General features: G+C 30.2%; 3 protein-coding genes and 1 long non-coding RNA gene across 10 annotated transcripts; 2 read left to right on the forward strand and 2 right to left on the reverse strand.

Annotated features, from left to right (window-relative positions):
- Positions 1-14949: 14949 nt before the first annotated feature.
- On the reverse strand, positions 14950-18991 carry LOC129292100 (probable chlorophyll(ide) b reductase NYC1, chloroplastic). Of its 2 annotated transcripts, XM_054929621.1 has the most exons (10): positions 18515-18987; positions 18045-18123; positions 17616-17751; positions 17350-17424; positions 17032-17227; positions 16517-16585; positions 16285-16424; positions 16032-16154; positions 15611-15803; positions 14950-15461 (listed from the first exon to the last, which is right to left on the reverse strand). In XM_054929621.1, exons 1-10 carry the CDS (start codon positions 18839-18841, stop codon positions 15276-15278), a joined length of 1524 nt encoding a protein of 507 aa, XP_054785596.1. In that variant the 5' UTR covers positions 18842-18987; the 3' UTR covers positions 14950-15275. The 2 variants fall into 2 exon arrangements, with proteins under 2 accessions (XP_054785596.1, XP_054785597.1); XM_054929622.1 differs by lacking the exon at positions 17616-17751 and having other exon boundaries at positions 17032-17231; positions 18515-18991.
- Positions 18992-32394: 13403 nt separating this feature from the next.
- Positions 32395-47420, reverse strand: LOC129292827 (uncharacterized). 6 transcript variants are annotated; one of them, XR_008589011.1, is made up of 8 exons: positions 46455-47420; positions 42993-46232; positions 42753-42865; positions 41802-42639; positions 34578-34837; positions 34112-34172; positions 33241-33301; positions 32395-32776 (listed from the first exon to the last, which is right to left on the reverse strand). It is a non-coding gene; the product is annotated as an uncharacterized LOC129292827 (long non-coding RNA). The 6 variants fall into 6 exon arrangements; XR_008589014.1 differs by lacking the exon at positions 32395-32776 and having other exon boundaries at positions 33042-33301; positions 42993-43106; positions 46089-46232; XR_008589012.1 differs by lacking the exon at positions 32395-32776 and having other exon boundaries at positions 33042-33301; positions 42993-45627; positions 46089-46232.
- Positions 47421-49770: 2350 nt separating this feature from the next.
- Positions 49771-53282, forward strand: LOC129293189 (uncharacterized). Its single transcript, XM_054931002.1, has 7 exons — positions 49771-50230; positions 50898-51008; positions 51121-51219; positions 51485-51595; positions 51685-51988; positions 52277-52416; positions 52503-53282. Exons 1-7 carry the CDS (start codon positions 50093-50095, stop codon positions 53037-53039), a joined length of 1440 nt encoding a protein of 479 aa, XP_054786977.1. The 5' UTR covers positions 49771-50092; the 3' UTR covers positions 53040-53282.
- A 2506-nt stretch (positions 53283-55788) lies between these two features.
- Positions 55789-58735, forward strand: LOC129293240 (uncharacterized). Its single transcript, XM_054931081.1, has 5 exons — positions 55789-56350; positions 56469-56506; positions 57289-57559; positions 57790-58079; positions 58167-58735. The coding sequence occupies exons 1-5, from the start codon at positions 55976-55978 to the stop codon at positions 58591-58593; spliced, it is 1401 nt and encodes a 466-aa protein (XP_054787056.1). The 5' UTR covers positions 55789-55975; the 3' UTR covers positions 58594-58735.
- Positions 58736-72089: the final 13354 nt, after the last annotated feature.

Here is a 72089-nt window from a genome sequence, read left to right on the forward strand (position 1 = left end):
AGTAGTGTTTTATCACTATTGGTATTAAGTTGACTCTACCCATATTAAAGAGCATGCTACTCATATTAATGCTCTTTACTTTCAATGAGTTTTTCAGTGACATTTCCAATATTATTTCTTTACTACCAGTACTATTGTTATCTTGAAAGGCTCTATTTCTCAATGCTCTTTTATAAATCTTCATTTCTTTGATTTAATTTTTTTCTATCCAATTTTAAGGGTTGCTTAAGTCCTCTTATTAATCTTAAATAATTCAAAATACATCTTGGATAAGATTTAAAAACACATTGATCTTAAGTCATTTTATACTACCTGTATTGCTTTTGTTCTATTAGTATTCATTTCATCTATCTTTTGTTAGAACATTAAATGCATCCGTATTGTTTTTGTGCTATTAGTATTCATTTCATCTACCTTTTGTTAAAACATTAAATGCATTTAGCAATTTATTATCTTTCCTGCAATAAGAGAGAAACTTTGCCGTAAAGTACTATGCAACACCTTTATTTCTGGAGAAACTCAAAGGAAAGAAGTTCAAAACTCTAACAACTAACTTAATGAGTATAACGAATCTTTTGATTTGTTCAACTATAAAAAGACTCATTTATGAAGACGGATGTAGAAGTGTTAATTGAATGAAATACCTTATTCATTATTGAAAAGCTTTAAGTCATGTCAAGCTTCTCAAAGAAACTAAGGTGTAATAGTGTGAGCACCCTAGGTCATTCTATCCTTAAGAAGCAAGCATTATGCAACCAAATCAAGCCAATGAACATGACAAATTAAAATTTCAAAACTGAATTAAAGAGTTTAAAAGAGATTTTAGATTTTTATATTTGATTTTAATGTGAAGAATATGTATAGGAATCAACCAAGTATCAAAGTGGCTTTTAAATATTAGAATCCACCACTTCCATCCTTGTTCTTTTTCACCTTGTTTTAGATTCAATTGCCTTCTTTAATTGGTGTGTGAAGGTGTGTTAATGACCATCAAGTTTAGCTGATTGTTCTTAAAACCTAATAGCCACTTAGAATCCAATGCACAAACCACCCAAGATAGATATACTAATATGTAATTCAATCCTTGAAACTAGTTCTAGCTCTTGCTTTGATCATGTTTAATACCTTAAACCAATTAAGATTGTGATATTAACTAGAGTTTAAGACTTAAACAATAGCTAATACAAGTCTAAACAGCAATAGATTGAAATGAAAATATTTATACATTCATCAAAACCTTAAGGCATAAACACAAACACTTAGAGTGCACAACTAGTTCAAGAATCAAATACACATCCTTTCCTCTTTGAAACATGAATTTCAGCCATAATGATTAATCTAAGACCTAAAATCAATCATTAAGAGCATGAATTATAGAATTAAAGAAGGAGAAGAGAAGAATTCAAAGCAATTGAAAGAAAGAGAAAAGGTTTAGGAGAACTCAAGATGTGACTTCATCTTTCTTGGAAAGTTTTAAGAATCTAGCCTCTCATAGTGAATTCTCCTTGAATCCAAGCTTGAGTCCTCCTTGATATGACTTCATTGCTTCAATACTTGATAAGATAAAGGGATGTGGCTAGGAAAGTGTGGGAAAATAGGGAGAAAATGAGAGAAAATTTAGATGAATTGGTGCTGGAAATTTAAAAAAAGTGAGAGAGAATAAATGTGAAATGTAATGTGTAAAAATGAGGTGAGTGAGTGTGTTCACAACCTAAATCCCTCTATTCAACTTGTGATCATGTAAAATAAGTAGAATAGGATGGGTTTTAGGTGATCAAAATTATAAAATATCTAAAGCTACTAAACAAACTTGGTTAGGAGGTTCAAGAATGAATGTGGCTACCATTTAAGTTAGGTTAACTTGGATGCACATGTAGCTCCTGTAAGATGCTTTACATTTGATTAGAACTTAATAAATACTTCTAAAAAGATGATTAAAGGGTGATTAAGGGCTGATTGGTCTAAATCCTCAATGCTTAGAGTCATTAGAAGCTCTTTGAATCAACTCTTGCACATGTATTGCCCTAGGGTCTTCTTGCTTTGTAGTTTTTCATGTAATCTAATATTTTGGCCATTTAATCTTCATCCAAATCCATGTTTGCATCTGTAGCTATACACACAAGACTGATCAAAGCTTGTGTACAAAATTTTAAATCAAAACTCAAAGCTACTTATAAGATACAATGTCATTTTCTAGCTCTTAGGTTATAAAACATAATAATCTAGTATTAATGTCTCTGTCTTGGAACATCCTATAACTTATTGCTTTTGATGTCTCTTTTCAACCTAGATTGAGCTTGAATTTTAAATTTGTTTCATTGATCTTAGAAAGACAAAAGACACAAACTAAGCTAATGTTCCAAAAATGCCCAAAAATTGTCAAAATGACCAAAATACCCCTAGGCTATGAATGAACCCTAATTGATTCTAAAGGCTTAGAAATGCCTAATTAAGCAAGGATTAATCCTTCAAGAATGCAATAATATCATCCTAAAATATATGCAAATAATTGTCAATTAATTACTAACCTTATATTATTCCATTTATTGTCTTGGCACTTTATTGATTGTAAATCAACTTTTTGAGAAAGTATTTACTATAATGGTTCACTTAGTGAACTTACTCTATTTATCTCTATTTTTCATATTGAAGAACTAAATATTTAAGCTTAGGGAGGTTAAGTGAGGTTAATCATTACCTTTATAAGAAGAAGTAATTCAAACCTATTATTTGGGATTGTATTGAGGAAACCAAGGCCCAAATTAATCTTAGTAGACTTATTAGAGAACATCTCAAGTGAAGCTTGAGGACTAAACTAAGTTGAGTGGTTGGAGTTGCATCAAGATAAAATGCTCATGCATTTCTCTCTCTCACTCTCACTCTTAATATATTTGGTGATATCATTCCTTCTCATATCTCATTTAATTTAAGTATTTGTTTGTTAAAATTTTAAATTAGCCCAATTCACCTCTCTCTTGGGCACTTGTACAGTTTGAATAGAAGAACAATATTTGTTTTCAAAAAGAAAATAATGATAGCACCAAGGGAGGAGAGATGAAAATTGTGAGATGCTAACAAAGCAATCATCTTCCATATTATATATTGTGGCATTATGTGAACGTTACCTCTCTAATTTGTTTAGGCCAATAAATGAAGCTTTCATTCAAACTAAAAAAAGCACAGTGTGCAAGTACATATAAGACAAAAAAAAAAAAACAAAGTAGCAATAGAGTGATGGGAGTTAGGCAATGCATTCATGTAGGTTACCTAGCATCATTAGAAACTCGAGCATCTTTAGATAAAATGGCCAAAATATAGAGTGGTGTATTAACCAAAAGGAGAATGACAAAGAAGTCTCAAAAGGACCACTTAATTCAAGTTAGGTTTCAAGTGTTAAACTCTAAAAATTTACAAGTTCATTTCTCAATTTCGCAACTCTATTGTGATGAATTTGTAACTTGTTTTTTCAAATTTTAATATGGTTGAAAAATAAAAAAATGTTTTTCCTATTAAAATTTATAATACAAATTGAAAATTTATTACAACGGAGTTGTAAAATTGAGAGATTGAGTTGCAAATCCTAATATTTAACACTTAGGACCTAACTTGAATTAATTGATCTTTTTGGGACATCTCTGTCATTCTCCCCTCAACCAGAAGTCTTAAGAGACCCATCCTCTTTGAAGCAAGGGCTTCTAAAAGATCCGGAGCTCTATTACCAGATTTGTAGGCAAGGAGAAAGAGACCTAACTCATCCTCTTTTTCATATCCAAAACATTGATTAGAACTTGAGTACTCTGTTACTCACATCCCTAAAGATTCATTAAAGAAATGGCTTGAAAAGAAAAAAGATTATTAGTCTCAATCATTGTATCAACTGGGTTAGCAATAGTTATAACTTTAAGTGCCTTCTTAATGGTAATAGCTTCTATCTCTTGGGGTTTTAGCTTTCACAATAACAACCTATCCTTCATGCCAGTTTTAAGAGATGATTCCAACCCTAGCTAATCTTAGATTCGACAAAAAAGAGGCATCTACATTAATTTTGATTTGTCTTTGAGAAGGAGGGACCCAATGGGAAGGTTTGATGAGTGTAGTGTAAGAAATTTCCTTTAGATCATTTCTATTAATAGAACGTCTTGGATATCCAACATCCTAAAATTCATGAAAACCTTTCTCCATAAGTTGAAGATTTAAAACCAAATCCAAATATATGTTTTAAAAAATGAAATAACATCTAGATTTCTAAATATACCAAAGGATAAAAATAAATTGAGATTTGTCGTAGTCCTTAAAGGAGGTACTACTTAAAAAATTCTCTGGTAACCATCTTTTAATACTTATTGGTAGCAAATTATCAAATTGGTAGAGTATTGGGATCCTTACTATATAGCCTTTATGCAGTCATAATAGAGGAATAGATGCTCCAAAGACTTAGAACCATAATTACATAGTTAACATGACTTGGACAGAGAGAATTTTCTCTTGTAAAGAGCTTCATTTGTTGTTAAAGAGCCTAAGCAGAGGCATTGCATGAAGTGCTTAATCTTTGGGGGAGTTTTTAAAGCCTAAATGTTTTGCCATATTAGGATGTCTCTAAGAATGGTGAGGATCAGGTAAAATAAAGGAATCCTAGCCTTTCCTTGTTGCTTTATAACCTAATTTAACAAAATAGTTGCCATCCTTTGCGTTAGACTAAACAGCTCTATCTTCTCGATTATTCCCATAAATAGGAATTTTTAAAAGTTCTAGAATTTTTCTATCAGAGAGTCTAGGTCTTATGGGTTCTAGATTCCAAATCTCATTATATATAATTTGACTAACAGTTATTACTTTCTTTCTCTTAATTAAGTTTTCAATATTAACTTTGAAACTCGAAAGGCCTAACATCCATTAATTAGTAAAGATTTCAGTTTTTTTGCCCTAACCAATCTCATAGTATAAGTGATTCTAAGGTAAGGCTCAGCCATCAAGGATGCTAGACCATCCTTAAGATGCTTTGGGACCTTTTCTGGCTTGTAAAAAATCAATATGCTTGAAATATACACTTTTGAAGACTTGAACCCAAAGATCATTTTGATTATAAAGCACTTGCCAAGCATTTTTAATGAGTAAAGCTAGGTTGAAATCTTCAAACTCTTTGAAACCTATCCCTTTAATCTTCTTAGGTTTAGTTATATCCTTCCACTTTTTCTAGTGGATTTTGTTTCCTCCATTTTTACTCCCCCACTAAAAATTAGCAACCAAACTATCAATTTTAGCACAAGCTTTCTGAGGGAATTTGAACACAAACATGGGGTAAATGGGAATAGAATTTGCCACTTCCTTTATAAAGACTTATAGGCCAATATCAAATAACATATTACACTTTTATCCTTATATTTTCTTTCCCACCCATTCATGAACATTGGCTAAGGTAGTAGATTTTGACTTACCCTAAATAGTAGGCAAACCAAGATATTTTGTAAGGTCACTTGAATTAGGAATCCCTAAAATAGAACTAACCTCCTCAGGCATATTAGCTAAAAAGAAGACACTTGATTTTTTAGCATTGATTTGTTGGCTAAAAGTTGAACAAAACATCTTTAGCATGATTTTAAAAGTTTCACATTATGGAATAGAATACTTTAAGAAAAACAATGCATCATTGGCAAAAAATAGGTGGGTTAGTTTGGGACAAGTGTTGGCTAGCTTAACCTCTTTAATTTCACCAATTTCAATATACACATATATCATTTTAGAAAGCACATCCATAGCCATAACAAAAAGGTACGGTGAGATAGAATCCCCTTGTCTTAGTCCTCTCTTAGGGACAATACTAGCAACTACCTCACCACAAAGAATGAGATTAAAACTCACAGAAGTAATACATCTCATAATCCACTTGACCTAACGAAAATCAAACCCCAAATGACTCAACACAACTTTAAGAAAATCCTATTATAGTCAATCATAGGCTTTATTAAGATCAACTTTAATAGCCACATTAAATTTTCTAGAGTCTTTCTTATGTTGTAAATAGTGGAATATCTCACGTGCCAATAACACATTATCTTGATTAGGAACAAATAAACTTTAATGGACAATAATTAGCTTTTCTAGAATACACTTAAGATGATCATCAAGCACCTTAGGGATAACTTTACAAACAAAGCTACACAAGCTTATTGGTTTAAATCGACCAATAAACTCAAGCAAGTCTACCCTTGGAATCAAAACAATATTAGTATTGTTTATGCCAAACAAATCCTCTTCATTTGTAAAAAAAGCCTTTCACCATTTTCACAATATGATCACCAATAGTGGGCTAAGCTTTTTGGTAAAATAAACTAGAATAAATATCAGGGCTAAGTGATTTTGTACCCCTAAATCAAACACATCAAGCTTAATTTCCTCATACGAAATGGGATAACATATAAGAGTATTATCAGCTTTTGTAACTTTAATAGGAATATAATCAAGCACAATAGAGACCCTATTTATACCAGAAGCTTTAAAAAGCTCATTAAAAAATTAGAGAAAGTATCTGCAATATGTACCTAGTCCCTTACCCTATCACTAGCTCCATCCTTGATCTTCAAGATTTTACTATTCCTTTAAGTAGTAACAATATGGAAGAATCGAGTGTTTTTACCCTTATGAAGAAGCCATTGAACCATAGAGCATTGCCACCAATAAACTTCCTCTTACCTATAGATAGCAACGAGTTTCCCTTTCAAATTTTCTTCCTTTCTGCTTTTTTAGCAGTGAAATCCCCTTATAAGCAAGCACTAATCTAGGCCTTAATTTTCCTAATCATCTTCTTATTGTTTGGAAAAGCCCTTTTATTCCACTCTATTATATATTCCTTACACTAATTAAGCCTACCAATGACATTTCGCACCCCACAAGTTTTAATAAGATTAGTTGACTTCTAACTCAAGTATATGACATTGAGAAAGTCATAATGGTCACTCTAATTTGCTACTACTCTGATCACCTTTGGAGTTAAGATATCATTAAAACAAAGATCAAGCTTCAACATTGAATGATATGATCTAATAAGTTACTTATGAAAAACCAAGGCTTTTGACAATTTATTACAAAACACATTGCCTAGGGCTCTATCAATTCCCTCTTTTATATGACCTCATCTAATCTATTATTGGTCCAAGTACAAGGAGAGTCCTTGAAATTCAGATCAATTAATTCACAATCTGAGATAAAGAGTTGAAAATTCATATTTTTTTTTCCTCACAAAACAAGGATTACCTCCCCACTTTTCAACTTGGGATGCTAAATTGTTAAAGTCACCAATGCAAAGCCAATCAGTAGAATTATGGGGTTTTAGCTTAACAATCTCCACCCAAATCACCTTCTTAATCCCTCATCAGTAGGGCCATAGACAAAAGTAATTAGACTAGGAAAATCACTACCATTAGAACAAACAACAACATGAATAAAGTAAACTAAGCTACAGAGAACTTACATTTGAATATTAGAATTTATTTATAAGCAAAATTACAAGTTTTAATGAGCTTTCATCACAATTTTCCTAAATTGTCCCTTATAAAGTCAATTTTATGCTAAGATAATTTGTTTCATTAATTACCGAGATAATTTAGTCCAGTTTTTAAATTTTTAAACATAATTATTACACTTAATCAACTTTGTTAAACTATGTGAGTTGGTTATTTTCTTATATTTAGGAGCAAAGGAAGTACATAAGAAAGTTCCTTCTATCTTAAATTAATAAAATAAAGGCAAAAGTGAACTTTTAATTTAATTTTACATAAAATTTTATTTTAGTCTTTTAATTTTATAAATTATCTTTTTAATTCCTTAATTTTAATACCGTTATTTTTATTAACAAAAAATATTAACATATTAAGTTTAAATTTTTTAAATGACAATAATTGGCACAAAAAATTATACTACTAGTGTATTATAGTATTTTTGAGTAGATAAAATTGAGACAGAATCAAACATAGTGTGTTACTGTTATTTGTGACTTATAAATAGTGTAATTGTTTGGTTTTGCTAAAAAAAATGTACTTGTTTTGATAAATTATATCCTTCAGTATAAGTAGCTTTCAACAATAATTTACATACTAATAAAATCCTTGTATATATATATATATTATCATTTGTTTCAATTTATGATTAGTGAGAAGAAAATCATAAATTTATGAATACAAGAATCAATGTTAATAAATATAATAGGTAAAATGTCAAAAGCTAATGCCTATATAGCTCATTGGCATGTAAGTTTCTCAGGAGGCCGCAGGTTCATTTTCATTTGTAACCTCAGTTACTAGTGCATGTCCCTCTAACTAACAAAAATATGAAAACAATTTTTATAAATATTAAATTGTTTATATTCTCATTTTAGATTAAAATTAAGTAGGAAAAACTATACTCCATCTGTTTCAAATTATAAAATAGTTTTAAATAAAATTTCACATACCAATAAATCTCATTAAATACACTTAACAATCTTATCTTTTCAAAACAAAAATATAAACTTTCAATATTACTCATTATTCAATATATTGAAAAGAAAAGAGATGAAAATTAATTATAGAGAGAGGAAGGACAATATTAAAATTGATATATTTAATAAAATTTTAATCTATTCAAAATATTTTATATTTTAAGATAAAAATTTTTTTTAAAAATATTTTATAATTTAAAATAGAGGTAGTATTTCATATAAAAAAAAAAGTGTGTGCGGATGTGTGTGTTTTTACATTACATGTATTAATGATTTTTTTGACCTGAAACATGTATCAATGATTGGACTTTCAGTTGGTTGATCTCTAGATTATTTTATCTGAAATTTGATGCTAAATATGTTAAACAATCATTTTTTTTTTGGGGCCAGTAAACAAGCAGTTAAGTGACAACATTTCTCTCTCTGTTTTGACTTTTTTGTTTTCACGTGTTGAATGATACAGTATTTATTTCCAGCTCACTCTCGTCATCTTTTCTGCCTTGTCGTCTGTGACAATGCCGTTGGTAAACCGTAAAAGTACTTTTTTTATTAAAATATTCTTTTTATTAAAAATATAAAATATTTATAAATAATTTTATCATTCAATAAAACAATTATTTATTTTAAATTAATTTTATTTTTTTTATATTCATTCTCATTAAATATACTATAATAAATATAAAATTATTTATTAATAAAATATTTAAAAAAAATAATAATTATACTTTAAAAAATTTAAAAATGTATTATTTTTTTAAATCTCTAACTTTTTGAAAAATATTTTATATTTTTTAATAAAGGAGATAACACATTAATAATTAATTAATTTTTTAAAAAATTTATATATTTTTTATTTTACATTCATTAATATCCCATATAAATATTTTAATAATAATAATAATTAAAATAATGTATCATTTTAAAAAAAATATTAAAAAAAATAATTATAAAAGTTATTCAAGTATCCTATATTTTAAATCAAGGAATATTTTTATAAGATATTTTTTTATAAAAAATAATTAATTTATTAATTTAGTAGACAACCAGCCTCACTCATCACATGGGCATGTGCTTCTTAATTCACATTATTATATTTGGTAATTTTCTTAATTTATAATTCCACCCTGCCCTGACACGACATTCGTCTGTTCGGGTCCGAAGCATAATAACTCTAAATCTGAATGTAATTTAATCGCAGAATCTTAATCTTTGTTTTGCCCTTCCGTCTTATTCACAATTTCGTTTTCTTCTGTTTGGTTGCCACCAGAGAAAGAGAATAAATAACTCCAACTTCGTCTTGGAAGCATTATTATTATATTACTAGATAAGAATAGAAATTTAATTCTTTAATTCTATATGATATTTTAATTTAATCTTTAATTTTATAAAGTATCTTTTAACAAGTGTTAGTCTCAAATGATATTTTTTGCAATAGTTATTGTTATTTTTTAAAATATTACATGCAATATATCAATATTTGAGAATATTTTGTCAAAATTTAAAAGTTTAATTGTGATATTATTTTTTTTTTGTTAATAAGACTAATAGCATTAAAATTAAAAGATTAAAAACATACTTTATAACATTAAATAATTAAAATAAAATAAAATAAAAGGATTAAAAGATAACTTTTATCTTATCATTATTATTATTAAAATACAAAATTACATTACCCATCAACTCAAATTGATGTACTCTCTCTATTTAAAATATATATATATTTTTTTATTAAATTTTACCTTTCAATAAAGTAGTTACATATTTTTTAACTAACTCTATTTTTCTATATTTATTCTTACAAAACACCGATAATAAATATAAATTCATTAATCAATAAGGATACTTTTAAAAAAGAGCAATTATTACACTTCAAAAGATTAAAAATACTTTATATTTTTAAACATCCAACTCCTAAAAAATAGGCCTTATATTTTTGGACGAATAAAGTAAGTAATACTCCCTCCATTAAAAAATATAAGACATTTTTTAAGGAGTTGGATGTTAAAAAATATAAGACATTTTTAATCTTTTAAGATATAATTATTGCCTTTTTTCTAAAAGTTCTCCTATTGATAATGACTTTATATTTATTGTATGGTATTTAATATGGGTAAATATGAAAAAATAATGTTAGTTAAAAAGTAGGCAGCTATTTTATTGAGAGATAAAATTCAGTTAAAAATGTTTTATATTTTTGAATGAAAGGAGTAGACATTTTTGTTTGTTAAACATATAATTGGGATTTGATTCACAACACTCTTGTGTATTTTGTCTACTATCAATGGTGGATGATACTTATGCCTGATCTAGAAAAAATTATATCATTCAAAACTCATAATTAAATCATATTATTTTTTTAATATTACGTAAATAGAAAGAACTCACTTCAATTAATTATTATATATAAATCAAAAGCAATAATGTGCGTGATCATGCAGGCAAGTAGAGGCTATAGATTATAGAACATGGATATGTTGGAAAAGAACGTGATGGGAAAGAAATAGTTGTTGAGTGAAAATTGAAAATGCAAGAAAATAGTTCGAATTGATGGATAGGTTGGGACCCACATGTGGGGAAAAAAAAAAAAAAATCTCAGGAGGATTGAATATTAATTAATGGGAAAAGCTAGATCATGTGAATTAGGGTCCCTCTCGCATTCTAAAATGACAAGGACAACTAAAAGCAACCCACAAGACGAACAACAATGCTTCAGCCCGGCGTGATTATAGGAGAGTCCAATATACTAAGAAAAAAAAAAACATCTACCATCCTAGTTTGGAATCTATGACCAAAAACAAGAAAACAAAAAAGAAAATCTATCATCCTAGTTTTCAATCTATGACCCTACCGTTTTGTTTTTGAAAGAATTACGTTAAAACTTTCCATAAAAAAAATTAATTATTATAAAATTTATTGATAACTGAATTAAATTATATTAATAATACAATCAATTATCAATGTAATTTAATTTAATTATTAATGAATCTTATAATAATTAATTTTTTTATATGAAATTTTATTATAAGTCTCTCAATGTTTTTCTCACCCTGATATTAGCGTATTGCTTCTTAGAAATTATTCCATGGCTATGATATAACACGCCACCTGTATTATGTCTGATGAAAACATGTTATGTTATCCTAATTTATTTAAATAAAATTTTATGGATTATTATTTTTAATAACTTTTATTTTTGGAAGGAAGTTGGTACCTCTTTAATTTTTTATCTTTTATCTTTCTCTATCATTATTAATGGTATAATCAATATATATTTACACATATCTAATATGAAATGCTTTTATTAGACAAAAAGTGGATGATATGGTGCACCAAATTTATGTAATAATTTTTCATTACTCATTCCTAACTATAATATAGTTTATTTTTTAGAAACCCAGCTTGATTCAAAATATAAAATATTAGGTAGTTTTTATAATTATTTTTTCAACTATACCTTTACTTCATATTACTCTTTTTGAAAAAATATGATACATTAAAATTGCAATTGTCATAATTAAGATATTTATATAAGATATTTAATAAGAGTATAATTAAAAATATATAAATTTTTTTAAGAGATTAATGTTTCTCCTAATTTTTTAGACTCATAAGGTAGTTACTGATACTATTGTAGTTACAATAAGTGGAATATATTTACCTTCCATGTTAATTCATTGATTTAGATATATGGAGAATATTAATCTGGATTAGGAACAATTTTCCCTTACTTGGTTGACCTCATTGCAAAATCCAAAGTTTGTATCCATATTAATTTACTGGCAATTTGATATTAATAATTGGAATCAAAATAAACAATATAATTTTCTGATAATTATTTAACATTTTAAATAAATACCATAAAATCAAAACAAGTACTTTGTTTTAAGCAATTATTCTCATTTTTTTAAAAAAATAAAGTTACCCTACGGCCATCTCGTGCTGGCGTAAGTGATGGAAAATTTTATCCCATAATCAAGTAATTAGGGCTTTGATTTCCATCCTTTGTATTAATTAAAGTGAGTTAACATTTTCTTAAAATTCATTTCACAAATATTCATAGTTAATTAGCTCTAAATATGAGTGCTCCATGTATTTAAGAGGATGGTTTGAACTTTTTTTCACTACACGCACCATATTCTATTCTTATTACTTAAACCAATCATGTACGGCTAACATGACCATTTCATAGCGTACATGGATTATTCATATTGAATTTGAATAGTTCATTTTTTTAATCTAATTATCTGAGATTAAAGACCTGCTATTTTTTTTTGGGTACAAAAACATTTAGGCAAATTGAATTTCAGGAGTTTATCACTAAGGCCAAGACATGTCTCTGGAGTCCAGACTTGAAATGCTTACATAGGTACCTAGAAATCTTCTATCAATAAGGTCTTTAAATTGATAGTGGAAATTGATCTCACAATTTTATAAATTATAGGTCAAATTTTTATCAACTAAACTAACTTTTGTTGGCAAAGGCATAGTATTTAAATTATCATAATGCCTTATACTAAAATCAGCGCCTATTGGTGGAGATTTCATATGTACTTTTATTTTTATTTATTAAATGATTCTTAATTTTAATAGATGCATGATATGAAATAAATAATTAAAGATAATGCTATAAATGTCAATTTTAAAAATAAAATAAATTTATTTTTCAAAAAAATATGGATTTTAAAAACTGAAATTTCGACAGCCCAAATTGCATTTGAAGGAATCAGATCTCATCATAGTTGATAAATATGTGATGCTCAATTCCATGACCCTACCATGCAAGAAAGGCGCTTGTGGGAACAAAAAGTGATAAAGGGGCTGTGATGGGCCCAAGTGGCCACTTGGGGGATTACAGAACAAAATGGTCCCATCCTGACACACTTGTAACAGAATCAGCCCAAACACTGGTACTCTCTTTCTGACCCAATTGAACAAACTAGCGCGGTTCCCACAAAATTTAATGAATGAAAGATAGGTTTTTTTTTTTTTTTTCCTTTGATTTTTTTTATTTTACTTTTTACTTTATTTAAAAATATAATTTTAAATTTTTACACTTTACATAAATTTTACTATTGATCTTTACACTTCTTTTCATTATTTTAAATTTCTATACTTTCATTTTTGATATTTTAAATTTTTTCATAAGCGATATTATAAGGATCTAAAATACTGAAAATTAAAAGTTTAAGAATTTAAAACACTGAAAAAAGATACATTGATTAATAGCAAAGCTTGAGTAAAATACAGGAATTAAAAGTTATATTTTTTTATTTAAAAAAACAATAAAATGGTAATGACCAATTCAATTTTCAATATTTTGGTTCAAATACTTCTTGGAATATTGGAAGAACGACCATAAAGCCCCAAAAAGAAGAATTAATGACAATTAGACTCTAATAAAAAAAAATTTCAAAATAAATTGTAAATATTAATTTTTACAATTATAAATAAAAATTCCAATTGCAGTTTATATAAAAAAAGTCCCAATCACAAGTTATATTTAGAATTTAAATATCTTTTTAATCTAACTCAATATTTGCAATATAAAAACCTAAAATATTAAAAAATAAAAGTGTAGAGATTTAGAACATTGAAAAAAAATGCATGAATTTATAACAAAACTTGAGTAAAGCATAAGAATTAAAGTTATTTTTCCTTATCATGAAGACATAACTTACATTGACTTTTTTGTTTTTTGTTTTTTTGAATCTAACTATCATTCTCCCCAAAACATTTCCTAGAGGGTCAAAAATCTCATTTCTAACCATTCTTGATAATTAAACAGCACCTAACCGTACAACATGTTGTCTACATTGTTAAGCCAACCCTTTGAGTTCCTAAGGAAGAATGATATGAAGTTTTAGCAAATTTTTAGATATGAGTAAGGCACAAGGCCAAATAAAAACACAACAGCTAATCATCAGGGTCATCACAGAAAAATCATAACTTAATAATTCAACAGGACTGTATAGTTTGTTTTTGTATTCATATCATGCACCATACAAGTATGTTAGCACTTGTATATCAAAAGCACTGGACCTTTTCAACTGGGCATTTTGCCATCTTATCATCCACAAGCAGCAATTCAATCATGTTAAGAATAAATTTAGTACTTCCAAGCTTAATCCCACTCTGGGTAAGATTCTTTAATTAAGAATTACATCTAAATTCTAATCATTGAAATTCCAGATGGAAGTTAGAGAAAAAGTTCTTGATAATACAATCAACTCAAAGAAGAATAAAATACTTGCAAGTGTAATTCAATCATCTGCACATGTTCCAGCCAGAAAAACAGAACTGAACTCAAAAAATCTTCAATAGTATAATTTATTTCTCTCCAATTCTACAGCTGGGAACAACTCTATTATTTTCCTTGTAGATTGAGGATAGTGTCAAAGAGAACATATATAGTCAATTATAATTGCACTAATAGGATTGATCGGAATCTGGGTAAACTTTACACTGAAGAATTATACTAATTTTATAAATAAATAAATATATGAATTGTAGTGAGAACACGAGAATCCCATTACAATCTAATGAATGAAATACATCCTATTACCTATAAGCATTTGAATGGAGAGAGCTTAATTACAGTGCATTCTTTAAACACAGCCTAAGATTTCACAGTTGAGACTGGTGCTTAGGAAGCCATAGGTCAGACCTTAAGAGCGTTGATATGGTGGAGAAAAAAAGATCCACCTGCTACTTGGCGTAGATTCATGTTGTTATCTTCATAATTCTAGGCATCAATGTGCTTCTTCGCCGCTAGCAAAAGCACCTTTCAGAATTTGCCAACACATCATGTGCCAGGCATGTTATTGCCTGTGCTAGAAAGTATTATGAAGGCACAAACAACTGAAAGTGAGAAGACTGAAATCCAGGCGTTCTCTGTGTACATTTCCATTGCATCAGTGAAGGAAAACCGGGCTCGGTTTTCAGCCCAGTTACGAAGACGATCTGCCTCAGCTGCATACAATGCTCTACCCTGAAACACACAGGATTTTAGAAATTCATGGACTTTCATTTAATTATCTTAGACTTTTGAACAGTCTATCAATCAATTATTAGACTAAGTAAAAAAGATAATGCAGTTTAAGCAAACAAGCTTTGAGCATTATGATCAGTGGGACTCACCTGATCATCAAACCAGCGACCTCTTCGTAACCATGCGGTAACCAAAGCAAGTAAGATTCTGGGAGGGGTCAAGTAATTGATGGCTTTACCCGTTCCCTTGACGACTCGCATCCGTGAGACTAAACTTCGAGCAACGGTTTCAGGAAGCTCACAGATGATGTTGAACATTTGCTTATTTTGTACTGTTGAGCCACTGTACACAAGCCATAAAATGGCCTTAACAAGCAATAATCACATCCTTATCATAATACTACTTTTTCAACTCAAGCAAGTTCCTAATTTTTCAGGAAAGAGGGAGTTTCTGCTCCCTGATAGGTATAGCTTGAGGGGGAAATGATTGGAACTTTTAAAACTAAAAAATTTAGGATCATGACAAGATCAAAAAACAGGAAAAGATTCATATTTCATCATGAAGATGTACCTTAAAAGAAGATCCGTAAGAACCATGCCTGGAGATGCCGTGTGGACTCCTACTTTGGATCGCTTGCATTCCTTCAAAAGTGATCCTTGAAGCTGCCGAAGGCCACATTTTGTAGAACCATATCTAGATATCAAAAGGGTTGGGGGGGGGGGAGTATTATAAGCACCATTAGTAAAAATCATTATTTTTGAAGAACATGCATTTCATGAGTAAATGAAGTAATAAAAAATGACTTCACAATATGACTACTCACACAGCTGTAAGGGGTGTCCTGGAACCTCCAGAGCCTGCGCCATCCATGTTAAATATGTGACCTCCCTTTTCCTGGTTTCTCATAATACGCATAGCTTCTCGAGTGCAAATTATTGATCCAACCAGATTTGTTGAGACAATCTAGAAGCAACCAGAAACAAACAAAAGTTAATATTAAACACATCAAATATTTGTTTAACAAAACAGACAAGAAACTGCTCACTAATATATACCTGTTTGATATCTTCATCACTGAATTGAAGCAATGGCCTAAATCCTTTATTTGTGCCAGCATTGTTTATCTGTTTCAGAGTTTGAATAGAAGGAAAAAGTAAGATATGAGAAGCAGAAACATCGTAAGGGGCACTCCACATGGTACATTGAAGGTACATGGAATGCTGTGACATTCTGACATCTTAATCAAGAGGGAAAATCCTAGTTGTCAGAAAAGAGATGACAAAATTGTTGGTACAGAAAATAGACATCAACCTTCCCTTTTAAGACATATCAACATCTTATCATGTGAATGTTACATCCCGTACCTTAAATATCAATCATAGACACTAAGTTGTAAAACTTATACTAAAAATGAAAGGAAAAAAAATTAGTTCTAATAGTTCATAGAATGAACTAATCCAACACAGATTGCCATGTGAATAAAGATAACACGATCAAGTGTTGCAGATTCCAGGACTGTATGCAATCAGCTTTAACTTGTAGCCATATCCAGAATTGCATCCATACTTACCCAAATGTCAACATGGCCAAACTCATTGACTGTGAAATCAGCCAATCTCTGCACATCATCAGGCTCACAAACATCACAAGCTATGCCTACCACTTTTGCATGAGAAAGCTTTGTTAGAGATGAGCCAACTGCATTGGCAATTCCCTCTTTCAGGTTTTCCTCGAGCTCTTTGATAGTTGCTTGCACAGACTCAGGACTGCCTTCACAAAAATTTGAGATTAGAAAAGGTTATATGAATAAAATGTAGATGAAAGGCATAAAATACTTTGCATTCCATTCTCTATTGAGCCAAATAGTTATCATAATCCATAAGACCACCTGCGAGAGGTAACAACCACGCGGTCTCCAGAAAGAAGGAATTCTCGAGCCAAAGCCTTACCCAATCCTCTTGTACTGCACAAACCAATTCATTTATAAGATTTGAAAAACCATATTATGAGAAACATAAGTGCATAACTTTTGAAATCCTCAAAATAACTAGAGTTGAAACAAAACATGGAAATGGAACAAGACAGTCATAGGATCAAAAATGCAAAGGTGAAGAGACTCATGGTAGAGATGAAAGAGTCATCAGAGAAAGCTACCTCCCAGTGATAACAACATTACGTGGACCAGCACGACAATGTTCCTCCAATACCATGTTAGCACCTATCATTGTTCCAATGATAATTCCTCCAAGCCAGCTATACCATATCAGAGCATCTAACTGACTGTCTCCACCTTCATAAAATTTTCATTTAATTTAACGTGGAAATGCATATAGGAATAGATAGATTTCAATTTTCAATTCCCATTTGTTTTGGCAAAGGGTCTAATAAATACATATATCCTGAACCCTTAATTCGCACATAGTCTAGGGTGAGATGCACTGGTTTATAGCTCATAAATTGTGCAGCTTCCTATAAATTTTATACTATAGATAAATATGCAGAGAAATACACACACATACGTACCTACATAATACTTACATATACTAATATATGTGAGATAAACATATACATATGTAAACTAACCTGACATCTGAAATCCAATGGCAAGAATGACCCCAGTGCTCATCATAGTCACAATATATCTTCCAATTTGAACAGCAATCTAGTTTTCGGCAATAGAAGAAACGAAAGTAAAAAAGAAAGTACTTTAATTAAATGTAAAATAACTTCCCCCAAACATAAAAAAGGAGTAAACTAGGGGGCTTACGTAGTAAAACTGCTTAGATTTAGTGGCTTTCTACTACGAGTGCAAGAGTTCACTTTGGAAAACAACAAACTCTGTAAGCATATATTTTAATACTTTTTCAAGTGACTTAACTTATGAAATGCCAACGAAATAAAGTTGTAACTATGTTACTATTAATTTCAGACTAAATTGAGGGTTCATTCGTGTCACAACTCAAACTAAAGTTGACCTGAATCAAAAGGGGGGAAAAACAAACACAAGTTATTAGAATATTAGTTTAATCTAGACAAAAATAGCAAAGACTTACAGAGGATAGCACCTCCTCCACCTTGGCCACAGCTAGCCGATACTCATCGTCTGATTTTGAGCCAACCTTGAAAGTATTCGACAATATAAAATTCACAGAACTCCAAAACCCATATTCTCTTTTCAATTTCACCACATCTTTCTTCAAATTCCGGCGCTTTTTCTCCTTCAAATCTCCTCCATCCTCAGTCCTAAACGCTTTGCACGGTCTTAGAGAAGCCCCGTCATGGCAAGAACCCCGCCTGAGCGACGACGTTCTACGGTGGTTACTGAAACAGAGATTGCTAAAGCTCTCTGGGGTCAGGCGTAGCTTTACGAGCGTGGTCATGGCTGTTAAAGACGAAATTCGAAAGCAAAAGCATAAACGAAATTCATGGGAAATTAGTGTAGAAGAAGAGGATGCATATATAACGTCGTCATTCTGAAAAAGTTTTGTAATTTTGTGATGGGAAGTAAAATATCAAGGAGCGTGGACCGATTTGCGAGAGATGCAGTAACGTGGCGATGAAGAGAGAAAATCGTGATGACCACACGTTAAAGCAACCCAATCTTTGCAGGATGAATGACACGTGGCGATGTGGGTCTGTGTTCTGTTCTCCCACTTTCTTGCCTTCCCCCCTTGTTTGAGCATTTGTTAGGCACACGACTCGTTTGGATTTAGATTTAATCCTCATCTAATTTCAATAATGTTTTTGTTTGGCAGACGACTGGTTTGGGATTGTTATTAATTTAATCTTCATCTAATTTCATTTATTTGGTATTGGGACCACTTTTAAGCCAAAAAAAAAAAAGATCCACATCTTATTTTGCATTGAATGTTTGAAATAAATCACATTGTTTATATTTTAGGAGAAAAGGGCAAAAATATTTAAAAAATAATCAATTAAAAACATTAATAATATAAAATGAGATAAAATGAACAAGTGGGTATGGAGTTATTTTTTAATACATCTGTAACTAAATTGTTAAATTTCACATTCAAAACTTAGCAATTAACACAGTTGAGTTTTTATATAGTTAAATTCGACTCTAATATTTAGACTTTCAAGCTAACTTAAATGTCTAAATTTTTAAATATTATTTTATTTTATTTAACCTATTTCAATTTTTATTCCAAAAGAAATTAAATTTCTTAATTTTTATCTTATTTTATTATTAATAATAATAATTCAAGCATTCAACAAAGCCTATTTGAATTTATATTGTCTTGGATTTAAAAATTTGTAAACTTTCAAACCCAACTATAATATTTTTCGAATTTATTTAGGTTAGATTGAATTACTAGTTTTAACATGTGATTCATTATCCTCCAGTTTTATATGTTTGGGCCAAACATTATCGTCCTAAGTTTGGTGGTGATGATACTCCAAGAACCTTAAATCATATCTTGGATCATCTGATGCACCTTTGCTATAGTCATTTGGTTTGGTGTTCTTTCTTCACATGTGGACAACATAAATATCCAGGATATAGATATTTCTCAATGGCTCCACGAATCGTTGCTCTTATCTTCTTCGGACAGTTGAATTATTAAAAAAACATCCTTTTTACTGCTCATTGCATTTGGTCCAAGTGAAACGAAGCTGTTCGCACCTTGGCTCCTTCATCTCTCTGCCGTGGACAGTCAAAATATGACTTCGCTTGTTTAGATTTTCCCCCCTCATTTTTTATTTTTAAAATTATTTTTTAAAACAAAACAAAACGATTGGTAGTGACAATTACTGTTAGTTAATGATAATGAATTATGATAGTGGTTGATAATAATTAAAAATATAATTTATAATAATCAAATGTAACGTGTTTTAAAAATAAAAATGAAAATGAAAACAGCTTTAACTTGTTTCTATTTTTTTATTTTTAAAAATAAAAATTAAGAAAATTTTAAAAATATTAAAATTTGAAATACTTATGTCAACAAATAATTTTTTTTATTTAGAGTTTCTCACAGTGTAATCGTGATATATCTATTGTATCACATCATTCAAAAGATTGCAAGTATAAAGATGAAGTAAAAATGCTCCAAAAATTGAAAAAAAGAATGAAGATTTGGAAATTTGAATAGATCAAGCTGGACTTCAGACTTAAATAGATATATTTATTTATCTTTGGCTAAATACTCATGTTTGCCTATCAAAGAGCTTTGACATTTTCCTTCGCCTATGTCTTCTCTCCTTGCACCATGACAGATCAAATTTCATTACCCTTTGCACATGTCAGCTTCTCTTCTCCTTCTGCCTCTCAACAGATTAGAGACTCCTATTTTTTTCCGTTCCAATTCATGTTCCTTATGTAAGAGCTGTTAGATATTCCTGTGACAGTGGAGAGTGGAGACCTTGCTTCTCTCACAGATCAAGTTCCGCTACTGCAAAATTGTTAATATAGGACATCTCATATAAGATAATTATACTCACAATTGTCTTATGTAAGGAGGCAAATTTATAGCCAATGGAACGTTAGAACACATATAGGATAGTTTGTCAAAGAATTGACCTATATGTAAGGACGGTTCTCTTAGAAACCGTCCTATATGTGTTTCTAGAAATTAAAAAATATTTTCTTTAAAAAAAATATTAATAGATAGAGGACGGTTTTAAGTGTGAACTGTCCTCTATGTTCTTATATTATAGAATAGTTATTTTAATGAGTCTGCTATTAAATTCTTAACCCCTAATTTCAATTTTCAAATAGAGTTGTAGAACCTAGAAACCTCTCACATGCTCATCTTTCTCCAGCACTCAAAATCCCACAAGCTCAGAATCTTTGCTCCATTACTCAATTAAATCCCAAAACCAAAATCCCATTACTCCATGCACTACATCAAAGCTCAGAATCTCAAAATGTCTGCTCAATCTTCAAGCTTCATCATCATCAGCTCCTCTCTCTCCCTATGTAATTTCGCCAAGCGTTCATCAGACTCTCCTAGGTTTCTTTTGGTCTTTAGTTTCTCTAATTGTATGGACGACTTCTAATGATTCTTCTATTGGTTTCATTTTTATGTTTGATTTATGATATTTTCTACCTTCTAATTTCTTCCATTGTTTCTAATTTTAATTCCTAATTTTTTTGCCCTTCAGCCCTTTATGATTTTAATCATTTCTACTTATTTAAAAATTAAAGTGTTTGTATTTTTGTATGAGGAGATTTGTTATTTGTTCATTTAATTGTTGGAATTTTGCTGTCAAATTTAAATTCAATGGTTAAATGCATGGTTGTATTGAATTGTTGAATGAGCAATTATATGGTTACATTGTGAGGCTTTGGAAAGACTTAACTAGGTTTAATTTTGGAATTGAATCTTGGTTAGGCACCTATTAGCAAGGGTATGAGATTGGCTTTTTATTTTTGTAAGTAATAAATTATCACATTACTTCATGCACTTTCTAATTTCTAGTTCTAGTGGTTCTAAAGCAACAATTATTGGTGTGGGGAAAATTGATTTGAAGTGATACAATTTTGGTAACCAACTTGAGCCCTCTTTCATGAAAAAGCTAAAAATCAAATCTACAAGATGCCAAAAAGATAGAAATTGCTCTTGAGATGCACGTGGACTCTAAAGTCCTTGAAGGCAAGTCAAATAACTTGGAGCTATTAAGCTTACTTGGCACTAGTTCTTTGATCTTGCTCCTTTTTTTTTTTTTTTGATTATGGATGATATTTTTGTTGTTGTTGCTTTATTATTGTTATTGTTGATGGTGATTAAGATTGGGTTGAAATTACATTGCACATGGATGAATTTAAGCATAAAGAGAGGGCCAAATTCCAAGAAAAGTCTCAATTTTAAGCTATTATGCTGCCAAATTTTTGTTTTGTTAGTACCCTTAAATGAAAATTCATATTAGATGTTTTTGAGAGTGGCTTATGAGTAATGCATTGTTGTATTGGCAGCTAATTTGTTTATTATCTTGCATTTATGATAATTGAGCTACTATTCATCATATCTCTTTTAACAATTTGTGATAGATCGGGATGATTATGGATAAAGAATGGATGTATATAGATCGACGATTGAGGGAATATTTAGAGAGGGTAAGCCACTTTATTAAGGTTGGTATATAAGGAAGACATTGAGAGCATTGTATTGAAGAGATGGCCAATGCAGTTGAAGCAAAACTCAATGATTATCCTCAAATACTTGAAAGGTTGAGAAGTGATGTAGGAAGGGCATTGTACACTAGTGCTAAGGAACACAGTCAAAGTTAATCACAATGTTGAAATTATACTAGTTGAAAGTGGAAGGTGGGTGGAGTGCTATGAGCATCATAAGCTAGTTTATATCATTGATCCTATTTTATCGAGTTGATCAATTGTGTTATTATCAAATAAAGAATTTGGAGAGGTCATCAATCCGTCAAATACTACAATTGAGGATGATCCATTTGAAGGAATGACACTTGAATGTTATGTCATCGAAAATGACACCAATTATATTAGAAATGTTCACAAAGATGATATTCAAATTTTAAAAATGGAAAAAAGAATAAAAGACAAGATTAAGAAATTAAACCAAGCTGCTAAGTTTAAAAAGGTTTAGAAGGAGACAAGGAAAAGAAAAAGACTAACTTAAACATGTATTGGTTATTTATGCTATTTGTGTTTCAATTAGTTAATTTTATTTTGTGACTTGTATGTTTTAGTTATTTGTGTTTCAATCAATTAATATTGTATGTGACTTGTGTGACAGGTAAATGACTCTAAAAATAACTCTAAAGAGACATAAAGTTTCTTTTGCTACCACTAATCTTATTGACCCCACTCTTACTACCACTGCTTTAGTTGACACAGCTCTCACTGCCATAACTCTTATTGGCATGAAGCACATTGACCTGTTGAATAATCGTCACAATGTCACTTCCAATCCTAACAATGAGGGTGTAACAACTAGGAAAATTAATCATAATTAGTTAACTTAATTAGTGTGATTAGTGAGTTAATGAGGTGTATGGCTAGAAGGGCCTAATTGATGTAATTTATTATAATTTTAGCCTTAGAGATGGGTCCAGATGATGTCGGCTACTAGGGTATGGAAAGAGGAAGAAAAAAAAATGAAGGAATACCCTTTGTGCCACATGTGGCGACATGTGGTCAATTAACCATGACATATAAAGGTAGATTTAAATGCATCAGTCTCTTTATGCCATGTGCCATGCAGAACGCAGTGTGCGCTGTGATGTATGGTCAAAAATTTGATTTATCATATGCAATTCTGCATGTGAAAAAACAGAGAAGAGGAAGGAGAAAACCTGAAGAACATGGTTGAGCTTTGCTAGGGCACGAACATTATAACCCTTGAGGATAGATTGAAGCTTTCCAACACCTAAAGTAAGCAATTTATACCCTCTTCTTCCTCTCTCCCTTATTTATGAAGGTTTAAGTTAGGGCTTAAGTTGGAATATTGATTTTTAGTTCATGGGAGTTATGAATCTAATCCTATTGATTAAAATGGATATAATGAGAGTTTTTTAGGGTAGTAGAACACAACATTAATGATTTTTATAGTGGTTGGTGCATGGGAGTAATAAATGTTTGAAATTAAAATAAATATGGTTGTTGAAAGTGTTGGTGGACCATTAATGGTAGTTTAAAGACTTATTAGTGGTAATGTGAGTCAATGAAATCTAATAAACCTATTGAGTATGAATGGGTAGTGACTTATAAGATTGATAAAATAAATATGTGGAGTTTGGTATTAGTAAATCCTCAACAATGAGATAATGATGGTATCCTTGTATTATGAATGTAGTGAGATTCACTTTGGCACCATTCAAGCTTGTGAGAAGCTTTGAAAGTTGGTATTATGAGGGATAAATCTTTAACCTCTCAAATATTTGAGGTAATCGAGGAAAATTAAACTTTGTATAGTTGAATATTAATTAATTATTTGTTAAAAATGGGCTGTTAGTATTAGGGAAAATCGAATTACTTAAGTGAACGAGTTAACATTGGCCTAGTAACTCTTTACAAGTGAAAGGCTAGGTTAATCCGTGAAGGACGTAGCCACATGATAGCCACCAATGTCGTGTCGGAGGTAACAAAAGGGTATAAAGTTAACATTTGATCATGCATGTAAATTCAGTGACATGATTGTTAATATTATGATTCGGCATGTGTTGGTAGTATTGTAACCCTGTATTGTGCATTGTGACTTAAAATAAATATATGTGTTTTTGAGCTCGATCACATGGTTGTTAATATTGTGATCTAAGGCCAAGTTCCTCACACGTGTTGTTTTTGTGCTTGCCTATTTACATCTATTTAATATTGATATGTAATTGTATAGATTAGGTGAAACTTATTTACTGAGTGGTTATACTTATTCCTCAATTCTCAATATTTTCAGGGCCTAGATCATTGAATCCAATTTGGGGAAAACACTTTGAGGCGTAGGATTGTGGTGAGATTCTACTTTCATGCCTCTTTACTTTAATTTGTGCATTAATATTGTACAATTGCCAACTAGGATCACATGCCATTGTTTTGTACTACTTGCATTACTATAGCATACAACATGTATATTTTGTGTCCTAGGTTAGTGACTTTTGGTTGAAAGCTAGTGAATAGGGCCAAAATATTTGTGCAAGTATAAACATGTATTTTGAAAGAATTGAAATGAAAAGGATGGTTTTGTGCATGATGTTCATCCCCCTTGTGTTTTGTGAAAATTAGGGTTGAGTAGTGATTTTGAGAAATATGTGTTTTTGGTTATGTTTGGTGTATTGCACGGGTCTGCTAGAGTCTATTCAGTATGGTCGGAGAGTCAATGTAGGCTTTTGGAACTTTTGGTATAGTTGGGACACCAAAATTGTGTGTTTTATGTGAAAAGTGGTAAAAATGAGTTTTAGTGTCTAACTTCCTGTAGAATATGAATTTGAGTGCGGAACTTATGGCATTAGTTAGAGCTAGAAGAAAGCTCCGTGTAGACATCGAAACCACCTCAATTGGATGGTGGATGAAGATTTAGGATGTGTCGAAAGTTCACTCCACTGTTGTCAAATGACAGTAGCTGTTGTTGTCAAATTTATGCAATGTGCTACAACACATGTTTCCTCACGTCGTGGCACATAGTACAAAGGAGGGTGTGCCAAGGTGCATATGTCTTAAGTCGCGATGCATGTCACGTTTTTTGCACACAATTTAGTTTTGAGTTTTAAAACTCAATGTTTTGGGTCTCATATGATTTTTCAAGTTTTCGCATTGTTTTAAACTCTAATTTGAGCATAATAAGTGTTGATTGAGATTTGAAATGTTAAATTTGGGATTCTATTGTAAATGATTTGAGAATTTTTCTTTGTTATGTAATTTTATAATTTTGTTAATCTTTTAAGGTTTAATCCCTTAATTACCTTAATTATGAAGTTTAATGTGGTTAAGTAAGAGAAACCTTATAGAAGGTCCTTATATTGTTCCTATTGGCATGGATGAGAAAGAGAAGGCTCAAATGTCTAAAACAATTAAGGAAGGTTTGATGATGATGGAGACAGTATCTAGAAAGAGGTTGGCTGGATTTAAGTATTTCCCTGAATGGAATCCCAAGGGTCAACCAATAAAGAAGAACAAGTATAAATTTAGTAGTAATATCGTTGTAGTGACTCAATCACAGCTTGGCCTATCATTAATGACTGGTGTGACGTTGATAAAGCAATGAGAGAGTCAATATGAGAACTGATTAAGGTAAAATTAAAATTCTTAATTAATTGATTATGTTGTTGAATGTGGCATTTCATATTACTTATGCCTTGATTGTGTTATTGAACAGGCAGCATTTCATATTGATCATGATGCTACTTACAAGAAATATGTCTTTCATTTGACAATTAAGTCATATCAACAGTTTTAGTACTACATAGGAATGAAATATATCACGTTAGCTGAAAGAATTAGTGGTTCTTGTGCCACTGAGAGCAATTGTTAGACAAGATCAGTGGGATGCATTTGTTGCCAAGCATCTTAACAAGGAGTTTTAAGCACTGAGCTAGTAGAATAGGAATTTAAGGGTTAAAAATAATGATATGCCATTCCTAGGATCCTACATAGGCTATTCAAGCATTAAGCAGAAAAGGTGTGTGTATATATATGCATATATTAAATTTAATAGTTTTTATTATATTAAATGGTACACAAATCTTTTTTGTTACTAGATTCTTGTTGCACTGATTCATTGTATAGCTCATAATATTAGGCACATGAGAGACTTTAGTGTCGTGTGCTAGGCTTTTCATTCTAGCTCGAAGAGATAAAAAGAGCACAATCACTTCACATGTTTGGGAACTTGCTAAAAAAATTATAAGTATAATATTTAAATAATTTAAATATTTTAATTTACTATTTCCTTACTTAAAAAACCTATATATTTTTTAAAGAGTACCCTCTCAGAGGAAGTCTTTAGAGTTGAACTTTCGAAGAATGAGGATATCTTGGAGAAGGCATTAGGCAATAAGGATCACCTCGATCGTGTTAAAGGTGTCGACATGAGCATCACTATAAAGCAAATTGTGGAAAAAAAAGAAGGCTCCAAAAAAGGATATCAATACTGAGCTTGAGGCATTGAAAGTGTAAGGTCTCTCTTACAAAACTTTGTTTAACTCCAAATTATGGCAATCAAGGGATTAACCCCCAAAAGATTACCAAATTATAAAATTTCATAAAAAAAAAGATTTCTTAAAACTTTTACAATGGAATTTCAAATTCAACATTTCAAATCTCAAATAATATTTAATAAGCTCAAATCAGAGTTTTGAAAGTAATACGGAAGCTTGAAAATTAATTAGGACCTAAAACAATGAGTTTTAAGACTCAAAATAAATATTTATGCAGAAAATGACACATGTGGCATGGCTCGTGACATGTACGCTGCGGCTTGTCTTCTATGTGCTATGCGCCACAGTGCATTGCACAAATTTGACAGCATCAGTTCTATCATTTGACAGCACAAGGAGTGAACTTTCGACACATCTCAAATCTCTGTTCGACGTTTGATTGAGGTGGTTTCAGTATCTACACAGAGCTTTCTCCTAGCTCTAGCTAGTGGCACCAATTTCACACTCAAATTCTTTTTCTATAAAAAGTTTAGACACCAAAACCTATTTTGACCACTTTTTTATAAAATTTTTCAAATTGGTGTCCCAATTTAACCACACGTGCCAAATAGCTCACATTGACCTTCTAATCACACTCAATAGACTTTAACAAACCTATGCAATGCATCACACACAACTAAAAACATATTTATTATAAAATCATCACTCAACCTCGATTTTCTCAAAACATAAAGGGGGAGCAAAGTTGCACAAATGCATTAATTTCATCCCAAATCTTTCAAAATACATATGTCTCTACTTGCACAAGTATTTTTTGCTCTATCCATGGGCTTACAACCAAAATTCACTAACTCAAGGCACAAAATCATGTAAGTAGTGCATAAATCATGTCAAATGATCCTAATTGACAATTGCATTAACAAATACACATGAAAACAACAAAAAGAGGCATAAAGAGGATTACTCAAAAATCCTAAGCCTCTGTGTATTTTTCCCGATTCGGATTCAATAAATTAGGTCTTGAAAATATTGAGAATTGAGGGTGAGTACAACTACTCAGTAACCAAGTTTCTCCTAACCTATACAGTTTTATATCAATTCTAAATAGATGCAATTAGAAAAATACATAGATATCTCAAATAAACACTTGGCCATGGTTCGTAAGACTAATAATCATGTGACCAAGACTATAACACGTAACATCATATTTTATGAAGCATAGCACAAGGTCACAATAATAACAATTATACGCCCCTAACACGTGCCAAACCATAAAACTAACAACTGTGTGGCTGGTCTTATATGCATGATCATATGTCAATCTTATACCATCCTGTTATCTCTAAAATGAAACTGGTGGCTATCACGCGACTACATCCTTCATAGACTAACCCAACCTTTCACTTGTGAGGAGCTACCAAGCTAGGGTGAACTCACTCACTTATGTAATCTGATTACCCCTAATACTAATAACCAAGGGGTGTCGTACCCCTAATCTAGCCTCCTCACGAACCAATGGAGATTAGTTAGATTCGAGTCCCTCATAGAACAAGTGGGATAATTTTGAATCAACTATGAAACAAGGGCTACCTCCTAATTCTAATGGTCGGTGCCAATGTAAGTTTCCAATTCCAATGGTCACTGCCAGTACCATATGGATTTAAACCAATCTACTCCTCTTCTTAGGCAAACTCCCGCCAATGATCATGCTATACACATTTCTCACATAATATGCATTTTAAACAATCAATTCATAGCACATAAACTCACACATGCTCAAATACTCTACAAACTCCACATTTCTCATCACAATGATCCACCCACCACAACAAACCAAAATCAAGTTCACACATCACAAAGGTGGCATAATTGAGATTTTCCTTTCCAAAACCATTTTGTAATTCAAATACATTACTAATATGCATCATTAACTTAAATCATAAATCACATTTCACAAACATAATTAACATTCAACAATAAAGGTTAAATTTCTTCCGGTTACCTTAAATTTTTAAGAGGTTAAAGGTTTACCCCTCACAATATCAGCTTTCAAAGTTTCTTTCAAGCTTGAATGGTGACAAAATGAATCACACTACAATCATAGCACAATATTACCATCATTGTCTCAATCTTGAGAATTTATTAACACATAGCTCCACACATACTATTCTATCAACCCAAAATTCACTACCCATTCATAGCAAATGGGCTCTTTAAGTTTCATTAATACACATTATCATTAATAATATTTCAAATCATTATTAATGCACATAAACCTCTCCCAACTATCATATTTATGTTAATTTTTGGATATTAAATGTTCCCATAGACTAACCACTTCAAAAATTATTAATTCGATGTTCCAATACCTTAAACAACTCTCATTATACCTATTTCAGTCAATGAAATTAGACCCATACCCCTATGGATTGAATTTCAACCTTTCAACTTAAACCTTACTATAAGTCATCATAAATGAGGGAGAGAAAGGAAAAATAAGGCTTATATTATTTACCTTGGGTGTTTGGGAGCTTTAATTTGTTCACTAATATGCTCTAACTACAAGCCCTAGTAGAGATAAAGTTGTGGTCTTCAATTTTCTCTCCCTCTTCTCTGTTTTTCTTGCGCTGTTATGAATATGATATATCAGATTTTTGGCCGTGTGCCATGCCGCACGCTGCCCTTCACTGTGACATATGACACAAAGGAGCCCGTTACATTCAAATATGTCTCTATGTGTTGCGGCGGACTAACCATGCATCATGGCATGTGGCACAGAGAATAAATCTTTATTTTTTCTTCCTATTTCCTTGCCCGGGTAGCCCGCTATCAATTCAAACCTACTTCTAAGGCTAAAATCACCATAATTACACCAAGTTAAGCCCTTCTAGCCACACATTTCATTAACTCACTAATTAAAATAATTGGATTAACTAATCACAGTTAATTTTTTTGGATGTTACAAAAAGTATGAGTAGTACAACATGAAGAAGTTATAGCAATAATGATGAAGAACCATTAACTTTGAAAGTTAACCTTGAAGACTGTCCATGTTAAAAAAGATAGCTACATTGTGCTTCAGCCTTCTCCTCATCACCTCCCTAAGGTATTTGAATTATTTTACTTTCTTGATTATAATTAACAATTATTATTTTGTTATTAACTTACACTTCTTTATGTTTAGGGTGAGGCTGAGTGTACATTCTAGACAGATAGCCTAGGTAGACATAGAGTTGCGATGAGAAAAATGTACAATATCCATGGGCAACAGGTTCACTATGAGACCGTGCTTGAGGGTTATGTGAAAGAGTTGATTATTAAGCCTAATAATGTCAATTACAAGATGCTTAAATAAAACTATGAGTTAAAAATTATAGAAGATACAGTTGGCTCTTATATTGTGTGGCCCAAGCATCTTGTTTGGTTGGGAATAGAAGAAACTCCACCATAGGTATGCCATTAATTTACACTCTATTAATTCAAATTCTAATAATTGATATTAATTGGTACCTAGTCCAAAGGGAATGAGCCCCTCAACAATCAGATCAACTATCGAAGACCAAGAAATAACCACCCTTAAAGCCAATGCCAGTGGATGTTCCTCCTCCTTTGCCAAAGACAAATCAAAACATGCTAGCAAAGTATGCGATATTGGCCAAGAACACAATGGCATAGTTCGTACTGTTGAATGACAACATGTATCAAAAAGAGGTTGGTGAGATCATTAACTTTGACATTGTCAATATCGTCCTGATGTATAATGAGGTCGTCCACAAATCAGTCAATAAATATATAAGGTACTTAATTACCCTTCCTATTCATATTTCTAGCTATTGTTTTTATTCATATTTACTTCTGCCAATTTCTTCATCCAGGTACTTATACGATAACTTCATCATCCTTGGCAACTTGGGATTGAGGTTTGTGTTTGTCAATCCCTATGAGTTCCTAAGTTTTAAAGCTGGTCAGAAGGACAAGTGTTTACAATAGCAATCACAAACACTGACTATGTACTTCAAGGAAAGATCAACTTCGAAGAGATGTTTTTGATTCCTTCTCTGAATGAGTGATTTACTTGGTTTTCTAATGCCTTGATTGCAATTTATTGTCTTTTTCAAATTCTAATTGCAACACATATCATCCAATTCTCCTAAAGGATACTAGATGCTTATCGTGATTGAGTTAACAAATCCTAAAGCTTTAAAGGTGTACTATTTATATTCAACTCCTCATGATGGGGATCCAACTAACCGATTGGATATGATGAAGCTATTCAATATATAAGTACATTTAGTAACTAATATTTTATTTGTTTTCAAAATTCTACCTTTATAACATTTTTGTCTTCCTTATATTAAGGCTATTGTACTATATCATATCGATGCAAATCTTTTGAATAATAGGTTCTTCAAGGAATATAAGGATGACATTGAATAGAATGCAATAAGGGTATGTTTAAATTATCACTAATTACTCAATTGTTTTCATTTTTTATATCAATAACATATATATATATATATATATATCATTTTCTTCATATAGTGCCCTTGACAAATTGGCAACAATCATGATTGCGACTACTATGTGATGATGTGCGCTAAAGACATCATCACTCACGGGTAGCCTACAATCCCTCTTACCATATCTATCATTTTGTATAAATTATTTTCTATATTGTAATGAATATTAATTGTCATCAACTAACTTCATTGTCATGTATGTTGTAATATTATCCAAATTATGCTACACCTCATTTCGAGGATACCCATATTAATGAATCCCTTGAAGATTGGAGTAGAATATGCATATAAAAAGTGGGTCACATCCAATACCCAATATATAGTTAGTTTAGGAATAGATTAGTTTAGTTGTCAATATATAGTTTAAATATTTTAGGGATTGGTATTCTAGTTCAAATTAATTGATTTATATAATTGAATTTTAAATATAATAATTTTAATGTAATTAAATTGTAAACATTATAATTTTGAATTGAGTAGTGTAGATATGATTTTTTGGGTTGCTCTAGAATATTTTTGAACATATCTATTTTTGTATTGCAACCTATTTAAAAAAAAACTGGCTTTATAGGATGGTTATACATATAACCATCTTATAAGATCTCTTTAGTTTCAGATTTGGTCTAAATTTGAAACTTTATATAGAACAGTTATTTAACAATTATCCTATATTATCTTCAATATAAGATGGTTTAATGTAATCTTTACCTTGACATTACTATGACAACACACATACATGCCATTGTGATAACTAGGATTAAATAAAATCCTAAGTAAAAGTTATCACAACCTAAGGATTTAAAATTAATTGGTTTAAAATAATGAGATCCCAAGAAAACCATGTTTAAATATTATTTGGGTTCAAACTATAGTCTAAAATCAATCTAATAACATAATGGAAGTATGAAAATTAAATAACACTTAAAAACAAGCTAATAAAATTTGAAAATTTTTCAAAATTTGGCCAATCCGCTGCAGCGGATGACATAGAGGAACGAGTCCCTCAGCAAGCATTTGCATTGTGGCACAATTGCTATGCGCCGCAGCGTGTACCAATTGTCATACATCAGATTGCTGTCATGATAGCACTTTGAAATTCTAGATTATGCTGTTTCACCATCCGACGTTTGCTTTGAGCGGTTCAAGTATCCACATGAAGCTCTTCAAGCCCTCTAGCTAATAGCATCGGTCTTATACTCAAATAATCACCTATTAAAAAGATGGACACGAAAATCTAAAATGGTTTGTTTTCACCTCAAAACACTTTCAAGGGTGTCCAAATCACAACCAAATGGCATTAGCTGCGAAATCACTTTGATCACCTCAAATGGACCACACGCAACACACTTAGCTATTCATATCACACAAATAATCAAACATATTCAAAATGACCACCAACTTCCCAATTCACAACAACACAAATGGATGAATAAAACTCCACATAAATATTGTTTTGGTTATTTTCACACATAAATCAACACAATTATCACTTGTAATTATATCTTCGCTGAACACACTCATTCAATCACAATAGCATCAATCTTAAGCCAAGATACACACCCATTTCACATATTCTCATACAAGTGATAACAAAACAATGTCATATTCCTAAGTTAGCATAATATTTATGGCATATTCATTACAAAACAAAATGATAAGGAGAAGAGCTATACAAATGAGCTCTTCACTCTTTGGGTGTCCCTTCCTTCCCTTTGTCCCTACCAAAGCCCTCACCTGTAAAATATAATCACGAAGTGAGATAAACATCTCAATAATAGAATAATTCACTATTATTAATTAACATGTACAACCATATGGGAGTAAAGCTTTTATACTCCAAAAACATACTTTTAGCATAATTTAAGATAGTCTTTTTCATAATAAATATTCATTTCCACTCTAGCATATTCAATAAATCCTTTCCATAAATACAAGTCATTTACTGCTAGCATAATCATTCTACTATCCGAGCCTCTATGTCACCCCAACTGAAATCATAGACTCTTGAACCCAGTACACATTTATAATAGTTTGAACTCACCTTTAGTGGTAGGATCACCAGGTTAAAAGTATCCTATCACACTTTTAAACTATGGTCTCTCCCTATCACACACAAATCAGGGTGTCATTACTCCAACACCGCATCACTGATACTAAAGAGCGTCACTTTCTAATGGCGTATCTCGCATGGATAATAAGGAAAAAATCTCCAATACCATGCCTCACTAGCACTAAGAAGATACATGCCATATGGATTTTCACTACTCTTTCTTACAGGTGAACTCCCATCCCCTAATATGATCATGCTCATACATCTCATACCAAACTTATATACATATCCAATTCTTGCTATAATAATATAAAACTTTCATAAAACTTCACCATTTCAAAATCATTTCACATGCACAAAGTCATGTTTTGTAATATACAATGTTATCAAATCACAAGTAGCAAACATACATATCTACTCACAAATAGTTAAGCAATATAATCAAATAGTGTAAATTATTTTGTTACCTCAATCTTTTATTACAAAATGCTTACCATGGTTCAACGTTAGCGCCACATGTTCTATATGCACGATAAAGCTTGAGCAATACTCAATCTACACAATCAAGTGACAATTGTCAATTATCACTCTAGATAAACCCCGAATTCACTAGGTTTTAGGTACTCATAATACTCAAATTTCTTATTTAACAATATCAACCATTTTTAAACACTCTAACCATCTTATTAAATATTCCAACATATCAAAATTACCATTCAATTATCCATATTGTCTAAAAATTCTCAAATTATGCTCAGGGTTCGTTCAAACCCTTAACAAAAATTTTAAATCACTATAAAACTCATAAACTTAGGGTTAGAGACTTGATTTAACTCCTTAAGACTTTAAATAAGTTAATGGATTCAGTCTAAACTCAAAAAAATCAAGATCTAAGCTCACATTACCCCAAAAGTCAAAATTTTCACATAAAATGAAGAGGGGAAAGAAAGGGAAGTTTACCCAATAATGATTCAAGCTTTAAATGCCTCCAAATCTCTCATAGTGTCAAGCCTTAGTAGACCACGAGCTCCCTGCGTTGCTATCTTTCATTTCTCTCTTCCTCTTATTTAATTTCAAGTCTGTTTTGCAACTAATAAAATGTAGATTTTATATGTGCACTACATGTTTGCTGTGGCATATGACACAAAGAGTCTCTTATCAATGTAAACCTTCCTTCATGCCATGGCCTGCTCGAATTTTGACCTAGCCTTCTTATAAGGCTATCCAAAAATTCAAAAACTATATTAGCCTTCCATAAATGTTATTAATCAATAATTCATCTAATTTGACCAAAATACCCTTATAAATACTAATAATTTCCAATTTGAAAACTTGAGATGTTACATTTAATAACCATCCTATATAGCTTAAGCAATAGAGGATAGTCAACTAAAAATGGTTGACAAATGTCCTTTATTGGGAAAAATAATTGTCCTCTATAGTCAGATTTGTTGTAGTGTTCCTCTTCATTTTGGTAGTATTTGAATATTGATTTTGAGGTCATTTTGGTGCCAATGAGTAGCAAGCACTAGGGTTTGAAAAGATTACAAATAATCATAAATCAATATTCATTTTGGTAATTATACACTCAAAAATATTTTTTATTATATATATAATTTAAACAATTTTTAATTTACCAAATTGAATTTTGAAAAAGAATGTATTCAAATACAAATTTTGATATAATAAATGACCTTTGCCAAATAACCTTTTGAATAAATTGACTTTTGGGCAACAAAAAATAAAACATGCATGAATATGAGATATCAATCAAATAGATAAGTAAAAAGCTTAATATTTGATATGCTTAAAATGTACAATTCATATACCTTAGATTGTCCTATTTGTTAAGTTATGTAGTTTGAGTGCCGGCAAATAAAGAAGTTATGTTTTATGAATCAATGATATGCTAATAACAATTTTTTTTCTTTTAAAAAGGTTTATCTCAATGTTGAGTGTGGGAAAACTTATGAATATTGACTATGGATTCAAGCCAATTTTGATATGTATAAATTTACTTGTGAGTTAAGAATTTAGGACCAATGTTTTGATAACAAAATAACCAACTATTAAATCAATCAAAACACTAGTTTTTTTTTAGGAGAATTACATCCAAAGACCATTTAAGGAAATTATTCACAGACAAAGACCAATACAATATGGATTGTTGTTAACATATGAATGTGACTTTTTTTTAGAATGACACTTATTGTTAGTTCTTGTTTGTGGATAATTTACTTGAGCGATCTTTGGATGTGATTCTCTCTGTTTTTTTTTTTGCAAACACTTAAAACGTTATTTCAATCTTATAAAAAAAGATAGTAATATGATTATTAAATTTTTTATTTCATATATTTAATCATTATATAGAAAATTAAAGGGGATATTATTGCCTAATTCCAACATAATATTCATTTAAAAATATTTAATATTAATATTTAAATACCAAACTCAAAATAGTTAATTACAAATCAATTACTATATTATCCATTCCCTTAGGTAGTTGGCAAAAAAAAAAAAAGGATCCACTAGGCAAATATACAATTATTAATAATTATGTACAAAGCAAAAATAATGCTCCTATAATATTAAGGAAAATGACAGCAAAATATTCTTGAAATATGCAAATAGCAATGATGTCCCACAAAATGTGTAACATCTCAAATTTTAACCTTTTAGTTAATTTAATTAAGGATAATCAAGTTTAAGTTAGTAGAACTGAGTTAGAGGATGGTTAGATAAGGTTAATAGGCCTTGTTGTCATGTGGTTGCAACTTGAGGATCAAGTCCAAAGTGAAATTTAGGCCATCGGGGCTTTAAAGGGGGAAGAGAACTCATGGGTCTTTTTGCTATATCATGCATTATAGCATATATTGCACAAGCCATAAAATATTACATAAAGTGAAGTAGTCCTTCTCTGTGCCATACACCACAGCACAGGATGCATGCACTGTGGTGCTTGGTCAAATTTTTTAATAAATCAAATTATTCATTATTTGAAAAACAAAAGAAGAAAAAGGAAGGGAAAGGAAGAGCACAAGTCATACTCTACTAGGGCACAAGATTGAGAAGAGTTTAAGAGGACTTAAAGCTCCTAGTTATTAAGGTAGGTCTTTTCCATCCTTCCCCTTCCACTCTACACTATTTTAAAACTAGGTTTTGTAGTAGAGAGTTGATTTTCAAACCATAGAGATTATATGTCTGAACCTATTAACTTAAATGGAGTTAATGAGAGTTGTTTGAGGAATTTGAACATAAGATTTATGGGTTTACACATTTTTAGTTAGTAAGCCTCATTTGCGTTTGAAAATTAAGGCATTAAATATAAGTTTTAAAAGTTGTTGGGTGGCATTAATCATCTTAAGAGAATTTAATGAAGTGGGTTAAGGTTGGTAGAAGTTAATAAACCCAATAGATAAGCTTGAAATTGAAATTGAAATTGTGTAAATGATGGTATTAATGGTTTTGGATACAATTAATTGTAGATTAATCATCCATGCACCTATTTGAGTTTGAAAATGAGCTTGAAAGCAAATTATTGAGGGATAAACAAATGACCACTCAGGTTTGAAGTAATAAGGAAATATTTTTTTTGTGTAGTTGTCTATTAATTGATTTACCTTTTCAAAAATAGATGATTGAATTTCATGATGTTAAATATGTGTCAAATTATGTGAAGTCGTGTTTAACTCGATTTGGTTACTAATGTAAAGTTTGAATATGAGATGTGTGTATGCTATGAATATGTGTTGAACTAGGAAGTTCAAAAATTGATAAAATGATTGCATCATTGTATTGGCTTTCTAATGCAATACACAAGTAAGTGAAAAATACTAGATTTTGATATAAGATGGTAAATAGAAGTGAGAATGATAGTGTTGCTCACATATGATTGCTTAATGCATGAATCAATAAGCTTACATCTATGTATGTGAAATGTGAATTATGTGAGCATAAGTTATAACATGATCTTTTGGCAGGAGTTCTTCTAGAAAGAGGAGTATATAAAAATCCACGTGGTACTAGCTACTAACCGTTGGAATCAAGGGGCAAGCCCTATCTCACTGTTTATTAAGAGACTGTCCCATTATTTATCAAGGAATTTGAACTTAACTAACTCCACCAATTTATTTAAGAGATTAGCTTAGGGTTTTATGAAACCTCTGGGATTTGAGAATGGGGAAGTTGTGGTTTGAGAATGAGTGCAATAATTTTTAGCTTGGTCACTCCTTATAATTGGTGAGCTTGGGTAGTCCATTCACACGGATAGAAACCTAACTGAATAACAATTCATAGTTTCAATCGGAAGGTATAAGGAGATTATAAGGATGATTAGATCATGCATTCTTATCTAACATGTTACATGGTTGTTAAGTTTATAATAAGTTATGATATATCATTTGCTATTGTCACATGTATGTTATTAATGTGGCAATTCACACTATGTAATGTTTGTGGAATGAAATAATATGATTACCTGAGCTTTATTGTGTTTAGATGTTAATTTCATTGTAAGATAACACTTGTACATGTTTGAGGTATTGCCATATTTTATTGTTATTAATAAACAATTACATAGGATTGATGTATTTTGATTACTAAGTAGTTGTATTTACTTCTCTATCTTAACATTTTACAGGCTCTAACTAAGGCATCAAAAAAGGAAAGGCTTCAAAGGTTTAGGAATTAGTCATTCCTATTGTAATTCCTCCATTCTCATTGGTTTATGTGTAACTTAACATATTGCCAATTAGGGTCATGATTGAATTTATACTTGCACTAATTTATTGCATGATTAATGTTGTTGTATTTTGGATCCTAAGGTTATACGCATGTCATGTGTTGGTTTTTATAGGCCAAAATACTAGTACAAATATAATGATGAAATATATTGCTTATTTTACATGAATATTGATTTAATGCAAATGCTTGACCTCCCCCATTATTTTTTATATTGAGAGGTTAAGGCTTGAAAATGAGATTTGATTGTTATTGTATGTATGTGGTGTGTTGAACAGGTTGACTTATGTTTATGGAGTATGGTATAGGAGTTAATTGTAGTTTTGGCACGTGTTTGGGTTTTGAACACCATTATGTTGTGAAAAGTGTGAAATGGGTGAAATGTGTTTTGGCGCCCAAATTCTCTGTGTGAAATTGTTTGGGAGTAAAACTCATGTTGTTAGTTAGTATTTGAAAACAGCTTAATGTAGACAATTAGATTGTCTTAATTGGACATTAGACAGAGAAATTAGGCGCACTGAAAATCCACCTCTATTGTTGTCAAATGAAAGTAGTGGAAGCTATTAAGTTGTGCAATGTGTCACGGCTTTGCCTTGCACATCACATGGAAAATTACATAGATGGTATATAAAAATATCATTGTGCACCCTTTAGTTTTAGAATTGTGAACCCTCTAGACTTAATAAAGCATATTTGGGTTCAAAAACTTCTTAAATAAATGATATTTTAACTCATGTTCCATAAATTTAAACTAAAAAATTTATACTCATTAGACATATTATTAAAAAAAATGAATCACGGGTTGTTTATTTTATAATAAAATATAAGCACAACAAATTAAAGTCATTCTTTTAGGTAATAGTTTTCTTTTTTCTTTTTTTTTAAATTAAACTCTATATTAGCTTTCTCAATATATTTTTTTGCCCACACAAATTCTCAGTATATTTTTTCCAAATAAAAATACTTATAACTTTACTTATGTTATTATATTTTTTTGCTAATGTAATTTTTTAAAATTATTATAATATTTTTTGAAGTATTAATTTTTAAATTGAGTTGTCTCACATTCTCTGACTCTAGATCCTGACTTCGCATAGCATGGCACAACATGGAGTGTCATAGTGCACATAGCATATGCCACAACACACTTCCTATTTTTACTTTGCTATGTTGTTTTCAACAAAAATGCACATGCTTTGAATTGTTTTGATATCCCATGTTTCCATAATATATTTTCCTCTAATTTTAGTTTACTAAATGATATTCAAGTGTTTTTCTAATTATGAAACTTGGGATTTTATTTATACAAATATTATAAACTTAGTAACCCAATTGGGTTAGTTTCAATAGTTACCTTAATTTGGTGTTAATGAGAATTTAGTAAAGGTGACTTTACAAAATGCTATAATTGTTTTCAAGCCTTTAAAGACCTTTCTGACATTAATATTTTTTAATAAAATGACTAAAATACCTCCTGTTTAAACTAAATAATTTATTGTTTTGTTTTAGTCATTACTTGAAAAAAAATATAGCCATTCCTTAAATTAAAATAGCTATAAATATTTATAGCATTTAAACATTAGTGAATAAAAAATTTGCATATGCAAAGTTATAATTGTTTATTTCATTCTAGTTATTATTAAAGAAAAATAATCATTTCAGAGCTATTACTTTTTTTTTTTGTTTTAAACTAAGTATTTTAATCATTTTACTACAAATTATTAGTATCCGAAAAGTCACTAAAAATTTTAAAAAAATAATGATTTTTGACAAGATTTTAATTCATTGCATATTTTGGAAGGAGTTTTTGTCAAATTTTCATAGTACTAGAATACAGGAAGAAAAGATTTAGTAAACAATTATGCTATTTTCTATTGCCTACTTTTTCCCAAAACAATGAAACATGAAAAGCTTCGAACCAATCAGACAAAATAGCTTAGCCAATTTTTCAAGATTTTCCAATTTTTGAAGGTTTCAAACATTTTGCAAGATTTTTTATATTGATCCGTTTACTGGTTTTTGACTGTTCCAGATTGGCATTCATGACATGACTTTGATATCTATTTGCCAGTTTGCTATTTACAATACTGAAGTTTCATTAGTAGCATTGAACTTCTTTTTAACTATAGCTAGTATTCCACCCCGTGCGATGCACGAGCACCATATCATCTAACTAAATTATTTTATGCATGTATTCAAAATTACTTTCTCATAGAAAAAATTACACTGTACAGCATCATTGTTTTTCATATTATATATTTGATATCAATAACAGCATTAACATGTCACTTAGTTTTTTTTTTTAACTAATTGTGGTATTTAGTTGAATTGCATTAATTGGCAACCAATTAAACAAACGATAATTGTGAATGACATAATCATAATTAATTTAGAAGTGAAAATACAAAGCATGAGCAAATATTTAGGCAAATATTCAGTGTAGGGTGTAATATAAAAAGAACTATACCCTATTTTTAATGTACTCAAATATCCCTTGAAATATAATATTAATCATTCTTGAAGATGTCTTATTACAAAAAGCCTAAAGATACTGATCTGTAGGTCTTTTATGTGTAAATTTACTTACATCCGACCAAACTAATTACATTTACAGGAGAAATTCTAATTATCAATATCTTATTTCATTAATAAAATTGAGTTATTTACTATTTTTGGACTATAATTATTTAGTGAAATGTTAGAATTATAAAAACAAATAAAAAGAATGATGTTGTTTTGTAATTTAATGTTATGAAAAAAGTACCTCTAATTTTTTATAAAAAAAAAGCAGTTTCAAAACTAAATTTACATTTTGTAAATTCAAAACATTTATTAATTTCTCTTAGTAACATAATTTATATTATAATTTTTAGTCAATAATTAATCATGTTCTATAAGATTATAATTGTTTATTGCTATAAAACTATTATATATATATATATATATATATTTACTGAACATTCTTTTATTTTGAAAATTAGCATCATAACTTTAAAAGATAATAATAATTGAAAAAAGAAATTGGAAAAATTGATGTATGAAAAATTATAAACCAAACATAAAAAATCTATTGTTAACTATTTTTTAAAATAAATATGATAACATAGTCTCATAAATAAAAAAAAAAATGTATCTCATTGCCTTTTTGATAATATGAGTATAACAACATAATTCTTAGTCAACAAATCAATTTAACAAATTTTAGATAAGCCAAATATAGATGCTACAAATTTTTAGGAGGAGGAGCACAACATTTATACTCCAAGCAAATGAGATTAGTTACAATAAAACATAGTGAAAATCATTGTAAAGCAATACTAATCAATCCATCATATGTATAAATTAGGCGCTTGAGATAAAAATAATCATAACAAATAAAGAATCTTAAATCATCATTTAGTAAAAACATAACCGCTCAAACTACAAATAAATTTCAGGTATTACCGATATTAGCTGTTGCGGAAGGTGCTCCTTCTAACTGAAATGAACAATCTCACAAAAGTACAGCTATGCTCAAACAGCATGAAAATTGAAAACATAAGCCAAGAATCACACTTTTTATCAGCAACCTCCGTGCCGTGGTTTATTTTCAGATACTCTCACTCTCAAACAATGAATTATATCTAACCCAATCTTCCACAATTAGAACGAATACAATTAAAAATCAACATATAGAAAAAGAAGCTTAAACATATCAAACAATTTATGTCTTTATCATTACGTTCACTGATATCATGATTAAGAGAATCTTTAACAATAATAAAATAACTGTGTATAGTAATCTTGTTGACAATAACACATAGTCTGTTATCATATAAATCACATACACGCATGCACCCAAGTCTGATGATCTAGATGTATATTGCAAAAAATTCACATTTTTTTAACTCCTCTGATAGAACTTTTCAAATTACTCTCGTAGTTTACTAACAAAAAAATTACCCCATATGTGAATGAAAACAGAAGTCTTTTTTTCATACAATTCTCTAAAAAAAAGACTTATTCTATAGCAGTTCAGCAAGCTGCTTTAATTTATTTTCCACTTTGAATCTTGGCAGAACAATGAAGATGGTACTCCTAATGAACATAGCAACTACTCTAGAGCTATGGATGGGATACATACGCTGGATAATAAAGGTGCTGGAATAAGAAAAGCATCTCCAGGATCAGCCAAACAGAACATTACTTTAGTAGCCCCTGTGGCCCCTCCAATCATCACTAATCTATCTACATCAAAATTCACTCTTGCACCTTTCACTTTTGACATAGCCTTTTCCACACCCTGCTATCAACAGAAAGCAAACCCATTTCTTATTATCAACTTTGATTTTATTCAACCATGTATCACATATATAGGTTGTACCACATATCTAACCATAATCGCTGTATATACACCTTTTTGAACTGGGAAAGTCCATGATAGTCCTGAAAGATAGCAATATCTCTGAAGTGATGTAGTCATTCAGGAGTGCGAATGGAAGCCTCCGGATGCCTCCTCATCCATTCTTCTATCAGATCAAAACAGAGCCGAGGAAACAAATGAAAATGAACCCATATATATGAGTCAGTAAGCTTACCAAACCCTTTAGATCATAGTGACATATACATAGAATTTCTGGAAGGTTACATGTAAACCTGATTTTCTGCAAGACCCATCTGGATGACACCCTGAGGATTGCTTGTAGGGCGAAAGGGTCTCTTCCAGAAGCCTTGCATCCATCGAAGTGGTCACACTACTATATTAAATAGCTAGAATAGCAAGAAATTAAGGGAGAATGAGAATGAAAAAAATTGCGTTTGAGAAATGCAGAAAATCTTAATGCCCAAAGCAAAACTGTACTAATGAAATAATTTCCCCCGTTACATTTGCTGTTCTTATCAATTAGACCGTTTAGTGTTTTTCAAATGACTCAATCTTACAATTAAAATGAGACGGAAAAAAATATTAAAGAACATGTTTTCAAATTAAAAGGTACTTGTTGAAGAGATAGGACATGGGAGCATAATCTAATGTGCTCCCCTTTATCACATTTAATTTATCTGGGGACGTTTGAGATTGAAATTCCATTTGGGAGCTTAATGATCCGAACTTGGTCATTGTCTATAGCAATTAATCTTGGGTCAGGAAAATTGCTCTTGCAGAATTTGAGCTTGAGATCAATTTTGAGATCGTATCCCAGCCCAATGGATTCTATGGCAGGTTCAGCAATTTGCTTTGTGTGCAAGGCCATCGCTGACATTTTTCCTTACCACTCTCTCATCACCCTCAATCAAATTCAAAGCAGAGACTAGAGCAAGCTAGAAAACGCAAACTTTCCAGAAATAATATCGATGGAAGAGATAGATTGCAAAAAGTTTCAATTAAGGCAAACAGTATTTACTATCCTGTCTCAAAAAATAAAAAAGCTAATAACACCAATCATCCAATAATTCCAGTAATCCCTATATCATTTCAATGCTTTATGAAGGAGATAGGGAACAAAAAAGGAAAAAAAAAGATGAAGACATCAATAAAAAAAAAACTCAGATGATATAAAAAAATTTGACACAGCTTTATGATAGAGTTCCCATGCTCTTCCAAAAAAAGAAGTCTATAAGCCAAAGCAAGCACTAAATTTCAAATGAATATTTATATTCACCAATATTCAAAGTTTTATCAGTGGGAATATGTCTTCTATTGCTATAGAAACTAACAATAGAAGAAAATAAACCATTGAAAATTGAAGAAAAAGTAGGCGATAATATATACTTGGTACAATACTTTGCATCACTACTTGTTGACAATTAAGATCAGATTTAGTGTAGGAAAATAAATTATAATAGGAATTGCACATTATTTTTTTACATAAAACATAAGCTACTGTTCAAAGGGAATGTAGCTTCCAAATCCAGCACACATTAGTTAACAAAATCAAAGAAGACCTGAAAAACTTCACTAAGTCTTACCAGAAGCACCTCATAGATCATCTTAGCATTGGATCTTAATAAAAGACCCAAACTTGGTTAAGGAACAGAGGTGTGACTAAAGAAAAACCTTCACCGCATCTTCAACGCCACTTCACTTCAGATATGTTTGGGAAAGATACGTACAAGCTTCAAAGTTATGACACAACCTATTTTGCTATTATTTTCTGAGCTTATGTGAAGAGCTAGAGAGGAGGATGATGGAGAAAGCATGAAGAGCTGAGAGCTATCTACTAAAGGCAGCACCAAGTTATGGACTATGTAAATAGAGCATTTTTGTTGCTGATCTTGTTTTCAGTGAAGTGAGGTTTAGACAGTTCTATTAATTTGTTATTATTTGTTATAGTTTTTAACAGGTTATTTTTCCATAGAGTGAATTGGTATCGTGGTTGGTTCTTTGGAATCAAGATCATCTGGTCCATGAGACCATCTAATCTTAAAAAAACATTACTTTGGTATTTGAAACTGTAATACCATATGTTGATATTATAAAGAGTACATTACTTTATTCTTAGGTCTAAACTGATGCCATCAGAAGTTTTTTTTCCCCCTTTTGGTGAAAGACTCAATTGATATCATCATATCAGTAGACTTTTTGAGACTAAATTAATGCTCGATTGCCGTCAAAATTGTTTAGGAATCAATACCCAAAAAAAAAAAAAAACATCAACCAGTAACCACAACGTATCTTTATTCAAAATAATCAACAATACAACATCTTCAATGATTCCGCCATACATAACCAAAGGACTAAAATAGCTAATATTGTGGGAGACGAAAGAAGGGGATAGAAAGTAAGCATAATTGTCTCACCTTGTTCTTTAAGAGATAGAAGACTTCAAGTTTATCCAATCAACTTTCAAGTACAAATACATTACAACTTTCCAGACAGATTTTCCATTGCTGGGGACTGTTGTGTTCAGTTCCAGGAATCCTTTGATGCAAACTTAGTAGCATCAAAATATCAAAATAGAAACATCTTAAAGCCCTTTAACCTTTCAAGTTTCTACCATCTCTCCTTTTTCACTACTGAATGTCCTATACTATGTGTCTTAGACCCAATAGGGACTTCTAGGAGCATATTAATCTAAATCTTCGTTGACAACTTGACATTTCTTCTGAATTATCCAGGCATATGTAAAAAAAATCGATTTGGACTACATGGAGTATGCAAACAGAGTACTGGGTAAGGAAATCGTATCTTTTGTGCTCTGCTGGACCTTCCCTTGAAACTATTGCAACTGAAGGTAATGAAACTTAACTGGATGTGGTCTTGTGCTACTAATGCTTTGTGAATAGGTTGCTACTGATATAAACAAAATAAGAATTTTTTATTATGATCACCAACTGAGGTCTATGTGTATAAAAATTGAAAATATGATTAGGTTCTAGTTCTTGACATGAAACTATATTTTTCTGGATGTACTTTTGCATGTATATAGCCCAATATTTATGCCCGAATGTGACATTATACTATTTGTTAATTGTTAATGTTAATGATGAAGAGATAGATATTATATGTGAAGTTCAGCTTCCTCAGAGTTCAATCTTAAATCTGTTTTAAGATTTTTGGTCATTTTTCTTAAAAGCCAAAATGACATTGCATATCAACCATGTAAGTCAAAATTCCCTATGCAATTTAATGAAGACAAAGCAAAGCAAAACAATCCATCATGCTATAAGTACAAAAAGAAAGTAACACTCATATCACAATCACCCAGTAGAATTCAAAACTGATAAACCTCAAAATAGAACGCAAAAATTCACCCAATGCACTGCAAGCATCACTTGTCTGCACACCATAGCCAATGACAATCACAGTTTTTCAATGAAATGCAGAGCACTTGGACAACACATAGGATTCTTGAAAAGGCAGTCATCCACTTTAGCTGCATTGCTGAAGGATATAACCTACACAAAGGGAAAGTGAGCGGTTAAATGAATTCAATTCTCCTCTTATTTGCGACCAACATAAACAGAGGTCTCGCAGGACATGCTTTCAGACCGGATATCACTTGCGAATACAAATATCATTGAAACAAAATTCAAATTGAGACGAAATAGAGCCAAGTTTCACAAAAAAACCCAAAAATTAAAGCGAACATCAAATGAAGAAATCATCGTAATTCGTACCTCAGTGGGGGTATAGGCCAGCCAGGAATGTTAGCCATGATACGACCAACAATGGTCTGAAATTTGGGTTTCCCATTTCAGCTCCAACCGAAATCATAGCAAGGAAGCTTAATGAAGAACTTTTCCTGAGTAATCGGAGGCGGGAGCAATGGGTCATGATCGGTGACGCTCTCGTTAGCCGTAGATGAGGATTAGAGAGCGGTGTAGAGTGGGGGTGACGACAAATGGATTGCACAAACGGATATATGCGACATAATTGGAAAGCGCGAAAGGAAAAACCATTAGCGCAGTTAGAAGTTGGTGTAGGCTATGGCGTGATGGGAATGGAAACGGAAGCTTGGGGCCCACGAATGAGTACGGATAACTGATGACACTAAGAAGGAAACCAAAACTTAGAGCCCACAAATGAGCACAAACCTTGAGTGAAAATCTGGAACAGTATCTGCAAATATGGAAGGGGCCAATTAAGGGAGAAAACGCGGGGTAGAATTGATTGATTGGTGGCAGAAGACGGGAAAGCGAATGGGCGGGAAAAACAACTTGATGCCCAAGAAAATCACACACCGACAAGCGTACAGATAGAAGCAACAACTAACAACCACTCCCACAAGAGAACACACTCTTTCCTTGAGGCACACGCAGGCTTAAGAAATAAAGAGGCTGTGCACTCAAGGGAAAAAACGCAAAATGCACCAGAAGACACGGCCGACCCTCCAACCGGAAACCCTAACCACACTTGGTCCAACAACAAAGCCCAAAAAGCCTCAAGACCTTTGCTGAAGACGTGAAAAGCTTAGGTGACAACCTAGACAATCCCACAATGTCCCTTGCAAGCCACGCCCGGAGAACACATAAAATTGATCCACTACGTGTAAACGATCGACAGAAACCGAACCACATAAGTCATGTTGAAGTATTGTAGTCGGTTTTCTAAAGTTTAGATGGGAAATTGATAGTGCAATTGATTCTTCCATTAATGTTCAACCAGAAAAAAAACAAAAGAAAATCTTCCATTATCAATGATTTATGGGAGAATCGCTAAAAAAGACCTCACGCCAAATTTATTCTCATTATTCTCAAATAAGGACATATTTTAAAAGAAGGTCCTTCAATGTCAATAATTGTTAAGGGTTAAATGATAAAAATTACAGTTAGAAATATGAGCCAATTTAAATTATATTAATTGGCTTATATGAGTTGAAAAAAATATGAGTTAGGTTGAGTTTAACCAATTTTCATATAAGTTGAAAAAATCTCAACTCAATCCAATCTTTAAGTTTTGATGGATTAAATGGCTATCTTGTCAATCTATATATATATATATATATATTTATATTTCTTTTTTTAATGAATTTTAAAAAAATACACTTAAATAATGGATTTTAATATAATATTTCTTCATAATTCATCCTACATGTACCAAAATATTAACTCATGATATCTATATAAAATATATGACTTGAGACAATTAAATAAGTCATGTCTCATATGATATATACTCTTCTTTGGTGACAAAATTTCTCCCTTTTTTTTTAATTTTATAAAAATAGTATGGTTTAAAAAACTAATTCTAACTCATCAGGATTAACACATATGATTTTTGAGTTAAATGGTTTGGGCTAAAAAAAAAGTTATTTTTATTTGAATTATTTTTTTTCTAATCCAAATTGACCTTATCACCAGTTATTCGATCCAACTTGTATAACTCAACCTATATTCCTCACTCTAAAAAATTCATTTACTAAAAAATGTAAAAAAATTGAGAAAAGTCTTTACCTATTAATATTTTACACAAAGTTTTTCATTATCAATAATTTTAATGTCAATATATCAAGGTCTAAAATGAATAAAACCCCTCTAAATTTTAAAATAATTGTATATAACTCCCTTCACTTTTAAAATTTAAAATTAACCTCCTAACCCTTAATTTTATTTTTCAAAACCTCTTATTGTTAATTATGTTATTTTTTTATGAGGGTTAAAATATCATTCACCTACAAAATGTTATTAAACAAGACATTATATTATAAAACTATAGCTAATTAATTTTTTATATTTTTTTGGATAGTTGAGGCATTGATAACAAAGAAAAAAAGTTATTATCACTATATAAAATTTTAAATATTTATGTTTATATTATTTTTATCTATATTTTTTTGTTGTTAATGGTGCATGATTTTATTATTTTAAAAAATAAATTTTTATTTATATTTTCATGTTAGATTAATGTAATGTACATGGCTAAAATATTAAAAAAATTAAATATTATCATGTTTGATTAATTTATCTTTTAATGCTAAAAAAAATATGCACCATTGATAACCCAAAAAAAAAAAGAAGAAGACAAAACTAACACAAAAGTAAATATTTAAAATTTTATATGTTGACAATAATATTTGTTTTGGCTATTATCAATGCCTCAATTATATAAAAAATAAAAAAAATTAATTAGTCATAGTTTTACAATATACTATCTTATTTAATAATATTTTTTAGTAGAATGATATTTTAACCCTTATAAAAAAATAACATAATTAATAATAGGAGATTTTAAAAAATAAAACTAAATGTTAGGGAGGTTAATTTTAAATTTTTAAAGATGAAAAAAATATATGCAACTGTTTCAAAGTTTATAAAAGTTTTATACATTTTAACTTATATCAAGCAAAGTCTTTAAATATTAATATGTTAAATAAAATCTTTTGGTATTGTATATAAAGCAAGCTCATTATGAAAACAAAGTTTTTCACTATATCCCCACATGAAAGCAGATTCTCGCAGCGATGCATTCTCCGTGCATTCCTCCCGTGAGGATTTTTTTTTTCTTCTCTTCACTTTAAACATATTTTTATCATAGTTATTTAACATAATTGTATATTTCTAAACTCAAACTTGAGACTACAGTATAAGCTAATTGAACTCCCTCAGCCTCAACTAATTAAACTGTTAAAATTTAACTGGACAATTTATAATTGCAATAAAATAAATAAATAAAAATTTTTAAATGAAATTTTTTTTAATAAATGATACACATCTGTGAATTGTACCTGTTAAATTTTAACAATTTAAATTTATTTATTTTTTATAAGATAATTATTTTACAACATAATTAAATCTGTTGGTAAAAAAATAATTAAATCTGAATCATTGACTTAATTATTTAAGGGAATAGATGAGATGAACAGAAGAAAAGGAGAGTGGATGAGGAGGGGATCCGAACCCATCCAAAGACCCTTCAATGAAATATAATATATTAAATTGAATAATTGCAAAGTGGGCGGTTATAAGAGCGAGTCCGTTCGCCATCCAGCTGTGTCCAGCGTCTATTTGATCTGTGGACGAAGGAGGACGACGAGTACATAATAGTCAAAATGCTTCCTGTGATACAGAAATGGAACGAATGTTAAAGAGAGACGATGGCCATATAGGCCGAGAAAGTAGTGTGAATAAGATTTGACACGCGAGAGTCGGACGCGGGGGTGATTTTGGATATCCTCTGCCTTATTCTCTCACACTTGCGTCCGAAGACTCACACCCCAAGATTCAAAAGCAGAATCCAAATTTTCTTTTGACTTTTTTTTCTCTTTCTCTTGCATTCCCCATTTCTTTCTAGCAGCCGTTGTTCCTTCGGATTCAGGATGAACAAGTCTCAGGATCAACGGCCAAGATCTGCTAAACCGGCCACCATCCATGCATACGCTCAATCTGGGGACCTTGTTGCCTTCCAGCGGCTACTTCGAGGCAACCCTTCTCTTCTCAACGAGAGAAACCCTGTTGTGAGATCTCATCCTTCATTGCTCTTCCATCATTCCCCATTTTTCTTTTTGGACTAAAGATTTCTGTTTTCCCATTGCATCAGTATCCTGGATTAAAGAGATTTTTTGTTGTTGTTATCTGTAACGCTTGCTTTTGTGTGAGTTGAGGATTTACTGTACAAATTAATTCAGATCTACTTGGTAGTGTATGAAAGTCTAGAGGGTATTGAAAATTTGGATGCGGTTCCTTGTATGCCCTTGGTTATAATTTCTGATGCAGGCTTAGTATTGTTAAAATTCTTCTGTGTTTTCTTGCTGAATTTGCCAGCAAGATTAAGAATCAAAAGGAAAACGTAAGATGAGCATAATGCTTTGCGTGTTGAACATGCTTTGAACATTGATGATGTTGATTACAAACTACTTGGGGCAGCATATTTTGACCAAAGTTGAGTCAGCTGTATGCGGTGTGGAGCTTTGTTTAAATTCATGCACTAAACTTTCTGTAATTCCTTAAGTTCTATTATTTTGAATCTTTTTGTAATAAAATTTGGAAAACCCTGAAGCTTGGCTTGTAGGGTGAAACTTCATTGCTTGATTATATGATGATTTCAATTTTATAGGATTCCATATGGCTTCTCTTGTCGTCGTTGTATTTCATGTCTGATGATCTAACCTATTTTAAATGCAGATGGCTCAGACTCCTCTTCATGTTTCTGCTGGCCACAATAGGGCTGATATAGTTAAATTTCTTCTCAATTGGCAAGGACCTGATAGAGTTGAGTTGGAGGCAAAGAATATGGTAGGAACTAAATAATGTTTGCCCTTGTTAAAATGTTAAGCTTTATGTAATCTTGACCATAAGGAAATTTTATCCGAATTCTAAATATGTTTTTTCTGCGTTGTTTTTGTAGTATGGAGAGACACCCTTGCACATGGCAGCAAAGAATGGATGCAATGAAGCGACGAAGTTACTTCTTGCTCATGGTGCTTTTATTGAAGCTAAAGCAAATGTGAATTTTCTTTTCACCTCCCTTGTTATTTAACACACACACGCACACTAGAAGTCTACAAGGGAATGTTACTGTAGAAAGATAATTCTTGAGCTGCATAAGCTGTGGCTTGGTCTTGAGCTGCTTGCCATATCCTTTTTTCATCTTTCTTTATTCTGTCCCTTTTTTCTTAGAATTTTGTGCAAAGCATAATGCTTAAAAGCAAGAATGAATTGTTTCAATGCTCTATCTGAGTTTTTTTTTTTTCTCTAACTTGTTCTTGCAGAATGGTATGACGCCTCTACATCTTGCTGTTTGGTACTCTCTACGGGCCGAAGAATGCTTAACTGTGAAAACATTGCTTGAATACAATGCTGATTGCAGTGCTAAGGACAATGTATTACTATTAAATGTGCCTTGATGTTTTAAAGTTATCTGTTCATTTTCTGGAAGATTTTGATTGATTCTCAAAGCTATGAATTGCAGGAGGGAATGACTCCTTTAAACCATCTTTCTCAAGGCCCTGAAAGTAAGAAACTTAGGGAACTTTTACGGCAGCATCTTGAAGAACAGAGGAGGAGACGAGCTATTGAAGCATGCAGTGAATCCAAAGCAAAAATGGATGAGCTTGAAAATGAAATTTCAAATGTTGTGGGGCTACATGATTTGAAAGTACAATTGCGAAAGTGGGCAAAGGGCATGCTTTTGGATGAGAGACGTAGAGCACTTGGTCTGCAAGTTGGCCCCAGAAGACCTCCACATATGGCCTTCCTTGGCAATCCTGGAACAGGTTATTCATTAGAGATTTTTCTGAAACGTAGTTATTTGTATGTAACCTGTGTTGGAAATATATCTTAACCAGAATATATATATTTATATATATCTCCTTGTTCTTTCATTTGGTCCATGATATAGTATGCCATGTTAACCCTTTCTCCTCAATTCCATGTTTAAACTAGCCTTGCAACTTTTAATCATGGATGATGGCTTCTCCTTTATGAAAATTGCACTTAGTTATATTTCATTTTTCTTTGTACTATTTTCTGTAGTCATTGAAGTTGATTGTTATATTCTACAGGTAAAACAATGGTAGCTCGGATCCTTGGTAAATTACTCCACATGGTGGGAATTCTACCAAGTGATAAAGTGACTGAGGTACAACGAACTGATTTGGTCGGAGAGTTTGTTGGTCATACTGGTCCAAAGACCAGGAGAAAGGTATGTTGCTAGGCTTTGAAATCCTTCTTCACATACTTCTAGAAGCCCAGTCGCCTTGCTTAACAAGTTAGACAAATTTTACACAGATACAAGAAGCAGAAGGGGGAATTCTATTTGTCGATGAAGCTTATAGGCTAATACCGATGCAGAAGGCAGACGACAAAGACTATGGATTGGAAGCCTTAGAGGAGATTATGTCTGTCATGGACAGTGGAAAAATTGTGGTTATATTTGCTGGATACAGCGAACCAATGAAGCGAGTGATCGCTTCAAATGAAGGATTCTGTAGGCGGGTGACCAAGTTTTTCCATTTTAACGATTTCAATTCGGATGAACTAGCCGAAATACTTCACATCAAGATGAAAAATCAAGCAGTAGAAGGTTTGCTTTATGGATTCAAGTTGCATAACTCATGCAGTGTAGAAGCTGTAGCAGCAATGATAGAAAAGGAAACTACAGAAAAGCAACGCAAGGAAATGAATGGTGGTTTGGTAGATACAATGTTGGTCAATGCTAGAGAAAATTTGGATCTCAGGCTTAGCTTTGATTGTATAGACACAGAAGAACTTCTCACCATCACAATGGTAGATTTAGAAGCTGGACTTCGGATATTATCACAGTAAGTGACATTATTTTTGCCATCTGATTGGGCATCTTGAAGAGAAATATTTCAGCATACGTCAATGCTTGCAATTAATTGGATTCTGGAAATTCTTTTGTATCTCTAGGTCTGTAATAGATTACTATGTTTGTAGTATATAGGCTGGGCTTATTATGCCGTTTGGTTTATTTTCATCTTTCATTGTATTCTTTGTAACTTATTTATTTTTTCAAGTGAGCAATAAATCCCTCGTTGTTTGTGCTTACTCGGAAAATTCAACAAAAGTTTCCTCTTGACCAAAGATAATTTTCCCTCCAAGCCTGGTTTTATTTCAATGTGTGTTCATGTGCAGGTAGAGCTACGAAAAACGGCGCTCCAAGCCTAGTTTTATTTCAATGTGTGTTCATGTGCGCGTAGAGCTATGAGAATGGGCAGGGCCGGCCCTTATGGGCCTAGCCCTTAAAAGCATGTTCGATTTTTTATTTTTCACTTTTTTTTTAAAGTGCGACTTTTATCTGAAGGACTTAAAAGAGGGTTAGTAAGCTTTATTTTAAAAAAATTAAAATAAAATTAAGTACTATAAATTAATTAAAATATTTTAAAGTTAAAAAAATTTTATAATTTTTTAAAAATTAAGCAATAAACATTTAGAAGTTGAGTAAGAAAATTCAAATCCTTATTAAAAAAAGTTCATTTATTTTATAAATACACAAATATAATAATTATAAAAAATAAAAAATATTAAAAATTTTATACTGTATATTAATATTTATTAAATTAATTTTAAAATAAATTAAAATTAATAATAATATAATGCGTGTAAGATTTGGATTTCAGGTGAGCAAGTTTTCTTAACTTCAAATGCATGTTCTACCAAAGAAAAAATTATTAATAATATAACAAGGCTTGAAGGGTCATTTAGGCTCAAGCCTTTTTTATAAAGCTTATCAGGGTCAGGTTCTTAAGTCCGGTTACTTTAAATAAAATTTAATTTTCAAAACTCGAACTTTATTTAAACAGGCCTTTAAGCCTGACCTTTACTCTCTGCTCTATATATGAGTACCTTTTTTCTCCTCCATTATCTTCAAAGTATTGAAAATTGAACCTGTTATTAAATCAATCAAGATATTAGTTTAAGGGTTAATAGTTAAAATTATGGTCAAATTGTGATCATAAACAAAGCATATTATTGTCGAGACAATAATTCAATAATTTATTAATTTAACAAGCTGAGACTTGGTTTTTAATACTATGGTTATTTTACTATATTCTATTAATATTAATTAATATATTAAAATGGATGTATTTTTTACATGATGAGTCACTCAAAATTTCAATCTCTCACTATCTGAATATAAAATTCAAAGAAAATTATAAGATTCATTAGCAATGAACCTACAATCTGTCAATGGCTTGCCGGCATGCAATTGATCAAATTTTGAAATTATGAATAGTCAATGATTCCATTGATACATAATAATTCATATTTTTCTCCTTCCATGTGAATGGAAAATTTTCAAAGTAAAGAAGTATAAAAAAATTCAAACTAACTCGTTATTGTAGGAATATAATTAATATTCTATTTTTATTCTATTTATTTTTTAAAAAATGGAGATTCAAAATATTCTTATTCTTAAACTTAAAAAAAATAAAAAAATAGAATTAGAATTCAAAATTTTAATAAAATATTTTTTTATTATCAAATTCAATAAATTAAATTTTGAAATTTAGACCAAACTAAAGATATTAAGCATAACAAACATTTTGTTCTTTTAGATAATTGTATTTTTTATTTTTGTGAATTAAATTAATAAAAAGTAAGTTAATATTATTATTAATATATTCTATTATTAGAATTCTATTCTGAATTTTTTAATACTAACAAATGAATTTTCAATTTTATTTCGATTTTTATTTTTTATTAATTTAATTAATAAAAAATGAAAAAATAAAAGAAATAATGATAATGATAATGAATTTATTAATTAATTAGCCCTATAATATGCAAGTTCTCCCTCTCTTTTTCAGCTGAAAACATGTAAATTCTCATATAAATAGGTTGTGGGTTTGACTTAATTTTTAATCTTAAATTGTTAGTGTCTGCTTCTCTAATTTAAAAAATAAACCTACAATCTGCCAATGGCTTTTGGGCCCTGTAACACGCAAGTTCTCTCTTTTTTTGGGGGTGAAAACATGTAAACTTTTTTTATAAACAAGTTGTGAGTTGGACTTGGTTTGTAATATTAAATAGTTAGTGTCTGCCTCTTTAATTTAAAAAATCAACTAATTGTTTATATTAATATATGATGAACCGTCAATTAAATTGTTTTATCTGCCTTTTTTATTTTTATTTTTGAAGAGGAGATACTGTGTAAGCGAGAGAGTTTTGGTTGGAATCAAATTTTGGGGGGGGGGGGGGAATGGGGACACCAATATGCAAATGAGTCATAATAAATAAAAAAAAAAAACATCGCCATTTTTAATTATTTACTTTTTTTCATTATCAATATTGAGAGGATGTGGTTGAAACTTGAAAGTTCACTTCAATTTAAGAATTCCCAAAACAAAACAAAAAAAAGTTCGTCAACTAAAAGGTCGTTAAGTTTGTTGAGAGAAGGTGTTTGAAATTGAAAATGAAAAGTTTCATGTTTTGAAATAGTCCTACCTATAAATTGTCCCAAGAAATTAACTTTAGCAGAAATCTGAAAGCACAATCGTATCCTGGTCCCAAAATCTTTAATTATTGGATGAGCCGAGACGTTGCGCACAAGCCAGAAGTTTTCAAGAGCTACTAGATTTGCCTAATGAACCCAAATAAGCGGTGTTATTGTGTTAACCTCAATCAGAGTAATTTATGGGGGAAAGGATCTTCGACTTCGAGGACCGAATAAAAATCTCTTTTTTCTGGCTATCCATACGCCCCCATTTTTCTCTCTTACCTTTGAAGAGAGAACAACAATGGCGCTAAGTTCGTTTTCTATAATCCCTTCTTCATCTTCTTTCCCTTCCATTTCCAACCTCGATTCCCCTTCTACTTCCTCTCCCACTAGAATCAGGGCCATCGATTCTTCTAGACGATGCCTTAAATTCATTAGGCCACTTCAAGTCTCTTCACTCTTTACTTCTCTGCCTTTTTCCTCGATTGTTGGAACTTCTTCTTCTTCCAAACAAATTGTAGAAAATGAGTCTGCGGATAAGTTCTTGCAAAACGCTTCCATGGCGGATTTCCTGAGATTCAAGCGAGGAATCGACGGAGGGAGTGGAGAGTTGCAGACGGCTATAGTGAGCTACCGGAAGAAGTTCCCGTGGTCCCTTTTGTACCCTTTTCTTCAGGTGCGAACTGAATCCTTTAATTTTCTCAACGCTGGTTTTTGTTTCTGTTTCTGTTTTTTTTTTTTTTTGAATAAACTGATTTGTGGTGTATTATTTTTTGTTCTTTCTGATGGTTTAGGTTGATTTAGTCTCAACAATTCACATCGCAGATAAAGAGTAAGTCTGTCTAACTTCCCAATTTATTTTTTATTTTTTATTTTTTGGGTAGTTTTGAGTATCCTAATGGGATTATTGGATTGAGGGTTGACATAGAGAAGTGAAGTGAATATGACATTTCTAACAGAGAAGAATAATGGGAAATTATAGAGTCATGTTGCTGATAAAGGAAGAGGCGAAGTCAGGGAAATTGGTAGATGTTGAAGTTTTGGCAGATGAAGGATTCTCTTATTATCTCTGGCAAATGGTGATGAGATAAACAATGTCACCGCAAAAGTTTCACTTTAGGCGGTTTGAATGAGGAGGAATTTAGATTTATGATTTTAGAAATGCAGGTCTAACAAACCCTTAGCTCTGCACTTTTAGTGACATTATTCATGACAATTATTGGTGAATTTTAAAGATACCTCTAGAATTTGACTACAAAATGACCAGGTAGTTCTTAATGAGTTGGATAAACAAAATTATCATGGCTTACAATAGCATTGCGCAATTCACGTAGTGACCCTACCTTATGGAATGAGGCTTGTTGTTGTTTTGAACTAATTCCATCATTTGACATCCAGTTACTAGCTTTTATAGTGACTAGGGAGTATGTTTAAAGATGATATAAGGTAGCGGATATGCCTAGTATTTGTGATGTATTTGTAGAATTGGTTTTTAGCCTTTGACTTTTTTTAATTTATTTATTGAGCATTACACGTATTTTTAGTTGCACTGACTTAATTTATGCCCTATCTTGAGAAATAATTAATTTTAGTGATCCTCATTTCTTCGAGCAGGTATTTTCTAGCCCTCCAGAAAGTACTTCAATCCTATGATTGTGTACTTTATGAAATGGTAGCTAGCAGGGAAAGTATAGAAAGTAGAAGCAACACTATCCCTAAAACAAGGGTGAGAGGCTCTGGCACTAAGGGATTTAACATCTTGGGATGCATCCAACGATGGATGGCTCGAATTCTCATGCTTGATTTCCAATTAGACTCTCTCAGTTACCAGTCTGCAAATTGGTACCATGCAGATCTCGACTATGAAACCTTCAAATTGCTTCAGGTTGGACCTTAATTTTTCTGATTTAATTTTCCCTGGTTCTCACTGTGGGGGCTATTCTGAATACACTGATTGGGGATTGCACAGATTGCTTTCAATATCTTTGGTTCCTGTGTTTTGGGATGAACTCATTTGTCAATCTTCATGTTCTTTTTTGCATTCACCAAAAGTTTCCACCCGCACTCTATTCACTTTCATTGTTCAGATGACAAAAACTTGTCCTTTTGTTTCAGCTTGAAAAAGGTGAAAGCTTCTTTTCTTTTGCAAGAGACATGACTCTTCGATCCACGAAAGCAATGTTGCAGCCAGCTTCTTCTGTTCCAGAAGATCTTGGCCCATGGAGGTCCAAGCTTTTATGGGCTTCTCGTGTACTTCCTATGCCACTTGTGGGCCTAGTCATCATTGGAAGCGTCTGTGCAGATGCTGAAAGTCAAGCATCAGCATATCCTGAAATAGAAGCATTGTCAAGGCTTGATTTTGGTGCTGCCATCAAGGTCTTCCTTGCAAAGAGACTAACAACTGAGTAAGTATATATGCCATCATTTGCTTCTGATGCATCCCTGAATCTTCCCTTTCTTTAGGTCATTGATGCAAAAATATTGCTGTGAAGGTTAACAGAGGTGACAGCAGATGTAGAGGAGAAATCTGTTATAATTGGTGAGAGGAATAAAGCTGCAGTAGACTCTTTGAGAAAGGCAATCCAAGAGGGACACAATAAGATTGCCATACTTTATGGGGGTGGTCACATGCCTGATCTTGGGAGGAGATTACGGGAGCAATATGACCTCGAGCCGTGTCGTGTGCAGTGGGTTACGGCATGGTCCATTAAGAAAAGGAACCTAAATACGAGTTCGTTTCCGTTTCTCAGGACAATGGCTCAAGTCTCAGGCTGGCCGTGGAACCGATATCAGACTTTGGCATGGCTCATCTTTTCATCAGTCTTGGCATTGGATCTCTTGTTCTGGGAACTCTTCTTTCGTACTTCTGTTGATTGGGTCTCACAGATTGGCACAGAACTTGTTGAGTATCTTGGGTAATGCTTATATATTGTTGATAATGATACGATTATTCAACTAAAAATGTTCATAGTAATTCGCAAGAACAAATCTTGTGCCCTTCCAGTGTAAATATTGAAAATTTTTCATTAACAAAGTTGAATAGTCCATTGAATATTATTCATTTCAGTGTTCCAATTAATGCATTGATATTAGGATTGCAAGTTGCGACATGCTGCTGCTGCTGCTGCTGCGTGTGACATGTGAAAGCAAGATGCTTTGCTGCAAGTTGCAACGTACTCTGCCTTATATATAAGCTATTTTTTAAAAGTTTATTTTGTCCTTAAATATAAGGAGTGGTAATAATATTTTTGAATAATTAAATAATTTTGCCTTTGTCATGGCAAATGGAATAGATAATTAATTGTATGTTTTTCCTGCTACTATCATCATATTAATTATGATATTATTAGAGGTAAAATTAAAAAATCATTGTGTTTTTATGTAAGTTCAATTAAATAACAAACATTTATTGATATGCAAAATTTGATTAAAAATATTTTATATATAGAGAGATAGTTATATGGATTACTTTTATAGGTTGTGATATGGAATACTACTCTATGTCTCGTCTTATTTATAAAATGTTTTTTTTTAAAAAAATAGAAAGTGGTTCTATGTACAAGGTATTTAGCCTTTTAACTTGAGACAAGGTTTGCACAAATAACTAGGAGACTCATCATCTTTCTTTAATTAATAATTATTGTTAGGCTATTTAAATGTGAGTGAACTTGAATTAATATAGAAATTTTTACATTAAATAAAATTAGGTTTAATAATTAATATTAACAAGGAAGAATCTTATATAAGGCCTTCAAAAACAATTTAACTGCATGGAGGGTTCAAAGGAATTTGAAATTCCTCTACAAGTCCAAGGACCCTTCAAATAATTAAAAGAAAAAATGACAATGAAATTCCTTTGAATTATGTAAATGACAATTTCATTTTTTAAAATGTCATAATATCAATGAAGTTCATAAAAACCTCTTTGTCAATAACTTTTTAGGAAAGATACCATTTTACCTTTACTGAAAATAATAAGAATCAATCACAACTTTTATTTAAGAAATCATAATTTTTGTTTTGTAAATTGCAAGAGTTGAATAAGAAATTACAATTTATCAAGTGTAATTTATATTATTAAAAAACAAGCTCCAATCATAATTTTTGTTTAAGGAATAATAATTTGTGTTTTGTGAATTACAAAAGTTGAATAAAAAATTATAATTTTTCAAATGCAATTTCTATTATTGAAAAATAAGTTCTTCAAATAACAAATTCAATTCGCAACTTCTATTTAAAGAATCACCATTTTTCTTCAAAAAATTGCAATAATTGACAAAAGAGTACAATGATTTTTTCCTAAAAAAAAGTTATTGACAAAAGAGGTCCCTATGGACTTCATTGATATTATGATATTTTGAGGGATTGAATAGTCATTTGTATAATTTGGAGAGATTTTATTGTTATTTTTCCTAATTAAAATTTTCATTGAAATGTCATAAATGCCCTTGCCTCTCTATTTTCTTAAAAAAAAGTGTCACCATTGTCGGTTGTTAGAGCCACCACATCGACTATTGGAGCTTCATCGCTAGCAAGCATGCCATAATCAGCCACCGCCAATGGCCAAAGCTTCGTTGTCAGCACCAGTGGTCAAATCCGGTCAAAGAGGGCCAAGGGGTCAAGGGAGGATTTGAATCCTTGACCTTTTGGTGTTGCTAAAGATAGTTCACTATTGAAATACTAAAGCTATCTAATAATATATTACAAAATATAATGCGTGTGTATGTATATGTTAAGACTGCATAAAAGACTGACCTGACAGGACTTCGATCTAACCTGAAGTCTAGTCTTTTTTTATAAAAAGGACTGAACTAAGTAACCCGTGGTCTGGTTTGGTCCTAGTATAACCCGAAGTTGAACATGATCGGATTGGTCCAGTAGGATTAGGAGACTGGTCCCGGTCTTGTCCAGTATCTCACTTTTTTTTTCCCTTTTTCATCTATGAGAGGTAGCAATTTATTTTAATATAATAAACTCAATTAACATAATAAAATTACTTATAGTCATATAAAATTTATCACAATAATAACAATTATAAATTCACAACAATTTCTAACAATAACAAAAAATATTTTAGTTACAACACAAATTATTCAAATTAAACAACCTTCAACAACATTAAACAACCTTCAACATGTCTAAAATCCATTACACCAAGTTAACAACAAATTTCACTAATCAAAAGAAAAGACTGAGGTTAGTCAATGTTAGAATTTTACTCAATATTCATGGCTTTACAATTATAAAACCAAAAAAATACTAATTATTATTACAAATTAAATTATCATAATAATAATTAATAAATTAATTATAATTATATTAAATAAATTTTTTGGATCGAACTGAACCAAGTGGTCCAGATGTTAATCTCTTGTCCAATCCAACCTGAAGAAAGAGTCTAGTCTATTTGGTCTTTTTGATCTTAAAAGACTAGTTTTTATTTGTATTGAATAGGAACAAACTTGTCTTGGGTTGGACCAGCCTGCACTGGACTAGAGGACTTTTGCACAACCCTAGTGTGTGTTATAATTTTTATTTTCAAGCATTAATATAAGTTGCTGTTAATCATAAATATATTTATTATTCATATCCGAACAATCACTTGTAAATAAGTGAATATTATTTATTCACATATAAAAAAAGCTGTCAACTTTTAAAATCTAACTTGTTCAATTTTTTTAAATAACTTGTTCCTTCAATATTGACAGGTTATTAATATTATGCCAAATAACTCACATTTAAAATCCAACTTGTTCAATTTTTTTTTTAACAATTTGTTCCTTCAACATTGACAAATTATCAATATTATGCCAAATAACATGCACACACGCACACACATTATAATTTTATTTTTCAAGCATTTTTATATGCTGTGGTTGATCATAGACATATTATTGTTTAATTTTGAACAATCACTTATAAATTGATGACTTTTTTATGAATAAACAAGTCATATTTGAGTATTTACAAGTGATTATTTTGACATGAACAATAACGTGTTTATGATTAACCACATTAGAGGAAAATGCTTGAAAATAAATTTATAACACACACACACACACACTATTTACCTGTTAATGTTGAATGAATAAGTTCTAAAAAAAAATAAAAAAGTTGGGTTTAAAAATTTGATAACTTTTTTATGAATAAACAAGTCATGTTTGAGTATTTACAAATGACTACTCTAACATGAACAATAATATGTTCACAATTAACTATAGCCCATAAAAATGCTTAAAAAAATAAATTTATAACACACATTTTATTTACTTGTCAATGTTAAATGAATATGTTCTAAAAAAAAAACCAAAAAGTTAGGTTTAAAAATCGACAACTTTATGTATGAACAAGTCATATTCACATATTTATAAGTGATTGTTCAAAAATTAATAATAATATGCCCATGATCAACCATAACTCATAAAAATGCTTGAAAAATAAATTTGTATATATATATATATATATATAAATTAGTATAATATTAATAACCTGTCAATATTGCAGGAACAAGTTAAAAAAGTTAAAAGTTGAATTTTGAAAATTGACAACTTTTTTTATATATGAACAAGTCATATTCACATATTTACAAGTAATTGTTCGAATATGAACAACAATATGTCCATGATTAATAGCAACTCATATTAATGCTTGAGAACAAAAACTATAACATGTATTATATTTTGTAATACATTATTAAATGACTTTGATAGTTTAGTGGTGACTCATGTTTTGCAACATCAAGGGTTCAAATCCTCCCTTGGCCCCTTCGCTTTCTTTGACTGGATTTGACCACCAATGTTTATGTCAGAGTTCTGGCCACTGACAGTGGTGGCCTCCCTATCGATGATAGGGCTTCGGTAGCCAGCGTAGTGGCTAGGATGGCTGGCAATGGTGACACATTATTTTTTTAAAAAAAAAGTGGTAGGAAAATTTATGACATTTCAACATAAATTTTAATCATGTGAACGGCCCTTAGGCCTGCGGAATAACTTCATATTCCTTTGGACCCTTCATGTAGTGAAATTGTTTTTATTATGGCCTTATATGAGATTTTTTTTACTAATAAAGAGGAAGGACTCATAAATTTAAGCCTTGAGATTGAGTTAAGATGTGTCTTTTCACTAATCTTATCCATTTATTCTTTCTCCCTATTTCTAGACAATTACTCCCTATTCTTAAAAATGATATAATTGAAAAGTTAGAGTATTTTTTAACAAATAAAGCAACACACAGCACCGTATAAATAGTAAGGGTCTTGGGAGGGAGGAAATCAAGGTAAAGGAAATAAAGAGTAACAGAGAGTTAGAAAAGTAGGAATTAAGTAACCAACTTGATTTGAATAGTAGTGACTCTTGTCATTTACACCTATGGTTGAAGGCTTGAATCCCAGCCTTGATATATGTAGCAATTTGGTTCGAGAATATCTACCTTTTGCCTTCAATTTTAGAGGAGATATTTTTTGTTATTGATAGAGTTTACTCCTTATAATATATATATATATATATATATAAACTAATCAACCAAAAGAGAGAGAAAAATACAACATACGTCTAACACTAAACTTATCAAATTATATAATTTCTTAAGTGCCAAACAATACAAGTAAACAACTATAAATCACAAGTACACGACTTAAATTTAATTATTGAGTCACAACAGCCGCAAGTCTAAAGTGAAGTATTGAACTCATGTCCTGTTGACCGTTTCATCTCGATTTTTTTAGGGACGGACTAGACTTGTATTGCCATGATCGGGACAGAGATGAACTAATGGGGGGCAAGACTGCTGTGAATACCCTCATTAAATAAGACTGGAGAGCGCAATTTACATGTTTGTCCTTATCGACAAGCTCCGATGCATAGTTGTTCATGACATTTAACAAGAACACCAATAATAATTCTCAATTGCTATCTATGTAGCTTATTTTTGTTGAAAAAAATAACAGAGAAGTTAATCCTTTAAAGGCCTAATTGAATTATTAATTTTAAAAACTAAAAATGACTTAATTGTTTATAAAACAGAGGAGGAATTAAATGTTGAGATTGTCAAACTTCTCTCGAGTCTCTCTTTTGAGTGGCCTCCGTAGTGGTATTATTATTATTATTATTATTATTATTATTATTTTCCTGCTTGAGCCTTAACATGTTTCATGATCAAGGTGCGTCGTCATCTATATTTTTGCTTAATTCATGGCCACTAGTCTCTGTAGTTTTATGAATTTCCCATCGCAGCCATTGATGGGATCTTCTTCTTCGGGAAGGCTCTGCAGCCCCAAAATAGTCATTCAAATCCAGTATTTATAATAGTAGGGCAAGGGAAAATGTCAGAAAAATAATACGTGGGACACACATGTTTTTATCTCTAAATTTTCTTTTCAAATATGAAAAAAAAATTTGGATAGAAAATTCAATTTTTAAGTTTACCCATTAATATTTTCATTTCTTGCCAATTCCCTCTCCATTTTCATCCTAATTCTTCCTCTACTTTAGAATGTAGATTATTATATATTTAATAATTTAAGAAATAAAAATTAAAATTGGACAAAATAATTTATTTGTTAGCATATGATAGAAGAATTTACAAATATATTTTTATTTAATCAATAATATATAATAAATATATAAATAATATGTTAAAATATTAAATTTCATTATTCATCAATATTTTTTTACAACTGATAAGGTTATTATTGTTCATATAAAATTAATAATTTTTTCATCCTATTTTTTCTTTCTCAGTCAAGTATAGAGAGAGAAAGTGACATTTCTTTAGTTTTCTCTTCTCTTATTTTCTCTCCTCATATTTTCCTCCCTATTTTCTCTTATGAGCCAAGCATTACATTGTGAGGCAAGAGAGAAAAGTAAAGGAAAGAGAAAGGTGGAGGAAAAAAGTAGGAAAAAACTACATTTTCTATGCTTGTCTAAGGAAAAAGAATATAAGGAGAGAAAATTGGAAGAAAAAAAAACATGTGAAACTGCATGTTTTTCCATATAAATTTTTTCTTCAAATTACAATGGGGGAGATTTTGAAGAGAAAACTCTATTTCTAAATTTACCTACAAATATTTTTATTTTCCTGCCTTTTGCTAATTCTGAATGCTAATTTTAATGTAATTAGACAAATATTAGTTTTAGATATTCAGATTATTTTTTTCTTAAATGACTTGTACTTAGTTGTAGTTCAAAGTTTTTAGATTATTATATATTTAATAGTTTAAGAAATAAAATTTAAAATGAGATTAAATATTTTTTCCAACATTGGATAAAATAATTTTCAATTATGTTTTTATTCAAAATAATATAAATTATGTAAATAATATGTTAAAATATTAAGTTTCATTATACTATAAAAATATTTGTATATAAACAATAAAGTTATTGTTGTATATATTAGTAAAGTACCCGTACAATGCATAGATTTTATATTACAGTTTTTATAAATAGATCCAAAAAAATAACTTGTAATAGATATTTTATCTATATATCATCATCTACGCAGTGAAGCTATATAATTATAATCATTAATATTATATATATATATATATATTAAAGTAAAACAAATGATAAAAACTAAATGTATATCGTGTAAATGGATAAGATGGAAGGTAAATTAAAAAAATTTTATAATTATTTAAATCAGATTATCGAAGACATCCTTATAAGTGACATTAAAAATTATATCTCTATAGTGACTATTTTCACTAAGAACTAATATTTTTAGATTCTCCATGCTTTGAATGTGAGAAACAACAACATGTAATTAGTTGTTAGTGAAAAACAGATTAATTATATATAAACCAATATGACACAAGATCAAATTCTAGCTCTTATTAATGGGCATTGCAAAGGTTAACATAATGAGAAACTACTCCCTTCTCATAATAACTGATAATCTTGAATCAGATAGACACATAATAATACCTGATAAACATACTTTCATCCTTATAGTTGATCCAAACATTTATTGGGTTTCAATAATATATTTTCTAGCTTGTGTAACTATAAAACGTGTACCATTGCATAACCTATAAACTTATCAATGTTTCAGTTTGCATTAAAATTAGGGCACCAATTTTAAGCCTTATTTCATAATTCAAGGGGCTTGACATTGTAATTGAATTTAGAAAATGTGTAGAGTGCAAGTCATTAAGTGAATTTATATCTCCAACATGTTTAATAACACTATCAAAGCTTATGTATACAACTTTCTCTCAGGAAACAAGGATAACATGTACTTGTTTACTTCTTCAATCACAACTTATATAAGAGTTAATATAGCCCTATCTCTAGGATCTTAATATCCATAAATCCTTCATTAGCTACAGCAGTAATTTTATTACCAATTGACATAATGTAATCAGTAAAATTTTAAAGAGCACTAATAAATACTCTATTATTTATTTCTAGAAGTCTCATGTCTATTGTTATTGTCAAATGTTGACAATTGCCCCAAAACAAAAGGTTAATGGTTACAAAATAATGTCTTCTCTTGACCTACCTTAAATAACATGAAGTCCTAAAGTCTCCACCAAATATAGCAACTTTTCCTTCAAAAGGAAGATCACTAGCTAATAGGCTACTTAATTTTAAAATATCCTTTAAGCATCTATCAAGAGTTTCAAGACAAAACTTATGTGCCATTAGAACCTCATCTCATATGATTATATGATATGTGATCTAATAATTTAGCCAAATTGCTCCCATGTTTCATACTATGTATATTGTCTTCAGTCATAAAAAGAGGAATACAAAAGTTGAGTAAGTTGTATGTATTCTTGGTAGGCTATCTTGCTTGATGCTATGTTGAGAACTATTTTATCTCTACATCTTAATGAAGCAAAAAGTGTCCTCCAAATGTACGTCTTCCTAACACCACCATATCCATACATGAAAAAAGAAAAAAACATCTCCTTATCAAGTTCAACGGCATCATCATAAATATTCTTTTTTCTCAAAAATTAGGCTTTAAAGCAATCTTATTAATTCATCATATAATAAAATCCTATCATAATTTAGTTCATTTTGATTAATTTGTTTCCACTTGTATCGAAACTTAACACGTCAAGTAAAAGTATAAGCTCATAATCTCTAGGACCTTTCCTATCAAATTGTAGTATTTTCTTGATTTCATTAGAGCTAGTAATATTAATCAAGCCCATGGGTTAAACCTTACTAAAGAGTGGTAGGTTGGGTTGTATAATTTGGAGCTCAATTAGATGTTGGCTAGTTTTGACTCGTATCATTTAACCAGAGCCTGCCAACCTGTGAGCTAACTCGCTTATAATTTTTTATTGTTTGATTATTCAATCCTTCCTCTTCTAATCTTTATCATTTTGTTCCAACACCTAATTAAAGTAATCTTTCTTATTTAATTAGTATAATATATAGCCAAAATAAAATGGTAGCAATACCATTTATTTTAATCAGAGTGAAATCTCCATTTTTGCTAAAATTACACACACTCCCTTTTGATTTTAAAACCTACATTGTAGTCCAATTTTTAGACCCATTAGGAATATTCAAGTAAAAATTTTAAAATACTTTAATTTTTTAATTTTAATTATATTAAAAAACCTAAAAGTATTAATTTTTCCTTGTCATATATTTGTATATTCTCTCCCCTCCTCAAGTTAAGGAACTTTAATAATTAAATGTGAAAATTTTAAAATAAGTAATTTAAAAATTTTGTGATCAAACTAATAAAATTTAAAGAAAAATAAGCATAAGTTATACTAACTAATTTAATCTCATTATGCATTACTTCCCCGTTTCATTAAGCTTTTTGTATACACATGTTTAAAATATTATTTTAGACAATGTATTTATATTTAAAAAAATAATTGAATCAATAAGTTTTCAGAACTAAAAAGTTTAAAATGTTTAAAAAAATATATGCATTAAACTTTTTTTTAGATATATTGAATGGTTACTAGTTAACATCTACATTTAAATAGACTATTTTGATCCAATATATGACTTAACAGTTAATTAATAATTGGGTGAATGGAAATAAAAATTTAAAATAGAAATGAGGTTTTTGTTTTAAAACTATTAATTCTAGAAAAGGTTGGTATGTTTAAAAAATAAAAAGAATGTATATTTAATTAAAATAAACTAGAAGAGAAGTTAATGTATTCTATTTTTTAATTATTTTAATTATTATAATCTATAAGATTGATAATCTTTTCTAATCATCATATATTGAAATTTTAATTTATCTAGCTTAAAATTTAAAATTTAAACTTAAAGACTTTTCCTATTGAGAACTTAAAGTCTTTTTATTATTAACTACATTATATTGGCAATCCAAAATAGTTGAATATATTGATCAATATTATTAACTTATCCTACTCAAATGATAGCATTGTTAAAATTTTAAATAGTCCTCAAATTTTAGGATTAATTTGGAAAAATTATTTTACCAAAGATATATTTTAGAGATAATTTTTCGTATATTCAATTGGTCGATACGTTTTGAACTTTTGGTAACATATTTGAATTTTAAATCTCAATATTTAATAATTAAATAAAATGGTTAGTTAATTAAAAATATCATTAAATTAATTAATACCATTTTTAATAAGAAAATATAAATAACATTATTTAATTAAAAAATATGAGTATTTTTAGATTTCAAATTTTATACTAGAAACAATCAATATCTTAACCTCATGAGAATATTGAATTTTATGAAAATTCATTAAATTCTAATATTTCTCAATAATTTTAATTTTACATATTTAAATATAGATGAAGATGGATTAAAAAAAAACTTCATTTTTAGAAGATATAGTATAACCACCATCCTTTTGTTTTGTATACATAAATACTTAAAAATTGAGTTCAAATATATTCACAAATTAATAATCAAACTTGATTTTTAAAGTACAAAATTATTGACAGGATACTAAGATAAAATCTTACATTTATATAAATCAGTCATGTAAAAAAGAATTGAGAATTTTACAAAATTAATTAAAAGGTTAAATGACAAATTTACTCTTGAACTATAAGTCCAAAAGCATGTGATACTCTAAATTTATTTTTTATACAATGTCCTCCTTCAATCTTTAAAAATAGTGTAGTATTACCCCTATAGTTAATTAATGATAACTTTGATTGTTAGTTGATTAAAAATTACCTAAAAATTGTATAAAAGAGGCCAAAAAAATTTTCTTAGTCCTTTTGTGTGTTTTTTTGGTCATTGTCTATTTTGAATCTTTTACAATAATTTCTTGTTCAACTAACATTCAAAGTTAATTTTTATTAACATTTAAGACTGACATTGCCCTTTAACCCTTAATCAAATCTGTAAGTGTGAAAAGAAAATAGTAGGCAACACTACTTATTTTTAATTAGTATAATATCTAAATGGGAGAAAAATTTGATTTGAATTTGATAATTTTATTTAAATTATAGATCTTCATGATTATATTTATTGAAGTTTTGAAATGCAGGTAGAATTTTTTGAGATTCATGAAATTATATTAAATATTGTCAACCATATATTTTTTTAAACTTAGATATATCTAAAAAAAACAATACATTAATTTAGAGTATTTGAAAAGGGACACATGTCACAATTTGAAATATACACAAAATGACATGTGATATTCAAATGACTGCATATTAAAATAATTATTGCTTAATCAATTTAATAACTTTCTTACAATCTCTCACTAAAATATTTTGTAAATGAGATCAATTTAAATAATTGAAATAACTTTCAAAATTTGAATTATATTTAGTATAAATAATTATTATGAGTAATTTTAACTTTCAAAATTTTAAGTTGAATCCATCTTTAAAATTCAAGTCAATACATCTTCAAATTAAATAAGATAAAATTTGATTACATAAAATAAAATGTTAATCCATCCACGTAAATAATTAAAATCATATTTTAAAGTAAATTTAGATATATATTACAACTACTCTTCTAGTTTATTTATAAATATTTAAACATTTAGCTTGAACCTATTTATAAACTAACAACAAAGCCTAGCTTCTTAAGCACAAAATTATATAAGAGATGCACATAAAGCTATTAATATGAGTTGATCCGATTCTTATAAGCGTGGCTTTTAAGGACTCAAGCTCATAAACTAACTTTTCCTAAACTAAGTATTTTTTTTTTTCAAGTCTAAACTTTTATTGATAGGATTTAGGGCTAAGCTTGAAGGCTCATATAAATTTTTTATTTTTAAATAATTAAAAAATAATCATACTAATATATATATACATATATATAATAAATATCTTAATTGAATATCTAAAAGGAAATGATAAACTTTGAAGTGTAATCAACATAATACAAACCCTAAAATATAATATAAGCTCTATAAGTCCAAACTCTCTATCATTCAAAATGTAATATAATATTAAAATATTTTGATAAAAATGTGTTTATAACTAAAACTATCAATATGATGTGAAATTGATTAGTTATAATTTAACATATGTTCAAAATTTAACTGAAAATATTTTTATTTTGATATGAATCATAGAATTACATCCAAAAACTGTTATTGGTGACTTTAAAAAAATCATATAATATTGCATACACAAAATAAAAATATATAAACAAAAAAAGCTATTTACATATATAATAAAAATAAATATATTCAATTATGAAAAATATATCTTAATAAAATAATTTTTTTCAAAAAAAATTAATTTCAAAACAAAAAATCATGTTTAAATAAAATAAAACAAATTAAATTGAAAATAATTTTGAAAATCTGGTTAAAAAATAATTAAATTTAAAAATATTACATTGTAATATCTAAAAAAATATAAATAATATAAATAAAACATTTAAAATTTTTAAAAAATATTAATTGATTAGAATGATATAATATATTTTGTATTTTTTAAAAAATCCAAATTTATATAATTTCCAAATCCATTTACATTGATTAAAATAAATAGATTTATATATTTTATAATTTCCATATCCATTCACATTTATTCATTAAATTTGAATTTTAATAGATTTGCATATATATACTTGATCATATAAACCTAGATTTTGAGCATATTTTTAGAGTGGATAGAAACTTTAAATAGATAGACATTAATTTGAATTCAAATATGATGAGATTTGAATTTCAAATAAGTAAAAAATAATTTTTATAAGCATACCGCAGGGGGATTAGAGTCATCCTATGAGTGATGATGTCTTTAAGAAATATCATGAAGCAATATCCACAATTCTCACTATATGCTATTTGTCATGGGCACTACATAGAAAAACTAATAAAAATGTTATTGAATTAATTAGAAAACTAAAATTGATTGTTAAAATTAGTAGTGAGAAGTGCCTTTATTATTTTCCAATTAGGGTAGGCCAGATCATATAACTTGTACCTTAATGGTAGAAGGCAAGTTCTTTTCAATGTGATAAAGCATCACAACCCTGCTAAGAAAGAAACTAAGTTAAAATTAAAAATAAAAAATAAAAAAATATAGAAATGTTAATCAAAATATAAACTTACAAATTAAATAATTCCATCATATCTGATCTATTATCTAGCTGCCCACTAGCAGAATCCAAGTAGTAAAACTTTGCAATTTTACCAGTAGCTAGCATAATGCCGAGTAGCAACACTTGTTATGCATCATATGTTTGAGTTGAAAGTTTGTTACCCTTTGATAACATTTCATGAATAAGTGAAAGAAATTTTGTGAAGATCATATCAATCAACCTGCATCTTGCTTTCAAATTGAACGATCTCAGCATAGCAGTCAATTTTGAGAATTCTGTGCAATTGGTGTATAAAGTTGTCCCTACATCATTTCTCAACCTCTCAAATATTTTTGGACAATTCTAGATTTCCTCTTCGATAGCATTAGTCATTTTTTTAACACGATTATCCTCGTCTATACTTATTTTGAAATCATTTAACATGTACATATTGCTATACTCACGGCTTCTATTAGTTGTATCCCTCGACTCACCATGCTTATGCCAACATGTATAAGTATGATCAATTTTAAAACACACTAAATGATCTTCCAACTCGCTTCAAGAGGCCACATTTTACACAAGGACATACAATGCTATTATGGTCTGCCTCATGCTCTAGTGTGAATCTAATGAACTCTTTCACCCCATTGACATATTCTTTTGTGACCCTATTTACAGACATTTATTTCTTGACCATAATCTCTCTCAATCTAACAAGAATTGTTGAGAAAAATAATATTAGTGACTTAATCATATTGAAAGAGTTAGTTTAATGAACATATTAATTATTAACTCAATTAATCATGAGCCACACACACACACACACACACACACTCTTTTATGACTCTATTTACAGACATCTATTTTTTGTTCATAATCTCTCTCAATTTAACAAGAATTGTTGAGAAAAATAATATTAGTGACTTAATCATATTGAAAGAATTAGT

Source organism: Prosopis cineraria, unplaced genomic scaffold (assembly GCF_029017545.1).
Source record: "Prosopis cineraria cultivar Desert tree isolate PC_DT_omini unplaced genomic scaffold, ASM2901754v1 PC14, whole genome shotgun sequence".
Classification (NCBI taxonomy): domain Eukaryota; kingdom Viridiplantae; phylum Streptophyta; class Magnoliopsida; order Fabales; family Fabaceae; genus Prosopis; species Prosopis cineraria.

What these genes read in the sequence shown, in the direction of transcription:
- LOC129292100 (XM_054929621.1), bottom strand. Translation starts at nt 18,841, where the DNA reads ATGACCACGCTCGTAAAGCTACGCCTGACCCCAGAGAGCTTTAGCAAT. An exon ending in CATTGGATTTCAGATGTCAG is followed by an intron (nt 17,752 to 18,044) that starts GTTAGTTTACAT and finishes AATTTTATGAAG; the next exon opens with GTGGAGACAGTCAGTTAGAT. An exon ending in AATGTTGTTATCACTGGGAG is followed by an intron (nt 17,425 to 17,615) that starts GTAGCTTTCTCT and finishes TGGTTTGTGCAG; the next exon opens with TACAAGAGGATTGGGTAAGG.
- LOC129293240 (XM_054931081.1), top strand. Translation starts at nt 55,976, where the DNA reads ATGGCGCTAAGTTCGTTTTCTATAATCCCTTCTTCATCTTCTTTCCCT. An exon ending in ATTCACATCGCAGATAAAGA is followed by an intron (nt 56,507 to 57,288) that starts GTAAGTCTGTCT and finishes TTCTTCGAGCAG; the next exon opens with GTATTTTCTAGCCCTCCAGA. An exon ending in AAACCTTCAAATTGCTTCAG is followed by an intron (nt 57,560 to 57,789) that starts GTTGGACCTTAA and finishes CTTTTGTTTCAG; the next exon opens with CTTGAAAAAGGTGAAAGCTT.
- LOC129293189 (XM_054931002.1), top strand. Translation starts at nt 50,093, where the DNA reads ATGAACAAGTCTCAGGATCAACGGCCAAGATCTGCTAAACCGGCCACC. An exon ending in TTATTGAAGCTAAAGCAAAT is followed by an intron (nt 51,220 to 51,484) that starts GTGAATTTTCTT and finishes TTGTTCTTGCAG; the next exon opens with AATGGTATGACGCCTCTACA. An exon ending in ATTGCAGTGCTAAGGACAAT is followed by an intron (nt 51,596 to 51,684) that starts GTATTACTATTA and finishes TATGAATTGCAG; the next exon opens with GAGGGAATGACTCCTTTAAA.